At 44.3% G+C, this 72089-nt stretch overlaps 1 protein-coding gene across 1 annotated transcript; it reads right to left on the bottom strand.

The window, feature by feature from the left end:
• Positions 1–30998: 30998 nt before the first annotated feature.
• Positions 30999–38803, bottom strand: LOC149346521 (uncharacterized). The gene is made up of 4 exons (XM_089541366.1): positions 38225–38803; positions 36857–36964; positions 33495–33542; positions 30999–31223 (listed from the first exon to the last, which is right to left on the bottom strand). The coding sequence occupies exons 2-4, from the start codon at positions 36914–36916 to the stop codon at positions 30999–31001; spliced, it is 333 nt and encodes a 110-aa protein (XP_089397492.1). The 5' UTR covers positions 36917–36964; positions 38225–38803.
• Positions 38804–72089: the final 33286 nt, after the last annotated feature.

The following is a 72089-nucleotide window of genomic DNA, read 5'->3' on the forward strand; positions in this document are numbered from 1 at the left end:
TGTGGCCTTTGAAATAGCTCTAGTTGGCCTAACCCTACGCTATTACCAGGTCGCCATCACAATAGGATTTATTCTGCTTGAAGTAGGCGTCTATCTCTGACACTTTGATTCTGTGAACTGCTTTCCAACGACACACTGCCACGGGTGCCCGTATGTTTTTTTTTCTTGTTAAATTTTGAGGCCTCTTTGTGCTAAAAATCTAATTTGCGGGTGCCTTTTCGAGCGTGCGTAATTTATTTTTGATCCAGATGACAGCCCTCTCTGCATATTAGGGGCAGTTACACCTAAGTTCAGTTCAGTTCAGTTTATTTTCCTTCAATGCCCCTATTTAGGGGTATTACATAATGGGTGGGGCTACTGATATAACATGTGTGTTCAGTCTAGGATCAGCTGCGTTATTTCTTGGGAAAATCTTGATGGAGAGGTAGTGGTTGCGACTTGGTGGGAACGGCCGTTCCAGTCATCTGCTGCCGAGAAAGAAACGAGCGGAGAATGTAAATGGTGAATAAGCTGCAAATGAGGATAAGAGTGCGTAATTTGTCAAGCGATCTGGCAACGCTGACTGCCGCGTGTGAGCGATTTTATCCTGGCGGCGTGCACATCCACAAAATAAAAGTACAAATTTCTGAGCCCTGACCTGCACAATCACGGAAGTGATCGCTATGAGCGCGTTAAAATTCGACCTTTAAAATGTGACCATGAATTTTTTTTATGCAGAATGCCGTCTCATTTAGATTCGACAGGACTTAGGAGATCACGAAGCATTCTGTCCTATGAAGGGCTCCAAAAATACACTAGTGCAGCGTATAATGAAACAAACTGGGCATTTACTTTTGGCTGCAGTACAGTTAGCATTATTTTTGGAGCTTTAAAAAACAAACTTCATTTGTGCTCCAAATCCGGACGCAGTTGTTTTTTCTGAAACTTCATGGGAGTCCTTGAAGAAAAAGCCACAACATATCAAGAAACACTGGTCCTTTTATCTTCGCTGTATTTTCCTTGCTTACAACTCAGGACCGATTTTATTTGCGTGCAAGCCGTCAAGAAACAAAATTGAAAGGTTAAGAGAGATCTCCTGCCCCAGAACAGGCATGCTTTTTACGCCCGCCATTGTAATAACCGCACTCTGCATCGGTATCGCTGCTTTGTTAACTAGATTTTTTTTTACCTCAGATAATTTTCGGCGTCTTCGTTCAAAATGTATTCGTGCTCTCAGGGCTAGCATGGCCCTTACCGCCATGCAATGTCGCTTTAATACAAAACAAATTCAATGTCCACTTCAACCAGAAATAATAAAGAACCAATACTAGATCACGGTTTGTAAGAGTTTTTGAAAAGAAGACACCAAATTTCACACATGCTTACCAAATACTGTAGTGATAAAAATGTTATGGACCATTTCGGGCAAGAACTGCAGACGTAGTTATTTGAAATGCCCGACTGTGGCTGGATATTCTCGTTACGTTACTCTAATTTCTGACCCCATTGCCGTCCCCTGCTTCCTCAGCTAAGTCCAATGATTTCAGCCATACTTCGAGCTTTCAGCATTTGCAGGGGGTTCATGCCTTCTCGGAAGGTGACGATCTTCAAAGGGAGCTCTTCGGAGTTCTTTTCAGCCGTTTCTTCTGATGACTTGGATTCTCTAGTTGAAGCTTCGTGGGGTGTGTGTGTGGTTTTCGTGTTTAGAGAGTCGCGGTTTCTCTGTGAGGCGTCTGTAACTGCTCACAGATCGCAATGGCGCGCCTTGAACAAAACGCCAACTTAAGATGCAGCCATGTAGAAAGATAGTTGCAATTGGGGCCACATTTTCGGGTGTTTTTATTAGGCTTCTGTTGCTTTGTGGCTGGGTCATTGGTCGCAGATTCCCATCGACGTAGTTCGTAATAAACGCACTATGTTGCTCTTTTATGACTGTTCTGTGGCCTTTGTTTTCGAGACTTAATTTTTGGAGTTCTTGTTGGCCTTTCAGGAAAATTTCCACAATTCCACGATTTATTATTAGCGCCTGTTTTGGCGTCGTGCATAAGGAAACTTATTTGTTCACCATTATTTTCGGAACACTAAAAAGCAAAGGTCTACTAAACTCTTTTTGTATCAAATCATGGATTTTTTTTCAATTTTTTCCCATTTTTATTCTGTTTGTTGCCACCTCTTGGACAGCACTTTCGTGTGCTCGAAATTAAAAAGAAAATAGATATCAGGAAACTTAATACAGATTAAGCGTCTCCCGTCTCGGTGGTCAGTTGAACCACACCCCCAAAGAAAGTGAGAAATAAGGAAGGAAGGAAGAAAGATACGCTGCAGTGGTGGTTTTGGAACTAATTTATACTAACTGAGAATCTTTGATGTTCACAGGCATCGCCCAGTATCTGGGCGCTCTTTGCGTTCACCTCGATGGAAACGCGGCCACCCCGGCCAGTGTTGATTATGCGGTCACCAACCAGGAATTGAGCATCGCAAACAGCTTCCACGGCACGTCTAAGGAAGTCCTGCCTGCCTTTGTGTACTCCGCAAACATTCATTCAACATTAAAGCAGCCATTCAAGCGAACAAAAGACTTTCATAAGGATGTCATCGGCGCGGATAGCAATCGATACACTGTTGCCAATACGACAACTGCTCGGTGCACTTGTTTTCAAGTCTCTCTTGTAAAACGTACTTTCCGGTCTCACTACAGTATTAATTCTTGTTCTGTGAAACCAGCGAAAAAAAATGAAATCATCACTCAAGTCAAAACAACTTTCCTTACTGTGCACAGATTATACGGTAATTTTCGTATTCGCTCTTCAGGCATTGCGTACTTCAAGTCTAGGTTCTCTAGAACGCGATTTTCGGCTGGGAGTCAGTTTCGAGCCGATTTTCAAGAAATACAATCGATGGGAAAAGCCATTGTTTTACCCGGAAACAAAGAGCCATAATTATGTTACATTGTTTCATTTCATTCATTTCATTAAGTTAATCCTTAAAGGCCTGAGGGCATTACATAAGGAGGGGCTAGAAGTGGCATAAAACAAGCATAAAAACTCACGCAAAATGAACACACACTAAAAACTTCCAAGGCTAAAGAGAAGAAAATAAAAGAAAAAGAATAAAGGGTTTACATGCGCAGTGAAAGCATAAAAGGAAAAAAATGTCGCTTGCGGCAGTGAGCACAGACGAAAGTCATTGAGCAATACATGGTAAAAATGACGAAGTATTCACCTATTTAAATGATTATGGGCGAGTTCTGTACGAAAGCACTTTGAATCGTTGCATAAAACTATGGCGTTTGGTAGGGTATTCTAGAGTATTGCATTGGGGGAAAATGAACTATTCATTGCTAATGTATGAATCTTGATACCGGCTATGGGGTGGCTATGGCTAAGATAGCTTGAAGTTCTTATCGAGGATTTTAGAAGTGGGTGTCTTGAAGCTGGATGGTGGAAGAAGTGGTGAAGCAGGCAAAGACGTGAGATTATGCAGCGTGATTCAAGTGATGGGAAGGAAAGAGGCCGTTTGCTAGCCAGAACGCTGTCGATCATAATATTTCGTACTTGTATCTCAGAATAATGTTGGTTTTTCATTGATTTAATTTAATTCGTAGAAAAAAAACAAACGTAACTATGCAAAACACAGCCCACGATTTCCTGTTACGGCTGCCCAAAATAAAAAAAAACTTGTAGGCTTCTCTGTTCCAGTTTTCTTCGGACCTCGCAGTGAGTGCCGCTTTTTAACTCCGGAATTTCTTTCCTTGCAGTCTTTGCAGCTTTCGGCGAAGAGAGCCGAAGTGGTCAAATCACAGGGTTGTTCCTCCCCCTGAGTTCTCCAGTCTTCCCTGTCGCTCTGCTCAAATTGTCAAAACAAGCAACGCAACGAAATAGTCGCTGTAACCTAAGAACCTAAGGCAATAGGAGAAATGGAAATAGGCGAGCAAACCTAACGTGAGCTGAACACGAAAAAAAAAATACCACAGAATTTTCACGGAGAACGGACGGGCCTTGCGGGGAAACTTCACCGACACCAAGGCGTTCTTCCGAACTCAGAGCGAATTCAATTACTTGGTAGAATGGTGACAGCGCAGATTTATGGGATAGCAGAGATATTCTGCAAATATATCCGTCACAAAAGCACGGATATGAATGCAAAGGACAGCTTCGCTTGTTAGGTGATGCTTGTGAAGTGGCAGGTTAGGTTGCCTTCTGCGTTATGCTTGTGCAGTGAAAAAAGATTCCACTGGCGTGTACGTATCACCCGCTTATTTGCTTTCTGTTGACTCAGCACTAAATTACCGAAAATGCAAGGCAATAAATGTAAAAAAGATGGAACGCGTTTCACTGAGGCAGTGTGTGTTCCGGGACCTTCGAGACAAAAACGCTGACACCGGTGCGATCGCTGTATAAGACCGATACGTCTGGCGTCGTAGAGACCGCTACTCTTGCACATTTTCCAATACCTTGGATTCTAAATTCCCGCCTTATGAAAAGAAAAACTTATCAGTGCATGTTTTCGGAAGCTTTTGATGTATCAGAGCAAGATGCCTTTGAGACACCGATTAGATGCCTGCACATGAACACGGTCTAGGTGTCGAGTTTTGTTTTAGAAAACTGCCTGCGTATAAAAGCTTTTTTGCCATTGCATACCTACTGCTCCGAAGTGAATGCAGCTTTATGGCCCGCAATATTTTATAACGAAAGTGGCGCGCCTAATTTCTGATTTGCTTACACTGAACATGCAGTAGTTTTGCAAAGCGTGTACTCATCACTTCCATGATAGAATTCCGTCAAGAGCGCAAAATTTTAAGTTTAATAAAAAAACGGCAACACAGTTTACACCACATTCATAAGCCGCAGAATGACACAATGTTCCTACTCGTTCTGAATATGCGAATTTGCTGTCAATGTTTCGCCGGTTTGGTTGTAGACTACAGTGCAAAAAAAAACAAAAAAACTACTTGTTTGTCCAGTGCATCAACGCAGTAGTTCTCAGCCTTTTCTTTTTTTTTGTAACTCTCGAGGTGGATCACTATACACCTAGAAATTGAAACACTGCACGCAACACGATCAGGGAGGAAAATAAGCGTGAATCTTGTGACCGGCAAAGATTTACAGCGTGTGTCGTATTTGCGCAGGCTCGTGAACAAATGAGATTCATCGCTTGCCGAGTAGAACTTCCAGGTTCACAACAGATGAAGTGTAGGTTCGGAAAAAGGCACACACGTCCTTGAGGTCGTGTATAGAAGCGGATGGCTGTCAGGAACGCAGTCGAAAGAAGGATGATCTGCCACAAACACGCTGCTTCCATTCCTATGGGAGGGAGCAGGCGGTGCAGTGGTCTTATTGGCTCCGAGCCATGCAGCGCGAATTTTTAGAGCGCAGCTCTTTGGCATCCGTTCCTGGGTTTCGCGTCGTCGTCGGCGTCGGCCTCGTAACCAGCTCCGCCCCCCTTTCATCCCCCCAGCGCTATCGGCGTCAGCGGCATCAGTCAGTCGCTGCTATCTCTTCCCTCCTCCCTTTATCGTGTTGTCCGCTTGCTGCGCGCGCTTCTGCCCCCATCGTTTGCCGCTGGGTGTACACGCCGCCCCCCTCCCCCCTCTTCCTGCGAGTCTCCGGTTGTCAAAGCGCCGGCTCGAACTTAATTCCTTTCTTCGCTCCTCCTCCAATGCAACCCCTGTGCGGTGGCAATCAGAGAGCCAGATCGGTGGCGGCGGATCTGTATATGTGCACCGCCCGAGCCGAAATTGCGAATACGTGTGAAAAATAAAAAAAAATTCTGTGATAGCGCATACAGGTGTTGCTCGATTTCTTTGCCTCAATCTATCGAAAAGGTGAAACAGCTTATTTGCTGCGCTCAAATTTCGCATTAGGAAGTAACGTAATCGTCGGTAATTTTTTTCTTTTCGCACTGTGACCACGTTGCGTTAAACCGTCAACTCGCCCGTACTGGCACTGTCGTTATTTCAGTAAAACAGTCCGCTTATGCGTCGAATGGAGGGAAACAAGAAATTCAGGGTATTGTGGCTTCAGGGATGCAAACCCAAGTACAAAAGTAGTAGGATATAAACCGGCGTAGGCTGGCGAAAACAATAGAAATCAACGGAGAGCGAAATAGTTCTTCGGGAACGGTTCAAGGCAAGAGGAAGCAACCGCGGTTGAGGGAGAAGCAGATGCAGCGCGGATGCGAACGAAATACAGGGGAGGATCTGCTCCGCGGAAGGCACTCGAGAAACTGAATCTCTTCAAAGCGCAGGGCTTTGACGTAACGGAGCACGGCTTTTTTTTTTTTCTTCAAGATTTCTTTCCCAAGAAAGGATGGCACATGACAGTAAAGCTTTTTTCAGTGCCTTCTGTAGCAGGAAGAACTTGAAACACGGGTGCACAAATATTATAGACATACAGGGCCTACTGCACATGCGGCAGATTTTCTATTCGAAACCATGGCTACCGATATGTGCGTTTTCCACCCACCGTTTTACTCTTTAATTAAATTACTCAGATTATGTTTTTGTTTGAACTTATGACGGTAAATATCTGGCTTTAATCCCCATCATTGACGAAGTCGACAGTTGAATAGCAGAGCTTAAAGTTGTCTTAAAAGGAACTTAGGTGACCCTGCCAACATTTCCTTAATATGATTTCGGGCACAGGAACTAGTTCTTCACAGATTGGTCTCGCGCCAGTGAACATACCTCATTACCTTCGGCTTTTTGTGAGCGACGTTTCGGGACTCAACCTTTAACTAAACTTAAATGCAGCGATTTTGTGAGTGCCTGCGCACGCAGGATCAATGGGTGACCCAATTGCGAGGCTCTAGCAGCAGCATACACAATACAACACACGCACCGATCGCACTCACCACCTTTGCGGGTGCACACGGATGCCCGTTAAATCCCTCAGCCTCCAAAGAAACAGGGAAGAAAGACTTCTCAAGGCCCTTCACTACCTCCGCTGTGAACGAGAGGAACACGCCGAACACGCCTTATTTTGCCCGCACGGACACTTTTAAATACAGTTTCTTTCCGCATGTAATTGAATGTTGGAATTCTTTACCTGGTTCTTCTCGCTCTCTTCCTTTAGAGCTGTTTTTAGCGGCTATTGAATAGTTTATTTTGAAATGAATTCAAGCGCACAACAACACGCACACAAGAGAGGAAAGACACAGGAGAGGCGCTAAATTGAATAGTTTTGCCGTTTTTCTTGCATTTCACTGATATTGTTTCGGGTGTTCGCCATTAATATGCTCCATGTCTATCTACATTGTTTTGTTCACACCCACCCCTGCAATAGCCCAATAGGGCTGCAGTATGTGTAAATGTGTAAATAAATAAATAAATAAACAAACAAACAAACAAACAAATAAATAAATAAATAAATAAATAAATAAATAAATAAATAAATAAATAAATAAATAAATAAATAAATAAATAAATAAATAAATAAATAAATAAATAAATAAATAAATAAATAAATAAATAAATAAATAAATAAATAAATAAATAAATAAATAAATAAATAAAAAATTAGGAGTCACTTTGGCAGCTAAAGTGGTGCAAGTCGAAAGCCTGAGTACAGCATTCTGCCACGAATGTGGTTGTGAATGATGATCAAGTGCTGCCAGCGAATGACGCGTCCATTGGCTGTCTGCGTGTGTTACTGATGTGTGGTTAACATGTTAAGCTTCGCCTGTAAGAGTGGAACGCGACACCGTCTTGCAACGCTGCCAGGGAGTCCACAGAACGCCATCGCCAATTCGGCTGTACGCCTTGCTGGACGGTAAATTTATTTTTTGAGGAAAGGAAATGTATCTCTCTCGCATATCTGGGTGGACACCTGCACCTCGCCGTAAGGGAAAGGGGGAAGATGGGAGTGAACGAAGACGCCGTATTAGCTAGACGCGCCTTTGTTCATTCCAAAACCATTCAGCTGGCATTACGGAGTGGCTAGCGTGCTCGTATCGCACTCCGGAGACCCTGGTTCGATTCTCCAACTCGACCAATTTCGTTCTCGGTTTTATTGATTTATGCGGTCTAACTAGAAAGGTTAATTAGGCTATTTCATATTTATATTATTGCATTTCTATCTATCGTGTTCTGTCATTCACCTGTCAAATGTTGGAACTGTCTAGGATGTTCGACACAACGTATATGAAACGAGCAACGTCGAACTGAGTGGGGAAGTGCGTGGTGGTGGAGCGAACGCGGCTTCGTACTTATCTGTTTTTTTCAGCAGCGTCTCTTTCAGCGGGCGCTGTTGTCGCTGCGACGCGCGTCTTTTCTTTTCCTCTTTCTTCTGACTTCTTCATTCTCCTCTATCATAATTAGACTAATTGATTAATTACGCAATTAACTAAACTCAGTCCCACTTAGTTGGAGCATCACTATACGATCCCTTTGATTGGTTGCATGGTTACTTGCCAAAGTACAATTGGCCCCATTTGAAATTCGCGCACTGTGACGTCACGACCATTTCGACCAATTGAAAAGCGTGACATTTTCTGTCGACAACTCCTGCTTACAACGATGAGGCATTAAAGGCTTCCGCCTTAATAAATAAATAAATAAATAAGAGCAGGAGCGGCCTTTTCCGCCCATGCAGGAGGAGCTACCAAGAGGAACGCAGACTCAAGCTCGCCGCCACACGACCCCGTCATTAAGACTAACGTTTTTTGCCATGATCTCGATGAAGCGAAGTACATTCGTTGTCAAGGCACGGCAACTGCTACCAACATAATCTGGAAATGTGATTAATATTCGAGGCTGCGTAGAAGGAAGTTCCAAGAACTTATTGCAATCTGCCCGTCCAACTACAGCGAATGGGTTGTTCTAGCAACCCACCACACACGGAAACCCTCTGCTCTGGTCTAAGCGAGTGAATATGTGACTGAAGACCCGAGCACCCTGATTATATGGAAGTCGGCCGCAAGCGAATCAGCACCCGCCTCGAACGCCGTGAAAATGTTTGGACCACATCGCCGCACTGATGGTTCGAGGAATGTTAGCATAAGGCCTTTTTATAAACGACGAGTTTCAATCAATCAATCAATCAATCAATCAATCAATCAATCAATCAATCAATCAATCAATCAATCAATCAATCAATCAATCAATCAATCAATCAATCAATCAATCAATCAATCAATCAATCAATCAATCAATATTTATTATGTTATATAATTAATTATTCAAACACCTAATCCCGAAGCGCGCGTGCTGCTAAGATTCTAAATAAGGAATAGCCTAGAAATACGACTGGAACTAAGTTTCAAATAAAACCTTAGGCACAAACTGCACATTATATAGAACATTAAAAGGGCTTTTTAGTAAAAAATGATGACTCATCTAATTCACATTTCGCTCTTCTGCTGACCGTCTGCGTTTGAAAAAAATCTGAAAGCCTAATGCTGGGCACTGGACATGTCGTCCACATGCACGAAAACGGTGCGCTGTTCTTTTCTAAACATGTAGTCGTTCGTCTACGGAGCAGCCTACATTAATTGTCGGCTCAAATATAATAACAAAATGTTTTAAATGCTCAACAACAATCGCTCCCTTTCTATTAAAAGGACACTGAGGACAACGCTACAATTTTTTTTTTGTTACTGAAATTTGATTGTTCGGTCTTTCGCCGCTTTGTTGCCGCTTGTACGGCAGCGAAAGGTACATTTATTGCTGACAGATTTGTATTCAAATCAAAAATCTTTTCCCGCCGCTAAGATTCTAAGTCGGGACTTTCTTATAACTAAAGAGGACAAGAATAACGCAAAGCGGCAGAAAGCAAACGAGGACTCCGTGATTGCTGTCTGCAAGCGCTACGCTTTCGCAGATCAGCGGCCGAAAAAAAGAAAACTACTGCTGGCCGGACGTTGAAGGCCTCTATCAGCCATCGTCGCTTCGTTAACGTTTGCACCAACATTACACTGGATCCCGATTCCGACAAAGAAGTTCTCGCACAGAACTGCGGCCTGCATTCAGCAACCTCCCCCCCCCCCCCCCCCCTCTCACAGCGTGCAATGCTTTTGACGGCTGTGGGGGCGGGTCTGGCCAGAAAGTTCTAGCGCCGAGGAGTCCGCAGCGTCGCTCTAACCGCTGAGCCACCGTCACGACTGATGTGTTGAGACTGGCACGTGCGGGAATATTTAAATTATGGAATAGTAGTCCTCACACGGAAGGTTTTGCAGTTTAGTGTCTCGGTACTTTGACGAAGCGAACACGCCGAGCGGTGGGTTAGCTAACATGGAGGCGCGTTGAACATTGGAGATAAACAGCTCTATTTCCTTGTCGTAGTTGCGTGCCATTGCAAAAACTTCGTCCGAGGAGCAGTTTGAAAGGCCTTTGGAAGCATTAAAGGCGGAAGCCTTTAATGCCTCATCGTTGTAAGCAGGAGTTGTCGACAGAAATGTCACGCTTTTCAATTGGTCGAAATGGTCGTGACGTCACGGTGCGCGAATTTCAAACGGGGCGAATTATACTTTGCCTGGTAACCATGCAACCAATTAAAGGGATCGTATAGTGATGCTCCAAGTTGAACGGAGTTTAGTTCATTGCTTAATTAAGCAATTAGCCTAATTAAGCTTTCTAGACAGACCAGATAAATAAATAAAACCGAGATATTGGTTTTGGTTTTGGTTTTGTGGGGTTTAACGTCCCAAAGCGACTAAGGCTATGAGAGACGCCGTAGTGAAGGGCTCCGGAAATTTCGACCACCTGGGGTTCTTTAACGTGCACTTACATCGCACAGTACACGGGCCTCTAGAATTTTTCCTCCAAAGAAATTCTAGCCGCCGCGGCCGGGATCGAACCCGCGTCTTTTGGGTCAGCAGCCGAGCACCATAGCCACTGAGCCACCGCGGCGGCAAAAAAGAGATCTAAGCTCATCTTTTTAAGAACTTCGAACTCTATCTAGACGCTCCGAGAATTCTTAGAAACTGCCAATCATTATACTGCGCGGCCGATTTTTCCATTCAGTTGAATTAAACGTCCCGGCTACTGCCATTTTTCTAACTTACCTCCGAAAGTAGTAAGAGTGAACCAACGCGTGGAGTACCTTTCAGCTAATCGCGTGGCGGCTTCGCTTTTGCTTTTGCTTTGTTTTTTTTTTTAGATTTCTGTGAATGAATTGCTTCAGTCGCAGACAACATAGCCCAAATTAGCCCCGCGTAAATAAAATTACGAGTGGACTACGCTTTACGCATCACTCCGCTGATGGCAGAGCGGTAGGTCACCATTTGACTGGCTTAAAGGCACTCCACGCGTTCGTTCACTGGTGTTACTTTCGGAAGTGAGCTAAAAAGAAAAACAGGCGGAAACCGCGACTTTTAATCAGATTTAGGGGGGTACTAGGCGGCAACGGACAATAATTCGAAGTTTCTAACAATGCCTCGAGTGTGTAGATCGAGTTTCCGCGGTAAAAGGACGAGCTCGGAATCCACTTTAGTGCACCTTTAAGTTTCCCGACAATTTTTCTAGGTTGAACATGTCTATCTTTGAAAAGTTTGCTGGGTTTTATTGTGGAAACCGGAATCATAGAGCACTAGGAGACGCACCTGTGTGATTCTCACGCTCTTCCACGTCTACCGCACTCTCTCGCTAGGCGTCTTGTCTCGCCAGTCTTGGTCTCCTATTTGAACAAATTTTGAATTGTGAGACGAACCGTGCATTTGATTTAAATTCTGCCAAGTTTCGTCGGAACATACTCAATCACTGAAACTGGCCATAATTAAGGATTAGTGCGCGCTCGGAGCCCGCATCGCACTCCTGGTTATCCTGGAGTTCCTTTCCGATTAGTGCAATCCCTTCCGGCCGCGCCTGATATTGTAATCCTGAGGGCTGCGGTATCAAAGAAACGAGCATTCATAATTTCAATTTAGCATTGAAAATTGCGTAAAAGGACATCTTTCGGTGAACCTCGGCATTATCAGTGTAGCCCATCACGTGAGCACAACTCGGTAAAATATCGCTAATTCATGTGAGGTACACACTTTTTTTTTTCTTTTACAAGCGTCTCTCATGTTTTATTATACCTTACTCTGCCTCTAGTGCACCCTCCTATTAAGAGCAGCGCCCTCTTCGCACCGTCTACCATTGGATTTTAGATGTTTTCGCTAGAAAGCGCCACAGCGTTTTCATTTCCTTATTAGAGTGGCAACCATGGTCTACTAAAACTTTCGTCGACGAGGCGTAAATCATTGTGCCATAACAGATTCGAGTGTGGAAACTAAAATGCACGCCATTCTAAACTAAACTATAAATATATCTTTAATGTCTGGCGGATGAGATTTACATTAGTTTTTGATGCAGCATTTCTAATAACGTACTATCGCCATCGCGCTTGTGATCTTGTTTCCAGCATCGGGATGCATAAGATTTAGTGCACGCACTGATTTAAAAATTCTCGCTAAAATCTTATACTGCATTTCCAGCAAGACCTTTAAGGGGTCGAGCACCTTAGGCGCAAGGTTCCCGTTGTGCCCCCCCCCCCCCAAAAAAAAAAAAAGAATTGTGCGCGTAAAATTCAGTGTTATTCTCTTTAAGTTAGCGGTATACGAGTGAGGTGAATATAATTATCCAGTGTATTTTCGGGGGATGCGGAGGTCCCCTTTTATCATAATATTTTCACACACTTTGCACTGCAATATCTAACTACCTTGGTCAAGATGGCCCTGGCTTAAGGGTAGCATTTAGGATTACGGTAGCCCAGAGAGCGGCAATAAGTTACTGTGATTCAGATATACACGACTGCTAAGGGGCACGTCATTATCGTATTGAGTTATTTAACTGATATGTTCATTGTGTCGGAATAATTTGGCTTATAAAGGTGCTTCCAATCGGAGTTATCTCCCACCTTGCTACCCCCGTGTCCACATCACAATTTACCATTAAGCGAAGGTGCCTTGTATGCACCGGGGTTACCCCGGCAGACTACAGCTTCCATCTACACCGCCTGTCATTCTTACAGGAGCTGCCCGTGAGGAAAGCCGCAGGATGGAAGTGCACTCAAAATTTTGACTCCTGGCTCTTAACAGGCGTTTCAAATCTTATTAGCCGCGAGAAATCGGTAGACAAAAATCTAAAGACGCCATTGCGTTGCAGCGGTCTCTAGTACCCCTTCCGTTTTCTCACTATTTGTGAACAGCCCAGGGGACTAGTAAAACCAATACTACCATTAAGCAATAATGACCACTTGACTATAAACAAGTGATATTCAGGGACGTATTTTCTCGGCTGAATATGCCCTGCAGAGGCAATATCGGCATTTGTCGACCAATGCAGAAAACAAATCAAAGTAGGCTTTTCCGCATGTTAGGTACTATGTTTAAGAAAGCAAGGACATACTTGAGCTGATGCTACGAGCCGGCAACCTGGCTCAGTATCCTGCAGATGCTGAGCATTTTGACTTACTTAATCTAACCGAGAATGTTCGCCGATTTGACACCGAATTTGACAAAATAGGTGCGATTCACCACCGAAGGGTAAGCCAGGAGAAGTACGCCTTCAAGGAATTTCACCATTGCGACTGGCAGCTGTAAGTGTTCCCGGTAAGCGGCGCAGGCACCTCTACTACAAGCAGCGGCAGTTCTTACGAGAAGACATCTTAGGTTCTGAATGAAAATGATCCGACCACTGCTTTTGTGGATGCGGAATCTCTTAAGGGCATTCGCAGAAGCTAGAAAACGGCTCGAAAAGTATACATGCGCCTTTCTTGACTGCAGTTAGTAGTACGCAGCAGTAGACAGCCGTAGGCCTTTTTTAGAAGTTTCTTCTGATGACCTCCACGATGATCGCTGTACAGTGCATTAAAGGTACGGCGCCATGCAATAGTGCATAGTATTAGCATGTTGCCGACTGGGAGGATTCTTCGAATGAGTTTATGATCCGAGTGTTTGCTACTGTATTAATACAATATTTCGCACGCACTGAGATTAGACATGGCTTTGGTGGAAACCATGCCAGTCAAGAAAGGCGCATGTATACTTTGCTACTGTATTAATACAATATTTCGCACGCACTGAGATTCGACATGGCTTTGGTGGAAACCATGTGAAATTACTCAAAATTTTCGGGGTTTCTACCGACACCTTGCTTCCACACTGCTTGCAACTTAGTGACTATTTCGGTAACTGACATCATTCCTCAGTGACCGTACGCCGTTAACAGTGAAACAGGAACCTTTATTCCTTCCGTTTTCACAACCTTTAAACAGCAACGTACCGAATCTGTGTCTAAGAAGGAATTTCTAGAACGAAATGACACTTGTGATGAATATAAAGACTTGAGTGTAGAGGCTAGAGGTGGATCATAGATCGCAGAGAGCCGCAGGAGCCGGAAACCTTGAAACTTCTGAAAAATAAGCTGTACTATGAGCACTCATCGGATTATTCCATTAGACACATTTCTTTTGAACAGCCCAAGTTTATAGGGATCTACTAAGGTTATCTGATTTCCAAAAGGTGTGATTACTCATCAGCATCTGCCGAATAACGGCTACGGCTAGAAAGGAAGGCTGTATAGCTTTCACAAAAACTTCGTTGTTCAAGAAAAATTTCTCCTAAGGCGGATGAATAGGCATACAGCTCAGCTTTGAAGGTTATATGCAACTTTCTTGATTTCAGGATAAGCACTTAATGATTTTGTGATTTGAAATGAAAAACCTGAATGAACGCGATTATCAGATGATACTGACCATTTAATGGTCTGCATTCCTATCGTTTTAAATTAACCTTACTTTCAAAAGAAATACCGACCTGCCACGAAACGCATAACGCAGTATGGTGATAATGTGGAGTGATTTGAAGACTCTTAACGCTCTTTTACAGAGAACGAACGCCCGCCGGTCTTGCAACGATCATGTAACATTATGGTCAGAACAATAATGTTCGCGATTCTCTAATTCTTGCCATTTATTTAGCGAACGCAGTGCAAGCAAGAAATACAAACTGAACAGTAAATAACGAAGCCTACAGAATGACGTAAGCAACAAGTAATTGCAGCATGAGCAGAAAACTTGCGCTCATATTTAGTGCCTGCAAATGATAGCGAAAGCAGATGCAGAGCCAACAGGGTTTTATTTCAAAAGTTTCATAAACTAACTACTAAAAGTTTGAATTCAAGCCATCCATACGCTTCATGTACAAAAAATAAAAAGATTAGCGGGCTTGTTTCCTCGAAGAAATAAGGCAGCGGAAGCAACAAGAAACCTCAAACGAGGAATATAGTATGTATTGTAGAGGAGGAAGACGAAGAAGACGAGGTGATTAGGCTGTTGTAGGTTTGGGCTTAAGGGCACACTTGATTAGCGACGACTTCGATCCCTCAACATCGGCGTACACGCGAATCATCTCAGCGAAACAACTTTTCCAAAGCATTACAGTAAACTGGGAGTGTTCATAGGAATGGCTGGGTATCACCTTTGATCCGTCACAATATAGACATAACGTGACAACTGTTCAACAAACAGGGTCATAGTTCAGTTTTTTTTCACCTCTCAGCTGATTGTTTGTCTCCATGGGTGAGATTGAAGCCATTTTGTGTGTGTGATGTCATACCATCGGCTGTCATGTTCGCCTCCAAGTCGGTGTGACTTTCAGGTCCTGCAGTGTGTGGTCCACCACATAATATTGTTTAGTGCGGAAAATTCTCGTTTGAAATCCCAATATACCAAATAGAGGAGCGGAGAAAAAATTTAAATGCATTACAAGGAGCAATTTAACTGCCAGCGCGGAAGCGTAGAAATGGCAGGACAAGCATAATTGAAAGCAACACTTGTTGTTGGGCTAATTGGTAATACATACTTCTGAAGGAACCAGCGCACAAAACACAATGGACAAGAAAAAGGCGGTACACGACGGACAGGAGCGCTGAACTTACAACTTTATTTCGGAAGTGAAGATGCAACGTATATATACAGCCATGTCAGGGGGGGCGACATGCCACACAAGGAAAGCAAGAACAAGTGGAATCTACAAGGTCATGAAGAGACAAGCGGCACAAGCAAACCAAAGATCTTAACTAATATAACATGTGAAGGTGAGGAGTTTCAATGGAGGCAAGAAAAACAACAGGAAAAAAAAGGAAAAAACAAGGAAAAAAACGCCAGACCTCGTGAAGATGAAATTGATACTGATAAAAAAAAACAGATAAAAACAAAACCAATAAAAGCGATGAAAGCAATAAAGTTAACAGGCAATGGAAAAGAAAAAGATAAGATGCCAACAAGTAACACGGCAAAAATACTAACAGCTAAAATTAAGAAAACATCGCGGAAAAACTAACAGCTAAAAGGTAAAACCCACAGAAACATAAGGTTAAGTCTTGTGTATCAAATAGCGGAATAAAGTTGGCGGGAAAAAAGACGGTCGCATAAGGTGGGAAGTTAAAATGTTAGCGCCTCGAATTTTGTGCCAGATAGGCGAGTTCTTTCTCAGATAGCGACACTGAAGGCTGGCTAATGCACTTTTCTTTTAACGCAGCTATCGTGATTGCCTCAACTATTTCACGGGGCCTCGTGTTTCTGAATGTGGCTATTACCCGAGTTTTTTCAAAGTGTGGCAAACATCCTGTTTCTACATATTTGCAATCCCTACAATGGATACCAATGTGACGGCACTTTTGAACATTTGTGTTGTAATTATGTTCTTTTAGTCTTTCATTTAAACAACGCCCTGTCTGTCCTATATACTGCTTCCCACAGGACAGAGGGATGGAATAGACAACTGAATCGGTACACTGCACAAAATTCTTCTGGTGCCTGATATTGCATATACTCTCTTTTTTACGAGTTTCATTGACCTTTCTGCAAAGCTGGGAAAGCCGCTTTGGGGCACTAAAGACGACTTCAACTCCAACACGTTCCCCAATTTTCTTCATGTTGTGCGAAATGCGATGCAAGTAGGGCATAACAGAGACTTTCTTTCTATTGGCGTTGTCAGTCGGGGCAGTCGAATCGGGTCGTTTTGATTTTTTAAGGATTGCTTCAGCGACTGAGGCTAAAAGCTTAGTGGGGTAGCCAGCATTTTCTAATCTAATTGTTTGCGCTAAAAAACTGCTGGGTGAAAAACTACGAATCCCTGCCGCTCGCGGCATCGCTCAATTTAAAGCCGGCAAGGAAACTTCGAGATAACAGGACAAGATCATCCACAGTAATCTGGAAAACCCTAGATGCTGCTCTTCATGGCTGCGATCAATCGAGATTAGTGTGGTCGCTTCTGGCGTCACGAATAGAAGTGATAACAACCCTTTCCTGCGGCCTTGAGCGCGAACGAACGGACGCTACAATGATACGTGGCAATATATATGTAAAAGTACTGGAGCGGTGAAAGGAAAACGTCAGAAATCGGTATTTTAGGCGCGGCAACAAACTGATGCGCAAGGCATAACTTAGTTTTCGTGCCTGGTATTGTGTTAGCTTGAAACGATGCGTCGTCGGAATGGCTTTTCTTCAACATAGATAAGGCCCTTCGGTTATCTTATTTGCCTTTCTAGCTTTGCGTGAACATAATGTACCACACGTCCAGGTAGAGAAGTATGTCAAGGATACTATCCTTAAAGCGCGCACAAGGTAATACTTCGAGGGGTAAAATAGCTACACTATTAATTTCAAAATGATCACCACCACAAATAAAAAAAATGGCCTGGCTTAGCCTATGGTTAAGCCTAGGATGCGAAGCGTAGTTTTGCGGTCTGGCGAGCTGCCCTCTCCCTGGCCGACATCTCGCTGCTCAACTCACTCAACGAGTGCGTCGCCTTTTGCGTGACGTCAGTATCTCCTAGCGGTAGGAGCGGCAGTTAGGCCGCCGGTGGAGGCTGCGCGTCCGCAAGCGAGCGCACGAGGCCCCAGCTTTCGCAGCTGTTGTGACGTCATATCACGTGGTGCGCCGATGAAGGTCAAGTGGTAGCTACGCGGCCGTGCGCGACGCAGCAAGGAAGAGCTCGGTTGTGCGAGCAATATTCTTCGCATAAAAACAAATATCGTTCGCACCTTTGATCCAGTTCCTGTTGATTTCCTTCGTATATGTGTCATAACAAGAGCATCTTTTCCCTTCCCTTGCCTCCCGAACAGCTTAACAAAGGCCTCAGTTCTGGCACTTTTGATGCTATACGTAGCATAAGACGGTTATCGCACAGCTTAAGCCTAGCCCGTTCGATGGGCTCCCATGTAACATCAGCGGTAATACAGCACTTACTACACTCGCCGCTATTGCGGAGGGCGGCGCTACTGAACACTCTCCGGTTCGATACATGCAACATATATACCGCCTAATTCAAAAGATCGGACAGATGTTGCCGTACCTCAGTTGGTAGAACACCGGATGCGGACTTCGGAGGTCGTGGTCTCTGATCCCACCGGTGTCATGTGGTTGTTTTAGAGCGGTAACACTACTCGATGGACAAACTCCGTTTAACATCACGTGACCTGTTCTCTCTGTGAATTGGATCTTGAGCTAAGCGAAGGTCAAATTGTGCCTGGATAAAAAAAAAACACGTAGAAAAAGAAATCACGCCACGACTAGTAATAGAACCCTCGGTGACGCAAGAAAATCAGCTTCACAAGACGTTCAGCGAGACCGCCAGGCTACCGGCACAGTTTTTTCTCTTTCATGGAAGTTCAAAGACCATGACGGGCTTCATACTCGAATGAAGCCGGTTGCACCCTGCAATCCATAATACACAGTCACACCAGCATCCTGCTCTTACTCTGCCCGCACATCAAAATTCTGGGAGACACACGCATGCACCGAAGAAAGGCAGCTAGGCAGGAGGTCGATCCTGCGCAGCATGTACCCCCCGCACTATAGCACACTGTTGTCAGAACAGAGACGTCGATGGACGTGGCTGCTCTATGCGACGATCTGTCATGCGGTTCTTCCACAAGATAAATGCCACGAAACCTTACAACCTTCCACTGTAAGCAAAAGTCTTATAGAAGAGGGCTTAATGTCAGTGTCCTTTTTGACAGTCCGTTGAAGAATGTTGCCAAAACACGGCTTCACGACAAAACAGAAAGCAATCAATGATCAATAGTTTCTGGCTGCTGACAGAAGCGACAGCTCACTGACCATGGCACAAAAGTCTCTTTTGCATGAAGCCAAGTTTTGACAGGTAAGGTTGGCGTGTGCAGTTTAAAAAGCACGGTCTTTTCGGCCAATTCGACGCACATCCGTTCCACTCGCTTTAATACACTTTTCTCTACAATGGAGAGATACGGCTACTAAGACGTCGGTACAGGAAATAACGTCTCAATCAGAACTTTAGTCATGTCGCTTCTGGATGGAGTGCATAGGTGTTCTAAGGAAAACCATATAGTGAGGAAAAAAAATGCGTCGACGACTTCCTTAATAAAACCGTACAAAGGCCCCTCACTCCTATGACCAATGGGCGCGAACAGTCTAGGCAAATGGGCACTTCTGTTCATGGGCATGTCTGTTAAACACAGCTAGGAGGATGGTTTGCTGTTCTTTTTAAAAAGAAAATCATTAAAACAAGCTCATGAAGAAACATTTGCTGAAGACCAGCTCCTGCAGCCTCCATAGGGAGTAACAAATTGTCTAAATGCATAGGTTTCACTTCACAGCGCCACAGAGAAGTCGCAGAAGTTCTATGCATTGCCTGTATTTTTCCCTGCTCAATGCATCTCCTGCATGACATAGATAAGGTTCGAAACGAACAAGATGTTAAAAATTTCTGCTCGGGCAAATAGAGACAGCTCCCTACCAATCCAAGCTTGGGTTTGTCCTATATTTGGGGAGGTCTGAGAATCCCAGGTCTCATTGTATAATAACCACAAATGCAAAGGATGTTCACGAAATCTTCTTGTCATAAAAATGGCAATGCACGCGCCATACAGCGAATTACTCGTGCCAAAGAGACATGGACGTACATACATGCGCGGCAAAGAAATGTCATAGGCGCGAACGTTTTTTCTTCCTCTGTATTCTCTAGGAGCTTTTCATTCGGTATCAAAATGCGTTCATTAGCCCCAAATGAGCGTGATCCTAGACGCAATTCACACAGCAGGAGCTGGTTCAGTACTGAATGTTTTCATTTTTTCGGGTTTGAACATCTGCCAGTTTACTCACCTCCTATTCCTGGTCAACAGAGTCCTTTTAAAATATATTTTTTTCACCCTCGCACTGCATCCGCTAAAAGCTCACGAAGACTAGTGAATGAGAAAGCAGAATAAAACAAGCTAAACTAGGGCTGAATCCTCCGAAATTAGCTGCCCTGGCTTGCCCTAAAATTGTAGAAGCATGGGCTGTACGAAAAACTCTGCGCCGGGCCTATGCTCGAGAGTGAGTTTTCGGCGGAATGCGGTCGCCGAGCGAAACGAACTTCACATACAAAATACCCGCCACAGTTCGAGCGCCATGACAATCATGAGCCGCGAAAATGTGCACAAGCATGGTTCAAGTTTCATAAAAGGCCGAAAAAAATACCCACAACACACATTGGGCTAAGTTATGCGGCAAAACGGCGGCACTGGCGGCGTTTTCGATTAGCTCTCAACTTTCGGAGGCAGGTGAAATCCACGAAAGTTCGGAAACCTGGAACACCCAATCAGCCTAGAAGTAGGCGTTCCGAAACATCACCAGCTTCTAAATGTAATCAACTCCCCTTTGGCGTGCTCATTCAGGAGAGAGCCCTGGAGACCACCTTCCAACTTCGCTTCTATAATGAATAGCGGAGCTCTGGCAGAGGCCAGATTGGTGGTAACTTGCACGTACGCAAAAAGGAGGTAGGCTGTGTCGATCGGAGCGTATGCTCGTACGATCAGCTTTGTGCTACTTTATGGAGCTCAGTCCCATTGCGATTGTGAGGGAGAAAAGTGCGAGCAGCTAACCCTCAGGACCTCTTTACATTGGCGTTAAATACTAAGCTTGAAACTAAGCTTTAAAGCTTCGAAATTTTCTCCGTGTCTGGTAGGCAATTATTTAATTTATTTTGTTAGCGTAAGCGCCCCCCCCCCCCCTCCATTCTCCCCCGGTCGTGAAAAATTCTCCTTCGGCGACTTTTAGAGCCACTGGCATAGTGCAGTTACCATAATTATAGACTCAAGCGGTACTCGAACTCGCGTTGGCGCGAAGAAATCGACAACGCTGCATCCTTTCTTCCTGCGCGTCCAACTACGAGCCTCTCGCAGAGTGGACTGAATGTCGTGATCATCCTCAGCCCTCGTTCCTGCGGAAATCATTCCAAATGCGAGAACACGTGGTCACATGCGCACGGGAGCCGAACTGCCTGAAAGGCCCCACAAAGTGCCATCTGACGAATATGGAGGAACTTGCACTGAAGAACGAAACATTTCAGCCACGCAACGTCGGAAAGCTCCACCTGACGTGAATGCGGCGAGTCACATGGAACGGCTCGACCTGAAGAACATGGAACAAGTGCCACAGAATGGCGGCATAATGGAACCTCGACGGGAGGATAGCAAAGAAGTTATATTGTCATCGGTCTGAAATAACTGAGTCCGGCAACACAAAGCACTCAGGATGCTGGAGCCCAAATGCTGTGTCCGCTGAAAAACTGAGTTTTTGTGGTGCTCGCTTTCGTATGCACATTCTTCCGGCGTTGAGTAGATCATTTAAGCAATTATGAAGATCAGAAGCTATTCCGGTCTAAGAACGATGACTATGGTCACATTAGGGCACATTCGGGCTTCAGATGCGTCTTCATTGTTCCACTACGCCGTTGGAGGCCGAAGTGTGGCATGCAGAAGTTTGACCGTAGGTGCATTGTGATCGGTCGCAGGCTGTGCTGTTGAATTCTGACTTCTTAACTGTGACCACATGATGTCATTTTTGGGCAGCAATACGTATAAACATCCTATCGGTGAATTCTCATGGAGATTCCGTCTCTCAGGAAATATTCGAGTGCTAATGAAATCTAGGTACTCTTGCAACGCGTTTTCAAAAGACGTCGGCAGAACGGGTGGTTTAACCTCCCTGGTTATGGAATTACCCAGCGTGTAGCCACAAGCTTCGGCAAGATAGCCGCACATAAGAAGCAGCCCTTTCAGGTTATCAGCAAACTTCCTTCGTTTACTCTGTTGTTTTCGTTGGCCATCTTGGACCGAGGGAAGAAGATATATGCGAGCATCTAATCCTCTCACGTACAGTGGACTTCCGCGCAGCTTGCATGCGTCGCACTGACACCGGAAATTACGCACCAGAGCGAAGCGGGCTTGGAAGTAGGTCACATGAGTGCTATGAGTGCTCGCGTTGCTTCACACAACGCGAGCACTCATAGCTTCTGCTTCTCCATCTCTGGTGGGATCACAGCATTTTCCCCCTACTGTCAGCCATGTAAGCTGAAAGTGTTTTTTTGAAGTGTCGGCGCCTGAATGGGCTCCTTTTGTCGACTGGCAACTTTCACCGAGGATATTTCAATGCCCCTCCTTGTGCATAATTGACTGTGTTTTCCCCATCTTTGCCGGCTCCTGACGGCCGGTTTCTTTGTACATTCAGGTCAGGTAGGAAGCAAATGCTACAGAAGAAGATAGTTTTTTTGTTGTTGAGACACAGTAAAGGCTTCCATTGCACCCCCATTTATCTGGTCGTGAGGAAAAACGGTGGAAAAATCAATAAATAACGAATTTGGTCAATTATCTTTGCGCTTCGTTGCTGTGAGTTTAAAAATATGCTACACTGCTTACCATACTTTAATTTACATGGTTATTCTCATTCGTATAGAAATATGAATGATATCCTGACTTTCGATAACTGCGTTAAATCTGATCTCAGGGTGCTGAAAGGGACATCTTTCGTTCCAAGCTACAACGCACGCCTAGAGTCCTATTTGGTTACGAGAAAGTAGAATGGCGCTGATCACGAAATTCGCTCCTGAAACATGTCATAATTCTTAGTCTAAGATTTCAATCACCAAGTGCTACTTAAGGATTGTGATGTAAACAGAAAGTAAAACGGGGGTATATAATATATATTGGAAACTTAGTTATCTCTCACGTCAGTGCATGAGGCAAAGATGAAATCTTGGTGGCAAAACAACAGCTTTCAAATGCTAACCGCTACACGCCTCACGACAAAGCTTCGACACCAAAGAATACCGTCAGAAAGGGAGGCCAGTTAATGATAATCTGTTCCTTATAATTACAAAGATATTCTCCGGAGGCGACGTGACATTACGGAGCGCATTGCCTATTACCCGAAAAATGTGGAAAGCAAAAGGGCTTTCTCTCCAGTACACCCTATTTAAGGTTGCCTAATTGACCGTGAGGCTAATAGACAGCACCTGTTATTGCAGTATCTGCAGCCACTTAAAATTGCAGGAGGTGCATAATGAGCGCTTCATTAATTACGAGGCTGTTCTTTTGAGCAGCAGCCATGCTAATCGTTGGGCCGCTAATCTCCAAAAAAGCGGAGGTCATTAGCGGTGGGAGGAAGCGCCGCTAAGGATTATTCCTCCGCGAACTCGTGATGAACAGAGAACGCAGAGAAAACAAAAAAATGGTCACTTCGTTATTATGCTTAACCTAGAGATTTGTAACTCTCTCCCAATCTTTGTGCTTTGCGGTTTAACGGTACTGGCGTACATAGCACTCACGTTGCGCCTCACATAACAAATGAGTGAAAGGGCCCAGGATTTAAATGTGATATGTTTTTCACACTCATTTGAATCCATTCAGCTCTCCTTGTCTGAGAAGCTGTTGAAATTGCATAAACCCACGTGGGATAAACGTGAAAGTCAATGCTGAGTTGTTGCTTTTTGCCTCGTAAAATGGCTCAACTCAAATATTTTTATGTATCAACTGCTTTTGTTGGCCTTTCGATGTTGAAAAGCGTTAGGATTGCTGCCTGCTACCCACGACGCTACTGTATGAACTGAGCTATGATGACGGGAGTCTTTTTTCTGTTTTCGAGTGTATATATGCTCTACGTCATAAGTAATTAAAAACCACCAATCATAACTTTCTAGCGTTTTAACATCACAAACCATGACTAACCGCACGAATTGTTTCAGGAACATTCCCTGTGAATTTCATGGTTTAGATTCTGTCTGCTAATTTTGTATATGAATGTAGCACCGAGCCCTTCATTTCCCTGCTCCTCTCCTCTGAGCAGAATAGTGCTGCTACTTTGGCGCTCCCGCTGGCAGTTATGCGTGACGTCACCTTTGTGCTAATCGTTTTGTAAGCTAGTTAGCGCTGGCCAAGTCGAAAACTCAGAGTGAGTGGCTGAAACATTCCTTTACGGTTGTGTTTAGTTCTCTGATTTAAACGGCCGTTTGGGTTTCTTTCCTTGGCGCTGTTTGTCCACTCCATGAAGTTTCTCGGCATAAACAGACAAAAGAGTTTTAGAGTTCACTGCCCCACTTCTTTTTTTCTTCAAGAGGGTCACATCAAAACTTTCTAGCTTTGACCCGTGTGAAGGGCTCACCATTCTTTCTACTTTCCTTGCAGTAATAAACTCTTCATAAATGAAAGAATCAATAAACTATTACTTACCAAAATAAGTGACATGAGCCTTCACGTCATAGTCACAAGACCTGGACGTTGCCCTTCAGCTCTCCAAGAAGAAAAAAAAATATCTCATATCGAGAAAAAAAATATGGATGTGCACAGAGCTTTCCAATGTTGTGGGGCTCCTTCCAACTTCCTGGGACGTGGTTGTCGTTTCCCTTCTCCAGTGTCGGAATTACTTCACTCGTTCTGTAGTCATAAATACCTATTTAGAAGCCATCGACTCTTGACCCTCTTGTTAGAAAGCCACTGATTCAAGTGCAGCTAGCTGTGACTGACTCCCTCATAACTCAATTTCGCTTTTATCATGTCGTCTTCTGGAGTTTTTTCGCTCTCGCGTTAAAAGAGAAAAGCATACTGTTTGCACATTCTTACGGAATAGCGTGTCCCCTGGGAGTTGCTTGCGTCTCACGCACGCTTGAAAGTTCCCACCTCAGTCGATAAACACATGAAACAATCCTTGTTCCGTCTAAACAAAGATTCTCGCAGTGATTTGGGGTCTCAACTTGTACTGGCACAAATTGTTATTATAACGACTGTGCGCTCAGTATTGTCGCGCATTTTTGGCTTTGCACGAGATAATTTGTCTTGCCTCAGCGACCGTATTTATGCGAAACTACAAAAAAATTGTTGCTCCGAACAGGATGAAAGCGTTTTTTTTCCCTGTGCCGCAGCAAACAAGGCGTCACTTTCGACTGAGACATGGCTTTCATAATACGACTGCAGCTACGATAACAAGCTCCAGATGAGTTGAAGCTTATTTGTAGATTTAACTCAAGCCTGCATATCAATAAGCTTTTTATTGCCTTTTGAAGCAGCAACTACAAACATTTTTCTTTAAGGTGGAAGTGGGCAGCCTACCTTTACAATTTCAGGTGCTGTGGAATCAATAAGATTTGCCTGCCCTCTAGCAAGGCACAAGAAAAACAGAAAATTGATCGCATTTAGCACCGCCTCTTGGGTAGTAATTTTTTCTTCGATGGATAGGTTCATGTGGATCTCGCATTTTAGCGTTTTGCTTGAAGCACAAACAGGATGGACGTAAAAACATCGCAGAGCGCTGATGGTCACATAAAAACATTGAATTTTTTTCTTAAAAATGCTCATATATCAGCACTTGTATATGCCTTTATAAACGTCATTCTTACCCCAGTTGGTTCTAAAGCCAATATGACATTTATGGCCTTCAAACTACAGTTACCTGCGAAACTTCGTTGCTGTGTGTGATTTCGGTGTTATAAGTTGAGCTATCGTAGTTTTGTGCAATTTACAATAGCTTGGCTCAGAAACATGCCCTTTTCTACACTGTTCATATAGAGGTACCTTATTGGTGGATAGAAGATGTTTCCTCCAACGCAAACTGCCGTGACTGAAAACGTCTACGACGACATGGTAGCCAGTAGGATTCGAATCCTGAAGAGCCGAGTAGTGGGCGTAAGTCTAAGACCTTCTTTGCGTTCTGCTTAAGTTACAGTTGTGATGGCATTATGGTCATGGCGGCATGAGTTTATGCCACAGAAGCCGAAATTGCGCATTCGTAAAAAGATGTTCTTTTCTTTTATGTCCGGACAACTTCCTCACACGTCCTAAGAGAAGTGTTCCCCAATGTGGCCGAAAATTATCGCATCGCATTGCAACAGAAACTGCGAGAAATGCATCGCTAAATCGACCTAGCCCTAAAAGACAGCATTTCTTTTCTAGGCACTAATTTACCGCTTGGCAACGCTTTTGCATTGTTTTTCTCTTTTTCTTCTATGATCGAAGTCGTACATGGGTATAAATATCTAACATAGCGAAGGCTCTGCAATCACTGAAATATTGGGCTGCCTTCAGCAATGCGTACCAGTGTGTATGTTAGAGCAACTCCACATCCCTATTAAGCATGAAATGCTTTTAGCTTCTGCTGTCGGCAGTGTGGTGACGTCACGCCGAGACCGAGAGCCATCATCCGGGCACTGAAAGCCACTCATCCGGGCACTGAATTCCAGTCATCCGGGCTCTGAAACGAGAACATCCGGGCACCGTACGAGACTTAAGGAGATTTAACGAGACTCTACAAGCCCTCCTACGCGACCGGCATGCAAGCGCCCGTTGGTCTCCAAACGAGTCACAAAAATAACTGCTGCCAGTGCCTTCTCAATGTTTATCAAGATATCAGTCGAGCTGTGCGTTCGATAATGCACGGAATTATAATTTCCGATTTCTAATAACGCGTGCAAAAAGCACATACATGCCACAGTATTTAAGCATGAAATGCTTTTAGCTCCCGTTGTCGGCAATGTGGTGATAGTCACGCAAAGACCGAGAGCCAACATCCGGGCACTGAATTCCACTCATCCGGGCACTGAAACGAGAACATCCGGGCACCGTACGAGATTTAACGAGACTCTCTAAGCCCTCCTAGAGGACCGGCATACAAGCGCCGGTAGCTTCGCGCCGAACGGTGGTGGCGTTCCTCCCTTCCTGTATGGTGCGGTTCGGGTGTCCACCGCGATGACAGAGAATTACTGCTCCATTTCCTGTCCTCAAAAAACGTCGCGTTAAAAGGGCAAGGCATCGCGCCGAACGGGTGGTGGCGTTCCTGCCTTCCTGTAAGGTGCGACTCGGGTGTCCACCGAGATGGCAGAGAATCCAGTGGTAACATCACCAGTGTCACATACGCAAAATGGTGCTGAAAACGCTTTTGCCTCTACGCACTTCGGACAGTTTCGAACGCGCTGCATATACATTTTTGTCAGGCCTGCGTCTCGTCGTGTTCGCGTGCGCTTCGCATTATGCCCGTAAACATTTCATGCTTACTCTACTCTCGGTTACGGGAGAGGCCGATTTTTCTAATACCTTTAGTGAGTGCATCTTAACGCATAAATTTAACCTGCAATCCTTCAACTTCTCACAATGTGAAAGCGCTCACATTTGGCAGCCTTTGGCAGTCGAGGACGCGTCACCCAATTCAGACTATATGAGAAACAAAGTATGCATGAGTTGTAAAACTCTTTATTGTCACAATCATATGAACCTACCTGAGAAACGAGTGAAGCCAATGTCAGTGCAGAAACGAATTATGGTGGGCTGGGAAAATACATTATCGGCATCTCTACCCCAAAATAGAACCAAGACGTCTCTGAAAATGCCCCCAAACCGCAGGAAAAAGCATTAGAGAAAATAAAGTTTTTCCTTCCCTTCCTTGCGGAATATCATTTTTTTTTGGAAGCCGAAACGCGCGCCTGCTTGTAAGCCACTGAAATTTAAGCGTTTCGTTTGTGCGCACCCTCAACATAGGGCTCAACATAGGGCTCAACAAAGAACATGCGTGAGGCGTCCAATAAAGAAAGAACTAGGTGTAGAAAAAGCGCAGTTCTCCAAGGGGGCTGGCTGTCATAGTCGATCTTCGCTGTGGATGTTATGGTTGCGTTTGCCCGCGACGAGAACCTGACAGGGGATAAATTTTGTTCGGAACATAGCATTTCCCTCTTGCGTCTTCTCTCGAAGGCGGGAGAGTACGATATTTTTCGTTTTTGGCAGACAAGCCTTCGAGCTGCTATTTACTTGTGGAGGTCTTGCTGACTTTCAAATTTTCGACTTCTTCGCAGTAGTGGGGGTCACCATTAAAACGATAGGAAAAGTGGGAAAGAAAAACAAAACTTGCTTATAAAGGTTTATCTGCTGCTTAGCGGCGGGAAAATGCAGAAAATGCGAACACTTGTCGCCTCTGCTAGACAAAATAATCCCTTTGGATGAAAACTAGTGGTCGGTACTATTCACGGTCTCATTATTTTGCGAGTCGGTGCCTGAATGAAACAACCCACCAGTTGGATAAGAGAAGCTATTCTGTTCTTTGGTATCTAGTGGGTTAGCTGCTATCGGTAGGGACGTAACTGTGTCCCCACAAGATTGCAAGTGTGCCGAAAAAGAACATCACTTGAATGCACTGAACCATACTTTACACTCATCAGGCTCTCTCACTGTTTCAACCACTACGTCCGCGTATATTTATTTTCTGTTAATTATTTTTGATTTTTTTTCAGGTCAATCGTTACGTAATTTTGCCCACTTGCTTTTGACGGTAAAAACTATGCCACTTGCTTTCTTCAGCTGTGCACCAAACTGGTTCCTCTTTTCCTGTGAGAGTACATTAGGCAGACAGTGATGCGTTTAATTGCACGGAAGGAATAATTACATAAACCGAAAAACCTGGGGAAAGCCGTCGAATGAGAACAAAATGCGTCCAAAAAATTTACCAGAATTATTCTCAGCAAACCGTCTTGACAACTCAATTACGGCAACTCTCCTTGTCTTCAACGAAATTTCAACAAACCTAGAGCTCAGTTTCGGATCGCCATTCTGTTCACACACACATCGGGAAACCAAAATTCCTGTTAGTCTAAGGAAGCATAACTTTCCGAACATTCTTTGGGAATTCTCATTGGTCATGACACTTTGAATTATGTGAAGGATACCAACTCCACGAGTGGAGAATCAGCTCCAGGCTACCGCGTCTCCGCCTCTGTGTTTTAACGAGGGGAGTTGGTAACACTGCCTACATCAAGGGCGGTTGTGTGAACTATATAAAGAATCCCATCCCTTACCCTCTATAAGAACATTCATTCGTCATAAAAAATCGATATTTTCATTTCATATGTATCCACACCGAAGGCTTCTTTGCCTACACTTTCCTGGACGCCCAATTATTTTCACTTAAATTCGTTTTTTTCACCTGGAATCACGGAGTTTAGTTTCCCGAATTTTACACGACGTCTCAAAGTCCATGGAGCCACTGTAGAATTGTATACCCGGACACAAATCTACGGAAATCCTGGTCAATCTGGATCATCGTTGCGGATGGAAAAACGACACCTCCTCTGAATCTATATCTCTTAAAAACACGCGAAGCCACCCACTGCGCTAATCTGAACGTAACTGAACTCTCACCGTTTTTCATTCCAGAGTTGTGGCCGCCAGTACATTCTGTTAGAACAGTCATCATGGAGTCACGTTGACTTCGCGCTCCTCCCTTGCATAATACATGTTTGCAATACTAAATGTATGCAGAAATTATATAACTTGAAAATGATGGCAATTTAATAATTCAGAACAGAGACAGAAATGAATGCATTGGGGAGCACTCATGAAAGTAAAAATCAAAAATTAACTGTAGGGATACAGTTGCACCCCCCTCCAACTCCTTGAGGGAGAAAATAGACAGCGTGACTTTTTCTCACAAGTACTGGTGTTTATTTTAAAATCTGCGATAGATACCTCGGTGTGGTCTGTAATGGTGGATTGTACAACAAGGGGGACATTGTGTACGTGATTTTACTTAACAATAGGCGGATAAATAAATAAGTAATAAACTCTTAATGTAAGTTTAAGTGGACTACAGTAAATTATGAATGTAAAGGCCGTTAACTTCGAGGGTTGGCCGAGTTTTTAAATTTTCTTAATCGCTAATGTGGTGCGAAATATTCAACCTCAAAATACGCATATGAGAGCTCGCGGGCATGGCATTCCTACAATGCCTAAATATAAAATGGCATTGCTGCGAGTGGTATCGTCGCCCAAATCAAAGTAACTTCTGCGTCACCAAATACATAAACTGCGTCAGTATTGACGCTTAAGAAATGCGAACGACGCCGTTTTATATATATGCAATTCGGGAAAGCCAAAGCTTAGTTTAGTTCAGTTTATTAGGATTTAACGTCCCAAAGCGACTCAGGCTATGAGGGATGCCGTAGTGAAGGGCTTCGGGAATTTCGACCACCTGGGGTTTCTTAACGTGCACTGACATCGCAGAGTACATTGTCCTCTAGATGTTCGCCTCCATCGAAATTCGGCCGCCGCGGCCGGGATCGCAGCCCCGTCTTTGAGGTCAGCAGCCGAGCGCGGTAACCACTGAGCTACCGAGGCGGGTCTTTCAAAACACATTGCCAAATAAGAAAATTGAGAATCGTGGCTCACCTTCGATGCTGACGGCCCTGATTTTCGCATTATGACCTTTTCTCCAAAAGATGTATTGTATAAAAGTTGACTAGATAATTTTAGTAAATTATTTGCCCAATTAATGAGATCAATCGTGTAAAGTCATAGACAATAGTGTGCTGGATGCAGATTCGTGAAAACTACCCTATTGAAAATATTGAGCGTGAATTCTGCGTGCCTATCTTTGCGTGTTTATTGCCACGCAAAATGCGACGATTGAACGAGGTCGCAGAACGCAAGACATATTTCACATAATTTGCGCAAGCCGAGCAAGCTCGCAAACGCGAGACATCTCTCACATAAGTGCGCAAGCCGCGTAAGGCTCGTACAGCAGGAGACATCCTCGCGTAATATGCGCAAGCCGGGTGAGGCTTCCAGAATGTCCGAGAGCCAAGGGTGAGTCCCAGAATGTTCAAGAGCCGAGTCTGGCTCACAGAGCACTAGACAGTGTCTAATGGAGTTACCATCATGATACCGATAATACCTTGCATGGCTGCAAGGCTCCTACATCATTGCTCAACACGGTACGCTAATGTACTGCATTAAGGCCTCCTCATCTGTCTGTGACTGCCTCATTCAGCATGCATGTTGTGAGATAACAAGCTTTGCAGAAACGGTGCTTCGTGGGATGGCTCTCATGTGTGTAGCATGCTTGCAAAAGGACATAGATAAGGTCACCTTAACTGGCTTTATTAATGCCACATCCCTCATGATGGGTGCCACACAGTGGCTAAACAATTTCTTCAGTTTCTCCAAGTCCAGCAGGTTGGCGTCTTGATACAGGTTTTCACTATGCAGCACCTGCAAAAAGGTAGGAGTATGTGCAAAAAAATTCAGTTAATCTGTTTTCTGGAAATTCCAGAAAAGGGCACAAGTACTTCTTCCATTAATGAACCAATGATGATTTCGAAAAGTTTCAGGTTTGAAATACAGACACTGGAAAACCCGACTCAAGCACGCAGACTGCTCAGCATCAAACCTGCACAAAATCTAATAACCGTGTCACACAGGCATTTTGAAGGCTTTCAAATAGCTATTAACTCAACGGCACTTGAATACAGCTAAATGGGCATTTCCAATAGCCACTGAGTCCCTAGAACAGTGTGGACATCTATTAAGATTTTGAAGGCTTTTCAGTGGTAGAAATTTGCACTCAGACATGGAGCACTCGCAACTATACACTAAGGAATAAAATCAAAGCAATTTAATCGCTGAAAGAATACTCAACATGAAATGTACAACTTATTTCACTAAAAAAAAAAAGAAGGCTAGCCACAAAACACTGCAGCAAGCATATTATCACTGTTGCCAATAGCACAAATACAATGAATACCACCTTTTCAAAACTGTGTGAGCGCTACAACAGCTTCCCAGCAAAATTATCAACTGTGACAGTGGCGCCACAGCAGCTTGGTGCGAGATGATGAAATATCTCTACGGCGATCAAGTATTCTGTGTAGCAGTGGCATAACTCCCAAGTTGAAGTGCAAATCTCGAAGCTCAATCTCCCACCTTAACTGTTATCTTTAAATACATATTTAAATTCATTGGAGCGTGCTGCAGAAGTAGGTGGGCAGATCATTCGAGAGGATACCTGCAAGGTATCTCAGGAGACGAAAGGTCTGATGAAGAAACGCCAAAGCATGAGGACGTCTAACTTCAGAGATAGAATAGAACTAGGAGAGCTATCGAAGTTATTTATAAGTGCAAGGTAGCCAACATAAGAAAGTGTAACATGGAGAAAACCTAGCATGGTCTAAAGCATGGAGGTAGCCTAAAATCAGTGAAGAGAAAACTAATCACAGGTAAAAACCAGATTTATGCGCTAAAAGACAAAGAGGGCAATGTCATAAGCAATATGGATAAGATAGTTAAAGTAGCCGAAGAGTTCTGCACAAATCGCTACAGTAGTGAATGTAATCAGAACGTTACGGAGAGAGGCAGTAGAGCATAGCAATGGGACATCGCGCCAGTAACGAGGGAGGAAGTAAAGAAAGCCTCAGGAGCAATGCAAAGGGGTAAAGCAGCTGGTGAGGATCAGGTAACAGCAGATTTGTTGAAGGACGGAGGAGAGATTGTGCTAGAGAAACTAGCCACCCTGTACACGCTTGCCTCGTGACCACGAGCGTATCAGGAGCTTGGAAGAATGCGAACATTATTTTAACTCATAAGAAAGAAGATGTCAAGGACTTGAAGATTTACAGACCGATCAGCATACTATCCATTGTCTACAAGGTATTTACTAAGGTAATCACTAATAGAGCCAGGACAACCTTTGAATTCAATCAACCAAATGATCAGGCAGGCTTTTGTAAAGGATACTCAACAAGAGACCACATTCATGCAATCAATCAGGTGATAGAGAAATGGGCAGAATATAACCAACCCCAATATATAGCCTTCATTGACTACCAGACAGCAATAGACTCGGTGGAACCACAGCTGTCATGCAGGCATTGTGGAATCAGGGTGTAGAAGAGTGTTATGTGAAAATATTGGAAGATATTTATAATGACTGCACAGCTACCATAGTTCTCCATAAGGTCAGCAATAAAATTCCTCTATATTCCGAGTTTTCTAACACCACCATCATTTTTTGGCACCGTGACCATATCATACAAGAATGTGAGACCTACTGCATACCTAAAGAAAATATGTGTGTAAGCCAAGCATCAGCCGTTCTATGCAATAAGAAGTCTAAGTGAAAAAGATTCGATGTAAATTAGAGAAAGCCTTGCCATTTTTGTACTTGTGCTTCTATGACTGCTTGCTGGATTTTTTTCTTTAGTTGGAAGCATTCTTCCATCCCTTATCTCTATACACTATTCCTCTGCCAAATGACTGAGTAACCCAAATAGCAATTCCTAAGTAGGGAGGGGGCCTTCCACAGTGACCACACAGGGGCCTTCAAGTTCTTGCAGCAATCAAAACATCTTTTTGTAACACTGGCCTTGAATGCACCACTATACTTTTGTGGCAGGGCAAATACTTATACAATTTATGTTTTAAAACCACACAGAAATCCACAACTGCCATTATGAAAACAACCTAGTAATGTAACCATAAGCGTACCTGGCCAGCATGATCAGCATGGAAAGGCGCACAGCTTGTGTGCAGCTCCTAAAATGAAAGCAAATTCACATGATTAATTGCAATTTCCACAAAGACATTCTTGAAAAATCATGTTTTTGCACCACTCAGCCTCAAGCCTGCCTTATTGCTCCTGCAGCAATGAGGCAAATCTGAGCACAGCTTGGGGTGAGCTGGTGGCATCACATTACGCACCTGACACTACGTGCATCAATCCATTTGTATGAATGAATTTCAGAATGGCGAAGAAGACACACACACAGGAAAAAATGAAGGGTGGATGAGATTAAGAAGTTTGTGGGGATACAGTGGCCGCAAGTGGCAAAGGACAGACAAAATTGGAGAGACATGGGAGAGGCTTTGCCCTGCAGTGGGTGTAGTCAGGCTGCTGCTGCTGCTGATGATGATGATGATGACAGCCTGAGCACACCTACAAAGTAAAACTGTGATCTCGACCCAGCAGCACTTTACTGTGTTGAAAGAGAACAGGTACAATTGAATTACTGCATTACCTTGTTATTATCATTAAAAAGTACAGGGCTCTAAGGACTTCCTAATTTACATCGAAACGAATGGGTTACAGTGAACTTTCACGGATTACACTAACAGGCACTGAAAATCCAACACAGCTGCCCAAGAGAATATTAGGCAGCCGCGCTAGCCTTCTTTTGCGCTATGCTACCTGATACCAGATTAAAATTCCAGAGCAATTTACTCATACTCTAGCACTGGGATACGTTATGCCCCAGACTGACGCAGCTGTCTTACTAAAGGCAGAGAAGCTTTCAGTGTGGGTCATGTGTGCTGTGGCGTGAACACATGCACAGCATCGCCTGCTACCATTCAAGTCCTCTGTGTACACAAATGCAGGTGCAATAGAAAACCCACATCACATATTTGGCTAGTCTGATCGGCCAAGCATGGGCCAGCTGATAGCACGAAGCAGCAGGTGCGACACATACCATCATCATCAGCCTGACTACGCCCACTGCAGGGCAAAGGACTCACCCATGTCTCCACATTAACCCTGTCCTTTGCTAGGTGTGGCCACCATATCCCCGCGAACTTCTTCATCTCATCCGCCCATCTAACTTTCTGCCGCCCCCTGCTATGCTTGCATTCTTTTGGAATCCACTCCATTACCCTTAAGGACCAGCGGTTATGTTGTCTTCCCATTACAAGCCCCGCCCAGGCCCATTTCTTCCTCTTAATTTCAAGTAGCATGTCATTAACCTGCATTTGTTCCCTCACCCACTCTGCCCCCTTTTGGTCTATTAATGTTAGACTTATCATTTTTCTTTCCATAGCTCACTTTGCTGTCCTTATCGTTTGGCGCGTGTTTTTTTCTTTGTAATAAGGCATAAAGTATTATACACGGATTACCACATGGCATCCTCCTATGACCGCTAAATAATTTATAATCAAATTTCTTTCTCCTGCTGTATTTGTTTCGGTTTCGACAGCTGAATGATGGCTGTGACTTCAAAGCGAGGTTATCGGTCACGTGAGGCATGAAAAACTGCAATGCAATTGGTACTTCTGGCTCTTAAGGAATGCTGGCGTCAGCGCTGTAGCGAATTAAAACGATGAAGCAGCGATTATAAGTGCAGTTTTTCCACGCCTCACGTGACCTATAAGCTCTCTTTGATGTCATAGCCATAGTCAAATTGTTCACCGAAACAGGATGGCAGAAAAAGTTGATTATAAATTATTTAGCGGTCTCACACGAATACCAGATGGTGATTCATGCATAGTAGTGTCTTCCGCATCATTATAGAGAAGAAAACATGCCACCAAGATTAGGTGTCTATACTCTTTTAAGCTGAACTCTCTTCATTAGCCTCCACGTTTCTGTCCCAAAAGTGAGAAACATGCAGGCTAAAGAAAAGATTTCAGCTTAAGTACCAAAGTGGCTCTAATCACACGATGAAGCCGAAAAACTCTCGACACTTGAACAGAGAACAAATAGGAATTCCAACAAAATTTTAGATTCTTGTAAGGCTATCAAGCATTTCTGAATATTGTAAACTGCACTTTCACACATACAGTACGCATGTATGCCAAGCTCACATTCAGTAGCCCTGTTTACCGGCTGTAATTATCACGGTCTGAGCTCAGTTACAGATTTAAAACCAGCCAAAAGATGCAACACAGGAAAAGAGAAGAAAACAGGTTGGGCTATCAATTGAATTTTTTGTAAAGGAAAAGAAGGCTCGCATGAAGATGCGCCACACATGACTCACACCAGCGAAAGGCAGGACAACAAATAACTGTCACTGATATACAAGCACGTCATCTAAAAGAGAAAATTCTTTCCGTTGAAGATTGACTAATGGCTTCGCTACTCATACAGCCGTTGCCTTGGAGATATGCATCAAATACCTTACAGATTTGTTTACCACTTCTATACACCACTGAAGTGTCACAGAAATCAGGCGTACATACTGATGGGTCATCTTATGATTTACACTCACGACATTGGCACTGTAGTGCCAGATTAGAAGCTGCCTTCCCCCTAACGAGTTAGTGCTCACTCAGGAACACATTAAAGACACCTGCACATATCCCTGAAGTAGTTTCTTGCACAAGCTAGCGGAATGTGATAAACCACTTCCTGCAAGTGCTGAACCTAGTTTTATGGGATACCATACTGCTATCCCGGTTTTTAACAGCAGTGCAAAGGCCATCAACACAATGATTGGCGCAAAAATTACATTTAAAAATTTTCCCGCCACTCGATTTGAACTCATGAAGTCTACACAAAGGACTCCATGATAACCGTTCTGAGGTGAATGGCAGTTCAGCCTAGCCTCTGGAATCTGCGCCCAAAAAAAAACGGAGTCAGCGCATCGCAATTTACTTCCGAAATCAGCCGGTGCTGATGAAAATTGTATGTTTTGCTTTCTCTGGCTTATAAAGCTCCACTTTCAGAAAAAGTGTCGTCTTTGTGGTTAGGATGCGGAACTTCATCATCACAGGTCAACTTCAGCTTGCCATCAGTGTCCCTTTAATGCCTCAAAGTTGAACAATAGCTCCATTCATAGAGGAGGGCTGTGCATAAATTTCGACCACCAAAGATTCTTTAACATGCACTGACATTGCATAACACACGAGCAAATATGCATTTCGCCTTGTCGAAACGAAGCCACCACAATTCAATGCCGCGTCTTTGGGCTCAGTAGCCGAACACCAATGCAGTAGGCCACAGCAGCAGGTGAAAAACAAAAGAGAGCCCTTAATAGGCAACCTAACTTGCCAAAATCAACATAACGAGGGGTCACACAAGTAGCAGTGGACTAGGAAAATAAAAGCTACTTGTGTCGGAAGATGTCTTCAGTGCTTACCTCAAAAGCCTGCTTGCTTGCTGGGCATCCTAGCACCAAGTGAAAGGCTGGCACAGCCATACTGGAGAGCTTGGAAGAGGCATTGCTGGTAAAGCTATGTGGAGATTGCTGCAAGGTAAAAAGACACATTTAACAGCAGCACAGTGCAAAAAATGGACTAGAATCAAGCATGTAAGGCAAAGTGCAAGGCACAAAAAGGAGCCGGTCGCAGAATGGAACACAACTGTTTAACCACGTTTCGAAGTGGGCCAGGCAACAAGAAATTCATAACCACGGCAGTCATTCACAACCTAGCCTCAGACGAGACATCACTTGCATATCGATATCCAGCATCGTTTCTACAATACATGCCACCATTCAAGAGAACAGACCACAGCAGAACGATATTTTCAGTAGAAGGCTGGTTTGCTTCAAATTCTGCATGCGTCCCTCAATTTGAAATCTGGCATGATTAGCACTGATTTCACATTCTCACAGGTATGATGAAATAATAGTGCCAATTGCAGAAAAACCACACTTTTTCCTTTAACATCAAATAAGGTATTGGAGAGGTACCTCAGCATATTTAAGTCAAAGTCAGATTTATTTGCGCCATTGGTTATAATCATGAAACAATCAAGTTTATTCTTTGTACATATTAAAGGCTCAATTACCCTTAAATTTCACTGCAACTTCGGGATTTAGGGCAAATGGAGCTAGGGCACCTGTGTGCATTTTGCAGTTGTTTGTACCATTTCAGCTCCGAGCCAAAGTATGAAAAAGCGAATGCCAAAATAGAGGCGAAAAACTTCAGAGCAATTTGTTTTTATCTCACCGTTCTGCTATTCAAGGCTCGACTACACTGGCTCGGCTATAAGTACGAACGCAGCTGGATCATACGGAGCTTCGTACCTTAAATACACAATTTATAAAAGTACAAGTGAAATACAAGTGAAAGAGGAGGAAGCTCAATCCAAACGCATACAGCTGAATCGCAGTCTACGTAGTTAAACTGCTCGAGCGCTGTTACTTCAATTACAGCGTAACATGCGGCGAGAATGTAAAGCCCGGGCCGAAGATCTATTGGTGGGCACATATTCCATTCTCGGCGAGAGATGAATGGCAGTACGGCGGCAGTACGGCGCCGATATCGTGCACCCCGCGATCGGATCAGCTGTGCATATTTGCATGGCATACTGACCATGACCGTGTGACCACTGACACTACACGCGCATTCATGCCCGTGTGCCGCCAGCAAACAACCTTTCAGCGCTGCGTGCTGCCGCGATAGGCACTGCGTCTTCGCGTCTCTGTACTAGCTGTGTTGACGTGGCCAGTTGTGCGCAAAGGCTTTGAAATAATGAACAGGTTCGAAGAAAATTAACTTACCCCCAAGATGCGAGATGTCACCCGGGTAGTGGTCTCCCACCAGCTGCTCCGCCATGGAGGAAATGAGCCCCACCGTCAGCATAGCGTTTCCAGTGAAGGCGCGCAAAGGACGACGCGCTATCCGTCGAGCCCGCTGACGCACGCTATAAACACAGGTTTACTCAGCACCTTACCACGTTTTCGTACATCGCACCTGCGAATTTCACTGCTGTCGGCACATCACATATCGGAAGAGTGACAAATGCTCATGCCAGCGATCGTTCACGCCCTCGGCACCACAAAGGACCACGACAAACGTAGTAACGCTGACCGCCATGCTGTCCCTCCCCAGACGCTGCGTTCGTTGGCTAGCGCTTCGGCCAGTTCCGGCTTCCTTCGGCCCGTTTAGAAAGGCATCGCCTCCAGGCATTCCTCCAGGTCGTCTCTTTCGGGCTCTATGCTTTTGGGTAGTGCGATAGCAAAGAACTAAAACCAAATGAAACTTTCGTTACAAAAATAATTAAGTTCTTGTGCACATATTAGCATTAAAAACTTGAGAAATTTGTGACGCATGGACGCATTAATATGCGTGTCGGTACATTCGTGCGTGCGTGCGTGCGTGAGTGGGCATGGTCTAGCTCGTCAAATCCAAAGCCTATCCGACATGCTGCATCATGGTTTCTGAGATCACCGCCGTGAGCTTCGCTTGTTTTCTCGTGCTGCTGCTGGGCTGTCTTGCGCGCCGCTGTTACTGTGCTGGAATCGCAAAAGAAGAAGGATTACCGGTGTGTGCTGCCGATGGGCGCGCTCTCATCCAAGAGTAGTAGCAGCTCCCAATTAAGCGATCCGTCGGGGCATATGTGCTATGGATGTCTGGTCGACAACGATAATGAGGTCAGCAGTGCGGTGCCGTCGTTTGATGAGTCGAACCTTTCGGCCTATTGCACTGCTAACTTCGTTGCAAAAATGCCTGGCTCATAAGCAGCCACAGTGGCCATTGTTTCTGTGGTGTGTTTCGATTACAAGACGGCGCCCTTCTACAGTGTGGCTTCCTTGGAAACTTAGTCGGCGGTGTGCCTGCAACACCTGTCGCTGTCAGCTCAAACTGACCGCCTGCGAGCGCTGCCTTCTTTTGCGATGTGAATGGTGACGGGACACTTACTGCCTGTGGCCGGAGCTTATAGCAAAAGCGAAGAGTGTTTTGTGTGAAGGTTTGACGAAGTGCGTGTGTCAGTCTGGACCCTTAGCAAGTCATACGAGATGCGACATGCAAAAGTGGTCCACCAGTCGCTTCAGCAGAAGGGAGTGCGGATGTTTTTTACGTTACTTCAATCGAGAACTGCCCATGCAAATATTTCAACTCGTCCCTTGCCTAAACAGCATAGTAAAGAAGCTAAAGCAACAAAACTGCTGTTTCCATGCTGTATATTGATTCCGCACTCGTGCTAGAGGTGGGAAATATGTAGCAGTTATTGGCGGAGTTACAGCCTATGAAGCACGTGCAGCTTCATGTAATTGCAGGTTAGGATATGTGCCTTACTTGGTATTGACTTTGTAACCAGACATAGCCATCTGTCAACTAAAAGAAATTTTCTTGCTATAGGATTCTGCAGCATTATGTATGCTTCTGGACACTGAATACCGGGTGCGTCACCTCTCTTGAAAGCACTCAGATTTGTGTACTTATCAATACGTTTGAGATGAGAAAATTTTATCAGCTTCTTTTCTTTATTTTATAATTAGCTACACAGCATGTCGCAAAAAAAAATGTTTTAAGGAAAAGTATTTCAGTTTAGAGTAGAACAGTTCAACAAAGTTGTTTTGGGCATTCTGGTAACTTCAAGATGGTATCTGATGGTTGCATACAGACGCGCAAGTCAAACCTCAAAGGGCATCAAACTTAACAGTACCGCTGAGCTTATCCTTTCGTGCTTTTTATGTGTGTGTAGATCACCTGGGGAAGTTCAGTATTGGATGTTGGATTTCATAGTTCTGCTACAACTTTTATCTTCCTTTCTACACATGAAACATGACTGAACTCGATTACATTCCCCAAGCAAATACCTGACGCCTTACAAGCGTTCCTTACTGTGCACAGTTGTCCCAGTGCATTATATCCACTCATGTGCAGCACACTGTTGTGTTGCTCTTGGTCTCCGAATGTGACTCTCAGCAATATGACGGAATAATAGCGCATCCAGATGGTCTTTGTGGTAGTGCAAATTTCAAAACAGATTGAAGAAGAATGAAGAGTGTGATACTTCGTCATGCATCATGCAATGCTGGTGCTAATCAGGCAACATGTGTGGTATATATACTTCGCACATTTGAGATTCATTGGATTTGTTCTGGAGCCATACTGGGAATTAATTAATCGATCTGTGATTTGTCACTGAATTTGAGAGAGGGCACTAATTTCTGAACTTTTGACACGAACTGTGAATTCAAAACTGTCTTTTCGTGTAGGCTTACATGGCCTTTTTACGTGTATGTAAATTTATGCTAATGACTTTGGAAATTGCTTTGGAAATGGTTTTGGAAATTGCCTCGTAACATTCCTGTTACAGCTCACAATTCGCTTTCTGCACGTCATGTTTGATTGAACCTGATTATATCCCCAAGCTTGTTTGTTGCACCTAACAAACACTGTTGCCCTTTCAGAGTTATTCCATTGATTGACTCCTTTCGAGTGCAAGCAACAAATGGTTGTGTTGCTTCTGATTTCGAAATATGGCTGTCTGCATGACGGGCAACAACATAAGCGCTCTGTATGGCTTTCATCATGCATCTATAAGATATCTGTAACTTTCAGAATTGGTTAAAGGAAGAACTGAAGGATGCTGTAAGAGTCATTAGCAGCTTGTTTTTTACATTATTTTACTATGAACTTGCAATGTTGACAAGTTCTTGCTCAGTGTGCATGTTGTCATGTACAGGTCCCTGCAGTATCGATGGAAACCATTTTGCACTAAAAGATAATTTTTTGGTTATTTGTTTGCTGAAGTTGAAAATGATTAATGGGTACTTACGCCAAGACGAAAATTATAAAACAGCAAAACGTGAGCTTATTGCTCATTATTGAGAAGTAATCATTAACTGAATGCTCGAACTTTGTTTGCTTTCACCCTAAATGGGCCTTTACAGTCTCGACAAGTTGCTACTAAGCAAGCAAACGCACACATGGCCACACGCAGCCTCACTGAGTATGCACATAAGCACGCACAGCTTCGGCAAGCCCCCTCTCAGCACGCAGATGTCCACGTACCGAGTTCTCCACGAGAGTCCACGATTTTTTACACGCAAAGAGTGTGCGTGAACGTCTATCAGCTCACAGTACGCGCATATGTACACACAGGACGCACAGAATGCGTACAGGTAACGCACAATTTCTGCGCATTTGTGTGCAAAATGAACGTGATCGTACAAAAATCACTGTTCTCGTGCAAACTCACGCAGAGTTCTTTCAATAGGGTATTTCTGCATTGCTTCCCTGATCATTCAGCTTATAGTCTTCATGTGAATAAAGCACGCATGTCCCGTCGGGATTGGATTCAGTGCTTTCAAGAAAACTTGTTTCCCAACCCCTCAGAAATAAAACATTATCTACCAGCCTGCATCCCGCAAACATTGCCCAATAGTTTACTCCATATCCCGCTTTTTTCTGTAATCCATGTGCACAAATCACACGAACGCATTTCTTACGGTTCTGAAAAAAAAAGTAAATGTAAAGAAAGCCACCCTGTATATCATGGTTCGTTGTGTTTATTGGCATGAATTTAATTCACAGGACGCTATTGGCCTTTTTCTTTCTAGTCTGACTTCTTGGCTAATGTCTAGCGGGGAAAGGTAGTGAGCTTTCTCTTCTTTGCTTCACGTTCCCATCCACTGCAGGTTGTACGTCACTCCTCGACTGTCACGTTCACTCTGACTGCCCATCGATCGGCCGCAGTCTGTGGTGGAGAGCAAACCGGCTGACCGCCTGCATGGGTGTCAATGGCCGCTGAATCTTCTTAGCTGGATATTCTTGGCGCCTGTCGCAAGTCTCAGGGGAAGAGGATCAGGCAGTTTAGTGGCTTCTCAGGCAGGACCAACTTCATACATTCCCGGGCACACTGACGCCCAAAATATACGGCGCGCAAAGAAAAGGCTTGGCTGGTTGCCCGATTGAGTGTCGTGTGCTGTCGGTTTGCCTCGTGGAAAACCTTTTAGGAGGGAATTGCATTTGGTAGATGTGGCCACAAGGGGAGATCAGTGGCTCTCGCTGAAAGAAAATGTGCCGATGCTCTTTTGCACTTTTTTTGTGTCTTTCTTTTGTCTGCAGCAATCGTGGCGTAAAGGACTCGTTTGTGGGGGAGCAGCTGGCCGAGAATTGCTTTATACAAGACGGTAATTGCACAGCAAATGTAAAGAGGATATTTTATACAGCTGGAAGCTGCCAAGATGTGACAGCTGCATTTTTTTGGCAGGACTATAGTGCCAGGATAGAATGTTGAGTACCTTGTCAGTAATAACTTTGTTGGGCGCATAACCTTCAAAAAACACTATTTAAATTTACACTAGCGCGTTTACACCGAAAAGTCATTTACAGAATAATCGAAAATTGCGCGCTCTTTTTGCAGTCATCTAAGTACTGCACCTGCCACAACAGCACAATTTCCGTGACGCTCTTGTACGTGGCGCAAGTCGATTGCTCTGCACCAGATGAAACATCCGTATTTACAAAAATGTATCCTGTGTTCTAAGACTGCCACGCATTTCATGAAGCCGAGGTTTCGGTAATAAATTCTAAGCCCTCCACAGCTCGGTGTATATCAACCAGAATACAGAAGATATGCAACCTGAAAAAGTACCCACAATAAGAAAGGGTGTTAGAGAAAAGCTATTTTACCATTCTTTTCTTTAGAAAAATGCGTATTGCTGCCTTACCGGAGCTAGTAGTCGCAGCAGGGTTTCAAAATTCTGCCTTTTTTTTCAAGTGAGCGTCTTGTGGTGGATGAGCAAAATACACCACTATGTGTGTAGACCCGTAAACCAGACGGATAGGCTGAATATTTTGTCGGAAGGATGCGTATTCGAGGCTTGCTGTCCTATCTCCTGTTTGCGTTCAACTTGAACCGCGACCCTTGCGTGCCGCATTTGAGAAAACTAGCGACCTATGGAAACACCATTTTTGTTTCACCAATGCTCTTAAATCCCCACGCCCGATTATGCATATTATTTCTCTCAAGAGCGGCTAAAGGGGAAAATCGGGTCCTAGAGAGTTTGAGAAGCGCATTTTCTAAAATGGTTCCTTGTTTGTAATCTTTGCCTCTGAGTGAACCCTACCTCAGTTGTGAAGTTCTGCGGAGCCAACATAGTAAGACCTCGAATATTTTTCCGAGATAGGATCTTCAAATTGCATAACGGTGCAGCTAATGCAAGTAATTCTTCTTAGGTAGGTTTTGGAGCGTTAGACAATATCCGAGCAGTGGAAAATCTTAGCCGCATGCACTCTTCATCCGGTTCCCATACCGGCCGCTCCTTTGCTGCCAGCACTCCTTTATATTATGCGAAAAGAAAGCGAAGGAACGTAAGGTTTGACACTGGAATTGTGTGCACTCTGTGCGAATGCATGCGTGGTGTAGTCCTGAGGAGAATATCCGTATTTCTGCTGTAGGAGTACGCCATAGAGAAGTAAGAAATCGGGACTATACTAGTAAATGGTTTTACGCACAAACATGGTAATTCAGGCAAAGTGTCTTTTTATTTTGGTATGTTCTTTACATGCTTACAGACATTACGAACACCGCTACGAGGAGATCATCCCAATAGACACTGGGATTTTCTTGGACGTCCCATGGATGCCCTAAACGTCCATAGGACGTCCAAGGGAGTTTCTGCGCCCATTGGGATATAGTGTTGCTTGCTGGAATCCTGTCCATACCTGGATCGGACACGAATGAAGCAGTAGGCACAGCTTTTGCGCCTCTTCGCCACAGTTCAAAGAATTGGCGGCGTGGTGTGTGCATCTAAATGATGAAGAGACGTGTAATATTCCACTAAACGATGCCGCTATTGATGTTGACTGCAAGCGCAGATACTTTAAAAGCCTTCAATACGAGTCTAAATGCTACGCAACTAATTATGGACGGACAGCATGCCGTGTTAGCCTGCCTCAACTAAATGCGTCCAGGGGTGAATGCTTTTCCATCTTTATCTGTGTTTTTACAAATTTCTGACAAAGAACTGCATCTCTGCTTTATATTTATTAAGACAAGTGTGTTGTCACAGGATGCGTCTGTTTTCTTATCCGAGGAATTCTTTACATTTTGTGCACAGGTCGGCGCTTTCAACTGGCTTTGTGGTCGTCAAACGCATTGATTGGCGCTCGCGGTCATCACAGGATCATATATTCACGAGAATAAGTGTTATAAAAGCTAACGGTTGTGTTTTCGTGTTCTCATAAAACTCTCAACGATTATTCATTAGATGTTCCTTACCAGACAGCCCTGGTCATTGTGAATGCTCGCAAAAGAGAATGATAACTAGGTCTTAGGTGAAGTACGTTTTCTTTCTTCGAAATGGCGGTATAAACATGCTGCTTCGATTAGAACTACCTCCGTGAATGCAGAATGAGCAGAGCACCTCGACCATGCACAAAAATTTGGATAAAAAAAGGATCAGCGCTAGACAGACGACGATGACACAGAACACATCGGTCAGCCTCTAACTAGTTCTTTCTACTGTCTGATGAGGAATGAGTCGTCGATCTTCTAGGTTTAGGTTTATAGGGGTTTAACGTCCCAAAGCACCTCAGGTTATGAGGGGCGCCGTAGTGAAGGGCTGCGCGGAAATTTCGACCACACGGGGTTCTTTAACATGCACTGCCATCGCACAGTACACGAGCCTCTATAATTTCGCTTCCATAGAAATTTGACCTCCGCGGCCGGGATCTTTCAGGTCAGCAGCTGAACACCATAACTACTCAGCCACCGCGGCTGCTAGGTTTCCATCTTATATGAACTGAGTTGCCTTTGCAGGCAGGAGCTTAGGAGGTTCTGCCCGGTGCCGTTTTCCTGCACGTTCTGTGTCGTCTTCGCCTGTCTAACACAATGTATACAAAAATTTAGAACCAGCAGCTCATATCAAGCTTTTCTTGCAATAATTAGGCAGTCTTTGGTATGGGTTTGCCGTTTCTTTACAGTGACGAGCCACTTACAAGGCGTTCTATTAGTTGTGTTCTCTATCTTGGTATAAAGAAACATTTCTTACTATCTCTATTCGCGTTGTTGTGTGATTTGGCAGCACGAGAAAAAGTCTCGAAGGGGTTTCAGCATCGTAAAACCGCTCTGCATCTTTGCCGAGTTTTTATGTTTGGCACGTTTCTAAAACAACCACTGGGAAAAAAGAAACAAGCAATGGGACAGCAGCTGCGTGCGTAAGCTTTTAGAGGGCTGTAAAACTTCTCCCTCCACCTAGTACAAGCACGTTAGCCAACATTCCGCTTGTGAACGCCGTGAAATGTCTCCCTGGACGCCGAAGTTGTTGTAAAGGCAATATACTTTGCCCTCCTTAGCCCTCCTTGCCAAGCACTACAGTTACAGGCCATCAAAAAAGAGTTCTCCACGCTAACGCACACTGAGCCCGTTTACTAACAGTGCGGATACGAGATCATTCGAGCTCGCCCAAGTGCTAGCATCCAACATAGCGCAATAATTGAGACTCCATAAAAAATAAATCGTATTTTGGAAGGTCGCACACTCATCTAATTCCTAGTGAAACAGGATACCAAAGAGTAGGCGCGCCGCCAAGCATCAACATTATCCCTGACGCCTTCCTAAAACTATTCATGCGTAAGTAGCATCACTTGTCATACTCAAGAATAAATGCAGTTTGTATCTCCAAAGAACAGAGAAGAAAAACGTACCTATGGAAGCTTTATCATCGTCCTCATCCTCACGAACATTTGAGGATCTAAACTAGGTCTACTGAAACAAAAAAGAGTCACCCGCAGTCTTCAAATGCACCCTGTCAGGTGTCGGATATGATAAAGGTTTCCTACAAAATCTTCAGATGTCGCCTCGCCCCCTGGGCATCATTCTTCACCACCAGCTATCTCTCTCCTACTCTGGAAAGCCTTGTAAATATATCTTCGCACTTCGCTTTTATCACGCCTATAACAATTTTCTTCTGCTAGTTTCCACAACTGGCTTCGGTAGTTTGCAATGCTGTTTTAGTTGTTAGTTTTTGTATTTAGTCCGTCTAGCGAATAGATTACGAGAAATTACTTGCCAGTACAATAGTCGAAATAGAAGAAAATGAAAAAAAAACTCTAAATAAATTTCGAAAAGTAACTCGAGATGGTTTTCTAAGTAATCCTACTTTCACTTTTTTCTTGTCCAAGGTATCTCAGTGGTGCTGCATCAACAGCTCAGTCCCTTGTCCCAAAAGTAAGTTTAAAATTTTTCTCAGATTGGTTGCCTAATGATCTGTTGGTTAAATATTTTCTAATATTTTCGCTCAAGGTTGAAGAGCTCGCTTTACTATACCTTACTGAGCATTTGACAAACAATTTCCTGTCATTCTATCAGATATCATTTCTTTTGCGCATTTTGCATTTCGGAAAATTCCTTAAAAAGTGCCTTCATGAGCAATCAATTTTCCGGGTTCATTCTCTGGTGTTCGTGTTGCTTTGTTGCTTCAGGGCCGCGCGTGCCTAATGAATGCTTTCAGAAGGACCAACAGTGCCGTCCTGCCAAATTTCAAAGTATCAGCCCCAGGATCAGAGACATTTCGCGCCAGGTAATATAGATACACAGATTACTGAACCTGAATAGTAAAACGGCTGCGATCGCAGTGACGAAAGCCGGCTTTCTGAGCGGTAATGCTTTATCGCACTGCGGGGATTGCGAGAGAAAAAATGATGTAAATCTTTTACCAAATTTTCATGCGCAGCTTCTTAAAGTAATATAAAAAGTTTGTATGTTACAGAATATCGTGCCAAATAGCCCCCACCACATCTCTTTGGCTTTCAAGGTGCTCTACTTAACTCCTCCACTGCCTCTGCCTTATAGGCAGGAAGCCTTGTCACTGACCCTGTGCCGATCTACGTACAGAGTTTGCGCAACCGTCACAGCTTGTTACGTTTCGCCTCCTTCGTGAGAAAAAAAATCGGCGTGGTAGCAGCGGAATGCCGATGAGTCGCGAAAGGCATGCGGGGTCAACGCCTGAATTAGCCACGGAAGCGGCGTCGGTCATCCACCCCGCATATGGCCAGCCAGCTCTGCAGTACAGAAAGAAGTTAGCTGCCACGGTTCGCATTACTAGACATTCCAAGGGGCACATCAAGTTGACAGCAGCAGCCGTCTTCCAGGGAGAAGTGGTCATCGACCGTTTCTCCTACCCCGAGCACGTGCGACCACATGAAAGGCGCAGGAATGCTGTTCGAGAGCATTCCAGAATCTGCGCGACGCAGAGTGCATCCTTCTCTCCCAACACGTGACGGGGACGTGTTCCCTATTGAGTGTGTGTGTGTGTGGGTGCCACAGTGAACTTTCAGGACCCTCCTTTCCCGACAAGCCCGCCCCCATCTAGGGAGCCCAGGGACAAGGAAGGATATAAAACTCGGCGCCTTGGACGGCCGAGTAGCTCCTGACCATCTGAGCTCATCGTCATGTAGCTTTTGCTCCTTGTTTGCGAGACTTTCTGAGAGTTCTCCCTGTTGCTGTTTGTATATATGTAAATTCCCTTGTATAAAGTTCTTCTCCTTGTCTTCCCCGTTTTAAACCTCGTCTCCGACCTTCCTCATCCCCTCTCCGGCACGACCATGCTACCTGATCTTTAATAACTGGTTGCCAGCGGTGGAATCGAGTCAACGGACGTCAGCGGAGAGACGTGGTCAACGGTTTGCGGAGCAGCAGTTCGGCGAGTCGGGAGCAGTGCAACAGCCCTGTGTGATGACTGGTTGCCTGCAGCGGAACGACTGCGCTGGGTTCTTGGCTGCGAGGTTTGGTGAGTGCGGGACTTTCCTCTACTAAGTTTTGCCAGGCTTTTGTTAAGTGTCAGAAACAGAGCTGGTAATTGGGATTGTCGTTGCTGCCGGGTTAGTGCGGCAAGACAATAGGGGCAGTAGAGAAAGCAGCACTCGGAGCGGCCATGGATCTGAAATCGTTACGCAAGCCGAAGTTACTGGAGCTTGCAAAGGAGTTGTGTCTGGATGTCTCAGACAAACTCAGAAAACCAGAGCTGCTGAAGGCTATTCTTGCGTTGGAGGCTGAAGATGACGAGCTCGCGGAATGCCTTGAGACCATTGAGGAAAGGGAAATGGCAAAGAGTGAATTGGCAAAACAAGAGAAAGAGGAATTTGAACGTAGGGAAAAACTAGAGAAAGAGGAGCAGGAGCGACAGCGGGAAATCAAGCATAAACTTAACGCGATCAGAAGTATAAGAACGCGATCTCGGTTAAGTATGTTCAGAAAAGGGGAAAATTTCAGTACTTTTCTGGAAAATTTTGAGAAAATTTGTAAGGAGGAACAGCTGGATCAGGGTGATTGGCCAATTGTGTTGATGGGAGTCCTTCCGTGTGAAGCCAGCAACGTATTAGCGCGGTTGTCGGACGAGGATGCCCACAACTATGCGATAGCTAAGAGTGAGCTTTTCCGGCACTTTAGACTATCCGCAAAGGTCGAATTCACGAGCCAAATTGGCAATGGTCAGCTACCTCGCGAGAGTGTCAGGGACCGAGTTGCGAGCTCAGCTCAGTCGCCGGAGGACACGGCTGCTGCTCATAAGTGGCGGTATAGGACAGGTTTGGTCCAGGAAAGGCAGGCCACTTCAGCAGCGTGGACCGAGGATCTCGGTAGAAAAACTAGCGAAAGGTGCAAATCCGCAAGCCACAAGGGCTCAAGGGAGAGTTTGGGCACCAGTGCTAGGAACAAGGAAAGGTGCAATGCGGTAGTTGCGAGCTCAGAAGCGCATGCACTTTCCGGGATGGAGGCGGATTTCTGCGGTATTCGGAGATTAACCGAAGGAAGTGAAGGTGCAGAATTTTGTGGAGAAGAGCTGTAGCAGCTTGTGTATAGGTTATGGTGCCTGACACAATGAGTTTAAGAGAAGTTTTGCGTCAGTACGGGAATGAGTACGCATTCTGATGAGCACTCGTGTCTTTGTGAGGTTAACTGGAGCAGTTTATTCTCAGTCTCGAGCGATCAAATTTCTTTGAGAAGAGTTAGTGGAATAATTTGAGCGCGGGCCAAATTTTAGGCAGACTTTCGATATTCGGGTGGTATTGGGGATCAGAGCTTGATTGATAAGGAATGGAGTTTCTATTCAAAATTTGTAGGCTTTGACACACCACCGCTTATCGTACCACGTGGCAGTCTGTCTTTGGCGACCTCAGATGTGACGCGGACGCTCGCTTTGACCCTAAATTGGGGCAAAATTGAGGGGTCAGTATTCTGGAGCAGGATTTTGTTTGATACTAAAAGGAAGCCTGGTGGGTCTTGAGTGAATTCCGAACGCTTGCGCGTGGAGCGGTGCTTTGTTGTTTGGAACGTCCCATCTGTGCTTTCCTTTGTTGGTGGTTTGGTGTTTTGGGCTTGCCTTGGAAGTTGATGTTGCAAGCCAGGATATCAACGTGGACGCGAGCCCATCTCTTCCTGCCCAGCGGTGGGGAACGCTGGCCCTTCGAGATTTTCCGGGCCGCGAAGGAAGCCTTCGAGGTGCGCTGGGCTCAAGAAGCAACGAGAGATGACCGACTCCAGTTAAAAGCAGCCTCGAGCGACATCCCTCCAGACAGCAGATGCAGTCCCCTGTCCATCGGGATCTCCTTCTCCCGGCGGGGCAGTCTGTTACGTTTCGCCTCCTTCGTGAGAAAAAAAATCGGCGTGGTAGCAGCGGAATGCCGATGAGTCGCGAAAGGCATGCGGGGTCAACGCCTGAATTAGCCACGGAAGCGGCGTCGGTCATCCACCCCGCATATGGCCAGCCAGCTCTGCAGTACAGAAAGAAGTTAGCTGCCACGGTTCGCATTACTAGACATTCCAAGGGGCACATCAAGTTGACAGCAGCAGCCGTCTTCCAGGGAGAAGTGGTCATCGACCGTTTCTCCTACCCCGAGCACGTGCGACCACATGAAAGGCGCAGGAATGCTGTTCGAGAGCATTCCAGAATCTGCGCGACGCAGAGTGCATCCTTCTCTCCCAACACGTGACGGGGACGTGTTCCCTATTGAGTGTGTGTGTGTGTGGGTGCCACAGTGAACTTTCAGGACCCTCCTTTCCCGACAAGCCCGCCCCCATCTAGGGAGCCCAGGGACAAGGAAGGATATAAAACTCGGCGCCTTGGACGGCCGAGTAGCTCCTGACCATCTGAGCTCATCGTCATGTAGCTTTTGCTCCTTGTTTGCGAGACTTTCTGAGAGTTCTCCCTGTTGCTGTTTGTATATATGTAAATTCCCTTGTATAAAGTTCTTCTCCTTGTCTTCCCCGTTTTAAACCTCGTCTCCGACCTTCCTCATCCCCTCTCCGGCACGACCATGCTACCTGATCTTTAATAAGCTGCTGTAAGGACTGCCCCGGATAGAAGCTAGGGGCCAGAACGCAACAAAGACGGTAACAACCGTGCATTAGTTAGACAGCCGCGTCGTAATAGCTTTTTTGTTCGCCCTGTCTACTTAACACTGCGACAAAGCTTCCGCAGGTTCCCAAAAATTTCGTTCTCGTAAGCTGTATTAGGAAATAAAATGGAACCGTTCATGTGGCTGTTCTCCCAACGTATGACCCGCAGGACACTGCAAACACGTAAAGAACTGATCCCACTCGAAACAGAGGTGTAGGCCAGGTAACAACTGTACATTGCAGTTACCGTTCATACACGAGAAGCGTCTTGTATTGTGTACGTTTTTTGCTCTTTTATATTTACCCTCCCCGGTGGCTGAGTGGTAAGGCACTCGTTTACCGCGCCGAGTACCCGGGTTCGGAAGGGTAGCGGATCGGGCTAGTTGGCGCAGATTTGACATTTTCAGAAGCGCTAAAACAACAAGGACGCAGAGGGAACAGACAGGGACGAGCGCTACTTCCAACTGTTTATTCCGTAAAACCGCAAGTACTTTAAACTGTTCTCGAACGCTTTTATGAAACGGCAGTAAACTGCATGTGCGAGATTACACAGTATAGCTACCGAGACTAACAGAACCAAGGAGATAAGTGCACGATTACGTTGATACCCTGAGGAAGGCAAGTTCTTTTTTTGACAATGAAATAGACGGTGAGCTTACACAAGTGCTACCCAGTGATGCTATGTTCTGTGCTTCTATAATCTCTCGGGTTAGTTGATCACGACTACGTCCGATGATGTGGCACTGATTTAACAATGGAGCACAATTGCGGCACTTACTGCAGTGAATGGCTAGGTTGCTTCCGCAGGAATTTTTAACATTGTTGTTGTGCTGGCGTAGCCGGTCATTGAGACAACAGCCCGTTTGCCCAACATACTTTTTGCCACAAGATAGAGGGATGCAGTACACAACACAGCATACACAGTCCACGTACTCTGTTTGGTGTTTGATACCAAACACCAAACAGCGCTATTTGGTGTTTTGTATCAAACACCAAACAGCGTACGTGGACTGTGTAGACTGTGTTGTGTACTGCAGACCACCACTACGGCACCTCTTTCTCTCTTCCTTCTTTCACTCTCACCTTCTTCCCTTCCCTTACGGCGCGGTTCAGGTGTCCGCCGAGATATGTGTGACAGATACTGTGCCATTTCCTTTCCTCAAAAACCAATTTACCAATTTACTCTCCCATCGTGTCCTGAAAGTGAGCAAGCTAACTGAGCTGTATGTCATGAACGCTAACATCTTTTAGCTTTACTTTCAAGGCGCTTACCTAGACACTTTATGCCCTCCTTTTTTATGCCCTCCTTTTCAATCCAGAGGAAGTTTCCCAGAGTTTTTAAACTAACCGGTCATCTACATTGCAATAACTTTTGCCCTACACAGTCGTTAGATGCGCTGGCTAACTAGATTCATCTTCCTTGTGCTTGAGCTCTTGAAACATATATTTGCTCTTAATGTGAGAGGTAGCAGTGTCATCGACAAAAGTCTGCTTGGCATTTAGGTGGAAACTTTTTGTACTCTGTGTGCCTTGATTTGGACAAAGAGAGGCAGTCGTGCAGGGACTCGTGAGACATGAGGTCTGAAATAAATGCGGATCTCCCCTTCGAGTGATTTAACATGGAAATAAACCTGCGAACCCAAATTCTTTTTTTTTTCGAACGGTACGCTTTTAGTGCATTTGGAAACTCCTCTGTTCTATACTCGACAAAGTTAAATGCAAATAAATGTTTTCTTCTAATATTTCTGTCATCTTTTACAAAAACATTAGGGTGGGAGAGATCATGTTTAGTTAACTTTTTAAAATCGTGGCCATTATTCTATATAAAATATAAGAAACAAATACTGCCGAACTTTTTCGCACCGTCTTGGCGCCACGCTCAACAATTAATAAAGTCCAGCTTATTAAGAATAATGCAAGATTCAATGCAATATACATTTAAAAACGTGGCATTTGACGCACCCCTTTCAGAAAAAGGAGACAGTGCGCGGGGTGAAAGGAGGCGCTGTTATCAATCACCATGTTGCCAATCCTCGTATTGTATGCCATAGTTCCATGACCATAGAGTGAACTCTATGGTAATCTAGAGCATCTTTGCGTGCATATGCGAAGCACAGATCCTATGCTAATATCAAACGCCATGTATTTTTATTCTATTCTCCACAGCACTCTGCGGAGTTCTACCGCCATGCTTGGCGTGTATCCTGGCTGCGGAATTTTTTGCAATTTACAGCCTTAATTTCACCTTATCTTCTAGCCTATTGTGGCAGTCCGTCTGCTTATCCGTCGCTTATCTGTGCTGAATGCATATACAATTTGGTTTAACTCGTAGCGTGTGGAAACGACGTTTTTTATGGTACTGTAGGCCAGAGGAAACAGATCCTATTGCTCTGTCAGAATGTTTATGCCCGCTGGACAGAGTGCAACGACCATGTTTTTCGGGAGACTTTTTATTCACCTGCCGCTTTTCATACTCTCCCATTTTCTTTACTCTTGTTTCATGAGCATGTTTAGGAACACCAAAAACGATTCTTGGCAAAGCCGCTGTTTGCGGCTCTCCATAGCTTGCTCTTCGTTTTCTGCGCTCTATTCGTCATTCATGTAAATTTCAGTGCATTCGGGCTAAGAGTGGGAAAGCACGCGTACAGCTTTAGAGTGAGCAAGAAAGCCATTAAGTTTACTTTTGTCCCTTCGGACGATCACCACATAGCGTTCAGCGCAGCATGTGCCCAGCTGCTAAAATAATTGTTTTATTACCCCAACCGGTAAAATTGTGACACTCTGCGTGAGACCAGGTTCAATAAGAACTTGTTATGATTGAACATTTTTTGCTAATCTAGGACACTGGGTTGAATGAGTGGCAGAGTTTCGAAAAATCTGGTCTGCAGGATGTCGCGCATTTTCAAGAGCTTCCTCGTTCAGGAGGGGATCTTTTGTGTTTTCTTTTCTGCGCTAGAAGGACGCAATGCAGTGAACCTTGAACGGAATTAAAGCGGACGTTAGGTGGTCAAAGCCGTTAGATACGCCTCCAATTGTAGCGTGCACCGCAGTGCTCTGGCAACAACTGGACAAGACCACTGGCGCCTCTTAGCTGCGATATGCAGACGATGGCGAGTTCTAATCTTCAAGTATGCAATGGTCGGGTGGCTTCCCACAGGCCCCTGAATGCCGTGGGTACGTTTGAGTGAGCAACGACAGAGGGCCAAATGGCCGGAAAATTGTTTGATTTGGTTTTACGTGCTTTAACGGCCCAAAGCGACTGAGGCTAAAAGGGACGCCGCAGTGAAGGCATTTGAAATTTAGTTCACCTGGGATTTTTAAACAGCGCTGACATCGCACAGTACACGTGCCTCTAGAATTTCACCTCATTCGAAATGCAACCTCCGCGGCCGCGATAGAACCCACGTCTTTCAGGTAAGGAGCCGAGCACGATAACAACTGAGCCGTCGTTGGGGTTTATGCTAAATGGACAATGGAAAATGGACCGCTTATAGAGTACGGCCCCAGTTGTATTTTTGCATAAATGATGAAGGCGCTGTCATTGGATATCGGCTACAGCTTCTGCCGTCTTACGCAGAGACACAGACAATTTGTCTTTTGAGTTACAACTCCGCTTTGCCTATCAATCATACTGTCCGCTCAGCGTAAACAAGTGCATGACAGTCTGGAATAGTAACCAAGACTCTTAGCGGCCAATAGCGAAATGAATATATAAACTAATGAATTTAATAAAATGTTGTACATGAGTATACTGCTGCCGACAGACGGTTTACTTGCGTGGAACGGACAAAATATATCTTTCGCCTAGAAACACGCAGCAATGGCCACATTTCTGGCATTCAGTGAGCCCTCGGAACAGCGACATTTTAAGGCTTGCGCTGAGATTTCTTAACTACTAATGTGGCTTTAAGCTCACGCTTTGTACCAGAATTTTTTACCAGGAGGAGATGGTCCCAAATGCTTATCAGATTAAATCGAAAACGCGTAGCTCATTTCTAGGACCACAGTATGTCGATCATTGAGAAAGGAAGTGATGAACTATTGCTTTATTTAAGACCGCCCCCTGAATGGAGCTTTCCCTTAGACCAAGGCACATTTTTTCCATTTCTTCACGCAGAAGCATACAGCTGTCTCATGGTTTCGATAATTTCTCATGATTTTTTATTGAATCTTAGTAGAGGCTTTGGGCCACAATCGAAACAGAGAATTGGTGACTATGTCAGCGTGTCCAAAATAACATATCTTGTTCAAAAGTCACTGGTGCTGTCGCTCTCTCAATCAATTCAGCTATGAAACCAGCGGCGTTTTTTTCCAGCCGATTGCTATTCCGAATGGAAGGAAGGTGCAAAAAAAAGGAATAGAAGACAGCGATATTTACTTACAGCCTGACTTGCTTTTTATACCTGGGTTTTCACCTGGATACCACAAGCAATCCGTCCTGCTGTGGGAAGTCGAAAATCGTTTCTTCCTGAAGCATGAAAGCCGCACTTAAGGAACAACACGGATAAAACCGGATTGAGTTCTCTTTCTGAATTCTTGCGGTCGGATCAAATCTTCTCAGACTTTCCACTATAACCTGCATTTACGCAATCTCTTTGCTGCTCCGGGTTGGTTGACAACTTTTCAGTAATTCTATACTCCATAAAAGCAGGAAACATGGTCGAAATCCCACATTTCAAAGCAATAACAGGCGCGCAACCCTTAGAGCCCTACAAAAATATGTCGACTCATTTCTTGCGCAGTAACTGCGACCAGTGTGTTTCCTACTTGCTCACTGAAGCGTAAACCTCGAGCTCTCTGTTCTGCAACTGAAGTGGAAACTGCGACAAGAGCGTAAGCGTTCCTTAGAGACACTGCTTCAAGCAGATGATATTCGGCCTCATTATTGGATAACATTTCCACCAACCGAAAGAATATTGGATTCCAAGCATTCATACTTACGCTTGGCTTCTACCACATTATCTTGCTCCAAGTCAGAGATTGTCCTCTTGCTGCGCCTGTCGGAAAGGAAATCTTTCTTTTCCGGCTTTTCGAACGTCTCGATATTGGCGGTGCCACAGAGAGATGTTTTCACTATGTTCTGGAGGGCCTACAAGTAGATGCAAAAGAATACAATCGGCAGAGATCTGCGTTTGGGAAAAGGACTTTCCAAGTACAAGTACTTTATCTCAACTGTTGGAACACATAAGGCGCTTCCACTTTTGGTACTCTGAAGCGCTAAGGCATTATTACTCGTAGCGAATCTAAGTGCCATTTTCGAATTGCATAAGCCAGTTATTATTTCGTATTTTTCCTGAAACACGACAAAGCTAGTTCGTCCAAACTGATTTGCTATAACGTAGCTCCAAAATGGTACTCGAAAAAAGTACGAATCTATAATAACTTTCTGGATAAGCGCGCATAACAGCTGCGACTTATGCAAGCCTTGGGATAGCAATTCACAGGCCGTATATATAATAAAAAACTCCAGGGCCAGCGCTCGCTAAGAGCCGATTGCCGAAATATAAGCTGTAAGCTGCGCACACAAAGCACTCTAAATTATCTCTTCGTCAGCTGAACAGATAAATTATTCACTTGCCCTTTAAGGGTTGGGAATCACCAGCTTCGGAGGTCTTCCTTAACGGGTAAGATCTCCCTTTTCATTACGTGAAGAATAAAGGTGACTTTTCCAACGCGACCATTTGAGTGGGTAACTCAGTAGCATCAATGGAGAAAAAAGTTATCCGTGCCTAAGTGGAGTTAAAACCAGAACACTCACAAAGGTTCTTAGAGTTAGTTAATCAGGCCAAGAAACTTAGCAATGGCTTAGCTCGACTATGGCAGGATATAAGCAACTAAAGCGAGCGCAACGACGAGGCAAGCGGTGTGACGTCATACCAAACGGCAGCGGTGGCTCCGCGGCGAGGCGCGCAGTGTGATGACATGCAAGATGGCGCAGCGAGCGCGCGGCGTCCGCCAGCTGCGGCGGTTGCTAGGCAACTGCTCAAGGTCGGTCTCTGTGCCTCCTCGGAGCATCGCCACAGTGAAATCGCAAGTTCGTGGCCAATGTAGCTTTCGCTACAATGACATGTGCGTACTTCAATGACAACAAGCGTGGCGGAAAGCGCATACCGACTATGGGTGATTTTTTTCATTTTCAGTAACGCGAGGAAATAAAGCTCGTACTTTGCTGTCATTTGTACAATTTGTAAAGCCCAGCGTTTTTCCGAGGTTTTGAAGGCCTTCTGATTTTTCCATGCCATGACACAGGTGAGTATACAGAGCATCACGCAGGTGACCATCACGAAGTCGCATTCATCCAGAAGGCGGCAACAACGTACACTCGAAATTCCCCCCCACTCGCACAAGCCAAAATGTTCCGAATTTACTATCTAACAGTTCTAGGTTTGACGACACTTTCCTTTCTTATTGGCTACAAGACAACAAGATAAACTTACTTCAAGTCGAAGTAAACCGTCTAGTTAAATCTTAATTAGGCGAAGAGGCCGCATACACGCTGCTAGAAATGCATACTGCTAAAGAAAAATAACAGAGAGAAAGTGAAAATTTTATAATGATGTGGGTGGGTCTGTAAACAGAAGCAAGAAATCGGAGTGTTATGAATTAAAGTCTCTAATTGGGACTGCTGCTCTAAAAGAAAAGGATGCAATAAGAAGAGACAAACAAGTGGCGGCAAGAGAAGATGCATCAAACTGATGTTTTCGGAACAAAACACGGAGCTACTTGTCTGGCGCATCAGGCAAGTTGTTAAGGTTCGACACGGCAATCTGTCTTCGTCTCTGCAATGTTAACGGGGACGCTTTCTGAAAGGCATTTATGTAAGCTTCTCGATCAGTTTCGTGTCATTTTTTTCTGCCCATGCACGGACGGGTCTTAACAGGGTTTGTTGTACTGCATCCTGCATAGTGTCATTTTATATCGACCCTATGGCCGTCAGGCGCTGCTCAACAAAAGTTAACTTCATATATGAAGTAGGATTGTTCTAAAATGCACTCGTACACATCATTGCAAGTAGATTAACGGAGAAGATTGCCATAATCGAGAGAAGGTTCCTTAAACTTTTCATAAGAAAATCCTTCCGTAGTTAACGAGAAATTAGGCGCGTCAAAGCTTTATATAAACACCCTGCCTGCTATAGTACTCATTTTAAAACTATTTCAGTAATACGAAGGCTTAATGTTGCTTTGGCTAATTAAATATTTACAATGTAAAAAGTGGCTATGTTTTATTTGCCTCTAGGAAATTTAGCACGTTATATTCAAATATGCTGACATTTCAAGTACTCTTCATACTTAACAAAATAGCAAATTAAGTGGTCAGTCGCCGTCAGAGCATTTGAACCTGAATTTTTCGCTTCTAGCGCTCTTGGGCTCATCTTTGTATATTTTTTGTAGTGCTCGAAAATTGTTTCCATTTTGCTTTCTGAAAGCCTCCTGGAATAAATTGTTTGTTATATTTGATATCGAAATTATTTCTTCGGCTGGGATGGACTTCCTGGCCTGCAGAAACATACGTCCCAGCTTTAACAGTTATGCAAACATCTGAAAATGTATGATTAGCAACGGCACGGCTAATTTAAAATTGCAGATCACAGAAGATTGTCTTCCAGCGTAGAGGCTGTGCTGACAGGGATATAGGACGCCATCAAGTCATTTTTATATGCACCCCCCCCCCCCCCCCAGAAAAAACTACAAACAGCTTTCAGCAGTTTCCACTACATTTTGTTTAACGTGACATCAACATGAAAATACGACAGACGACGCCCAAAAGCGTCATCTTAGCAAGGTGGCAGTACGGCACGGCTGGTACAAGTGCATAGCTTTCAATTCCTTTTATGTCTACCGTTCCTACACCACATAATGTGTATAAATGAGACCTTCACTGAGTCTTCTCTTCAGTTGTAAGTTATTTATTAAGCGACACAATTTTAAAATACTACATTAATATAGTAGATTCCATTTGACGAGAGCACATCCATCATATGAGTAGTTCCCAACAGTAGCAATACAATTATGCCAACGTTGCACAGATTTCTGCATGCTGTCCTAAAAGCATTCAAGTGGCTGTGGACACCACCACCAGAACAGTGCAATTGAAACCTCTCCTCCGGATGTGAATCGCGTGCCTCTAAGATCTTGTTTCTACTTGAAAAAAAAAAAAAAAGACCACAAGTGCGACGGAGCAAAGCATAGGCTATATTTTTTGAAGTTCTTCATTAGTTCCGTAAACGCCCACCCTCATTATTCTGCGACAAGTGGAGGCAGGAACACGAGTGTCGCCGCCGGTGATGACTCTACTGTATTGGAGAGGAGAGCAGAAAGCATTCGAATATTTCTCAATCATCGCTTCCGTTCTCATTTGCATAAATATAAGCATGCAAATATTCCTGCATTACTTGCTAACGTCAATATGGAAGGGCCAGGTGAAGAGCAACAGAGCAAGTCGATCACACTTTCAAGTCTGATAAAGATACTAGACAATTCGCAGGGCAAAATGATACGCCCTCACGGCCGCCGAATTTCGATCAAGGCGAAATTTTAGAGGCCCGTGTGCTGTGCGATGTCAGTGGACGTTAAAGAACCCCAGGTCGTTGAAATTTCCGGAGCCCTCCACTACGGCGTCCCTCATAGCCTGAGTTGCTTTGGGACGTTAAACCCTAATAAACCAAACCTAACCAAACAAAATGATACGCTCGTCCAAATCAAAGCTATTAATTCCTGCTCTATTGAATTCCCATAAAGTTCGCTCCATGGGCGTCCAAATGATATTTGCTGCATCTTCTCATAACGAACACATTATTGAGACATATCTGGGTTGCATTAAACAAGTGGGTACAAAAACTTCAGACCGCTACAGATAGCCAGGGTTTGCGTGCGGCCTGGCTAAGCGATCATTTTGGTCTTCCTTCTTTCGCGACTAATCATGCCTTAGTGTTGCAGCCTTTGGCCTTTCCGTTAATGATTATACGACCTTACTCCGTTCGCATTTCGTGAACACCAGTGTTTGGACACAATGATAAGTCAGACATATCAGACCCTACTCAGTTTTCATGCGTTACACACGTAACACTTCTTGCTAGTACTGAAGTGTGCCCCGCCTAGATCCCAAATAAGCTTTATACTGTTTCTTCCTATCACCTTCTTTGATTTCCTCCTCGTGGGGTCGGCGCATTTGGGGAGATGTAAATGCTTGTATAGAGTCACTCTTCTCATTATATTTAGTGAGAGACCATTCATATGTGCAGCTAGACTTGCATAGGAAGAAAAAGCGTGCCACATCCGGGTATTCGTTTATATAGGCAAGAACTTTGGGTTGTCATGAAAAATTTATTCCATAAAAAAAAGTTGACCGTCGCTTAAGGTCAGTTCCAGAGCACATTCTGCGGGTCCTGTGGTCCAATTATTCAGGCTCTAGTTTTAGGATTTAGGTGGCACTAATAAAAAATTCCACATTTTGCCACCTCGTCAAAGTTTTGTGCTTCTGGAAAAAAGGAATTTCCGACTATCGTTTTCGAGTCACATCTTCTGATTGCGCCAATTAAAAAAGGTTCCTTGCAGGCGGTCAGATATCACGTACGCGTTTGGGAGATTAGTTTTTAGTATCTGTTACCTGTCATAGAGTAATAGCGAGTTCAAATGAAGAAAGCAGTTAGTCTGCCACATTCGACTTACAGCTGCACAAAATGATACGGAACAAAAAATTTACCCAAGTGATTATCTGCTTACATATTTTGGCTCCATCATGATTAGGTCTCACATAAATAAAGATTTTGATAACAGAAGTTGAGCTAACCGTGTTTAATTGCGGCGTTTGAGAGTTTTAGTGAAACAACCTTAAGTATGCTATTTATTATGAACTAGCATGACGTTTACAATCTTTATTTTTGTCGTTGAAGGCAAGGTACAAGGATGCAATGGCATCAACAAAAGAATGAGACAAGTGGGGCATGAGTAGTTAAAGAGGGCGGAAAGAACGAACGTGGAACATGTGAGTGAGAATCTCAATCGTTGAAATGGGACTACTCCCGCTCGAAGCTTGACGTTTTCAGTTCTGAACAGCACTTAAGGTATTTTTATGACGCATTCTGCAGATCGGTTTATCTGACCTCGCCAAGTAGTCGTCGTTAGGCGGGTCCATAACGTTCTTTTCAGTTACAATACGGTAGCGGTATCGATGCAACTTCGGTCACTTTGGTCATAATCATGTCAAGAAAGGAAACAAGAATGGACTATGACTAATTCTCACGAAGTGTAATAGACATCAGCGCCGAATCGAGCACGCCCAATGCTCCCGATAGACTCCGATAATGTCATTCTGGCGTCGGATGTTAGGCGTTTCTATGTGCCCTCTCACTCCACTCACCAGATGTATCTTAAGTGACTTTTTAGGCGAAAGCCTTTAATGGCTCACACTGTCCTCTGTTAACAAAGCGTGTCACACGCGTTTAACTCGGTACTAAAAAGAAATAGAAAAAAAGAATGGTTGCTTCAAATAGAAGAGGAAAAATGAGCCTAGAAGCCAAGTTTGATGACTGTAGGTTAATTAGTTTATTAATTATAAGCAAAAACGTCGAAATTGCGTCGAAATAACGCGGAAGTACTCATAGCCACTGGAACGGTGTAACGTCACGTCCACCGGAAGACATCACGGCGTAGTGAAAATTGTCACAGAATGGTCGGAAAAACGTCGGATTGGTGTCAAATTAGATGAAAAACTGTGTAAGTAAGCGTAAATAACCCTTAAGATTCCCGAAAGATGCATAATTTGGGTATCGATATAGCCACGGGAACGGTGTGACGTCACATCCACCGGAAGACGTCCAGGCTTAGCGCCCTCGGCTTTTGCCTCTCAACAGTTTTTCGCATCATTTCTCACTTTCGAAATTCTCCTTAAATATAGGGTTAGGTCAATGCGCCACCTCTCGACATTGCTGCACAAAGAATCGCGGTGACAAGCGGCTGCACGGTAAGCGGCAGGGCTCTGCGAGCACTTCTACTGCGTTGAGATTTCACTCATCTGAGCCAATACGAAGGTCCAACCGAGGAAGCACCAGTGAAGCGGTCTTATCGGCATGTCGGCTTTTCTGCGTATTCTCACCAGTACCAATCAATGCTGCCGCCCCCGAAGCATCATTGCGCGGCGATTTACGTCCCTGAAGTCTTCAGCCGGAATAATTGTTGCTAAAACATTGCCGGCCTAGTGCGGGCGAGGGTAGGCGGGGGCAATGCGACTGCACAGCTCTAAAAGGAATGGCCGTTGCAGGCGCTAGTTCTTCAGTCCATTCGTGTCTTTCATTTATTTTATATCGCTGCGAAAATGGAAAGTTTTCTTTCTTCAACGGAGTGTTGCGCAAGTTCTTGCGAGGAAAGACGTGTTCGCAGCTTGCCGTTCTCGATTCTGCTGATCGGAAATAGAGGACTGAGGAAGTTATTTAATGTAAATTATGTCTTGTTGACAAAGAATGATTCCATATAAAATGGCTGGTGGCCACAGACACAAGAATGCCGTTCTGCCTCTGTCGGAAGGGAAAATAGTGTTCTTGGCTAGAGAGCAAATGAGAAAGAATAGCCAGGCACCAAGGCAATCTCGCACTGGCGGTAAAACTGGTAGGGTGTTGTTATAGAGAAAGGTACTTAATGAACACATGATATATTGGGCCGCTTCTCAGCGCCTCTAATAAAACTGGCCGACTTTTAAAATCACAAAGGTATCTGAACTCATGTTTCCGAAGAAACGCGAATGTGGGCAGACCCGCATAGTAAAAAAAAAAATTATTTAGCAGCAGGAGGTGGCACTTTGAATGCGTGATGCAAGGCCAGAGCAAGCAAGAGTCTTGTAAGAATTCAAATGCGGATGCCGCTGCCCTTAAGTAAAAAAAACCAGCTTTCTTATAAGAGAGCAAAGTGCCGGAATATAAAAACAAGTCGTCATAATCCACACATGAAAGCTCAAAAATTTTAGGCAGTGAGTATCCAGGGAAACGATGCAAAGAGCCTTTTTTCTTCATTCAGGGCAGAATGCATACCATGTATTTGTTTAGGCTGGCACTCCGAAGCCTATTTTCTTTTTATTCTTCGCGATCCTTTTGGCAAGCAATTGCATGCGAAGTCTAACTTTGCATCAGTTTTTTTCCTTACATAAAAACTCTACTGCTCCGTGTTTCTTGAAAGACCTCATTACTTTACACCTGTTTTTATTTCAAATATCTTCCTGATGGAAGAGGCTGTAACCACGGCGGGCTCTTTTGAGTAGTATTCGTTTTGTGCCCAAATGTATTCCAGTTGAAGTAGGGTAAAGAGATGGGGCTTTGAGACTAGTCTATGCTCTGCTTAAAAAGTGGGACTTGGGGAGAAGGAACTGACGAATGTGGAATGACGTTATTCGAGGATTTCATGCTAATCCGATCATTTGTTTCTTGAGCCGCCACAGTGGCTCAGTGGTCATGGCGCTCGACTGCTCACCCGAAAGACGCGGGTTCGATCCCCACCGCGGCGTTCGAAGTTCGATGGAGGAAAAATTTTAGAGGCCCATGTACTGTGCGACGTCAGTGCACATTAAAGTGGTCGAAATTTCCCGAGTCCTTTACTACGGCGTCCCTCATAGCCTGAGTCGCTTTGGGACATTAAACCCCATAAACCTTGAACCAGTTGTTTCTTGATTTAAAATATAGTTGCAGGTAGTCATTCCTATCGGCTTCCAGAGTTCGGTGGAAATTATTGAGCAATGCACAGTGACAGTATTCTCCTTGCGCATTATGCTTGGAAAATTTGCTCTGGCGCTATCTAGTTACTTAAACGAGTGTCTCGTCGGAAGCAGTATTTATTGTAGGTTAGACGCCTCACCAAATGTCCACTGCAGCCTTGAATTGTTCAATTTTGATTTCTGGATTCAACCCTTGGGATTTTGAATTAATAGCTGTTTTTTGGGATGTCATGGCCGATAATTTGAAAACATTGCTGGCCCCCAGCCTCTTCATCAAATATTGTGTTGTCTAAATCCATAGAGGTGAAAGAATAAGAATTATAAACTTGGATCTAAGGACGAAGAAAAAGAAGTTAGGCTGGAACAGAACTGGTACCACCTTCTCTTAAGGTTGCACCGGAGAGGAATTAATGTAGAACGGGGCCACAATATTCCTTAAAGAGGTTAAATGCAATTAAAGCCGACGATGTCCCTCAGTCAGCTCGAACTTTCGCTGAAGGCGAGATTTAAATGACGACACGGATCATCGAACAGGGGCATTGATGGACCAGTTCCTTTTAAAGGCAAAAAAGGCCAAACCATGAAAACTTGGTACTAAGTTGAAATCTGATATTCATGCGAAATACTTCTCACTAACGTGAAAGTACACACAGTGATTTTTGCTTTCTTCTGTCCCACGTCATTGAGTTCTTTTTCGGCCTTCACCTTTCATTCCGCAATCTTTATAGCGTTCCGGTAAAAAATGACACTACGCACTTTACACGGCTAGCTTCGAATGCCTGTTCAATTAGCGCGTAAGGTTATTGATCAGAAAGAGGTTCTACTTAGATTTCCGCCGCGAAGATGATCTATTGTTGCCGGAATGAAATGAACGAAAGCCGGACCATATTTAGCTCTTTGAGATTGTTTTCTGGTGGTTTGGTTTTGGCTTGGTTTACGGGGGTTTAACGGCCCAAAGCGACTGAGGATATGAGAGACGCCGTAGTGAAGGGCTCCGAAAATTTCGGCCACCCATGGGGTTCTTTCATGTACACTGAAATCGCACAGTACACGGGCCTCTAGAATTTCACCTCCATCGAAATTCGACTGCCTCAGCGGGGGTCTTTCATTATTTGTGCTTTGATACATTTCGTTAAATCTTATTACCTGAACGTTTACGACTCCTGGGTGTTCCTGCACAGGTTGGACGCATTTGCACATTGGCTAAATAGAAAATATGACTTGCTTGAGAGCAAGCAACAGCGATTGAAGGCTATTTCTCGGCCGGTTGCATTTGCCTTTTAAACGGCGCATTATGAAGCAATGTTTTCAAGGCGAAAATTCCTGCTGACAATCTGCTTGCAAACATAACTGAAAAAAGTACCACATTTATAGTAAAAAAGTATGGTTTCTACTCTGTTATGATTATGGGAGATCGGTGTTCCTTATATAGGGAACGAGCGTAGCATGAAACAGGTGTTATGACATGTGAAGTGCGAATTTCTGCTGCTTGCTATCTTGAGACAACTTCATAGCTACCTGCAGTCTGTTCACGAATTACAGAGAGTTAGTTATAGTGGAAACAACTATCCTATGAATAATATTTTGTTTCATTTTGCGAGCTGTATCGTATTCCGGCTTTAGAAGGAGTGGTAGAGAGGAATAATTTCGTGACCAATGGTTTAATTACTAATTACAGTACAGGCTGGTAAAACTGAGCGCGGATGAGGAGGCGTAAAAAGGAGTAGGTAGGTTGCTGCAAGGTCAGACTAAAGAATTTCGTCCCTCAAGAAATTCGCCATTAGTGAAGCGCTGGATCATCTCATTTGGACTAGTTGGGTGCTTCGTTAAAAAAAAAACAAAAACGCCTGTACCTTATGCCTTGTGTTGAAAAATAATAAACATTAAAGCTCTTTTCTTGCTGTACCATGTAGTAAACCTCTTTCAAAAACTCCTGCGGGTAATATTTACGCTTTAGCGACACAGCTGTCTGCCTGCATTTGGCGCTAGGTGACACTCCCCTAAGTGTACAGAAGCAGTGGACAATCGAATTAATACCATTGTATTTTACTTTTCTTTCGCTTAAAGCGGGCATGCCCACCTTAGAAACAAGCGAGTATGCGCAAGTTTTGCTGCAGATAATGAAGTTACAGGGTTCCGACTGGCTTCGGCTAATAACCACATCTCGCTGAGGCCTTGGACGTGTTCGCCATAATGCACGCAATGGAGAAAAACAGCAACAAATTGTAGCAGCTCCTTACAGCGACAGATTATGGTTCTCCCTTGTAAAAGACTTCCCGAAATACGGAATGGCTTTTGTGTGCTCGCATGGGCTGTTTCCTGAAACAGTAAACAAGTTTTCTGCGAGAGCTTTTTTGTCGAGCACGATGCGGCATTCGAAAAGCAGGACTTCCTTGAGTGGCGCTGACCGTGTTTTATATCGATGTTCCTGCTGCTTTTCGTTGTAGTGCTTGCTCGTCGGCAGAAAGAAAGTAAAAATATCTTGCTACCATAAAGCTTTTGTCTCCGCAGAGAATGACTGTCGCCTTTGTTTGCGAACATCAGTGCTCATTAATGATAATACAGCTCCTGAAATTTGTTAGCGCAGAGAAGCCGTTCGTGTAAGCTTTATTAGCAGGTGCATTACATTATGTGCGGCCGCCATTAAGCCCTTTGAAGTAATCCTTATTTTCTTCTGAATTACGCAAGCTTTCTGTAAGCGTCTGTTGGAGGAATAAACTCACAATAGAAGCTCCTTTTAATCCGACTTAGTGCCTTGCGTCAATACTTATGACACCGGTTATAAACAGAAATTACAACGGGGATTAATCATCTGCTTCCGAACACGGCAACATTTCGCATGTGTTGCAGCGAATAGCGTCCGTTGATAGCAATCGTGGTTGAGCAGCTTGGGTGTCCGGCTGCTGCCCGGGAATCCACTGCTTCAAATTCGGCAGCGCCGGCTGCGTTTCAATGGAGGCGAATTACAAAAAAAAGGTTTGTACTAATACCTAAGTGGAAGTAAGCGCGCACTAAGCGAGCGAAATTCTTTCGAAGCTAGCGAGTACGACGCGTCTGAAAGAAGAACGCTTTGCTATTGCCCGTAAAAATTCAGCGATCATTATGAATGTCAGCTTTAGAAGCTGTAGATGCGGAATACCAGTATCTTTCGCCGTGCATTAGGTAACTCAACAGCGTAGTGCTGTCGATGATTTATATTTATAATGCTACTCCTCGCTTCCTCCAAGACAAAGCTCTTGTATTGTAATTCCTACTCATATAAAAATATTCTGAATATTAGATTTCGCTATCAGCCGCCGTGTTGTGCACGCTGGTTAATGCAATGGTAGTCATACAAAGCGGCTATGTGTAATGCGCCTGCATCATTGTTTAACCGCCAAAGAATTTGTACAAACAATTTTTAGCAGGTGATGCACGTGTCAATTGAGATAGTTTAGCGCAACAATAAAGCGGTGCAAGAGATTGTTAGTGCCAAGATCTGCATTCGTCACCCGAGTTTATCACAGCAACGGCAACAACAGCAAGCGCCGTTCCGCAAACTGTATGCTGCATTATACTCTTGAACGACTTTGCTAATCTAGCATCTGGCATATTTCACTGCAAGCCACACATAGTAGTAGCTTCACTCTAAGTCTAAGAAGACGCAGCGCTTTAGCATATTGCACAAAACAGTGTGCCCCCATCCGCCATTCGGGCACTAGGCCTCCGCGTTTCTTCCAAAAACTACGGTCACAACGAGAGCCCCAGCAACAGACAGCGCCGGCAACGCAGCAGTTCATGACGAGAGGTACTTATTTCATTAATTAGAGTCAGAGTCACCGGTACACACCTATGGGGCAGAAACGTGGAGGCTAACAAATAGGGTTCAGTTTAAGTTAAGGACAACGCAGCGAGCCATGGAAAGAAAAATGATGGTCGTAACGTTAAGAGGTCGGAAGCGGGCGGAGTGGGTGACAGAACAAATGCGTGTTAATGACATCCTAGTCGAAATCAAGAGGAATAAGTGGGCTTGGGCAGGGCATGTAATGCGAAGGCAAGATAACCTCTGGTCCTTAACGGTAACGGAGTGGATTCCAAGAGACGGCACGCATAGCAGGGGACGGCAGGAAGTTAGGTGGGCAGATGAGATTAAGAAGTTTGCGGGGATACGGTCGCCGCAACTGGCGAAGTACAGGGCTAATTGGAGAGACATAGGAGAGGCCTTTGCCCTGCAGTGGGCGTAGTCAGGCTGATGACGATGATGATGGTGATGATGGTCAGAGTTATACTTACTTAACAACCTTCTACAAGAAGCCCAGAGTTCTTAAACCTCGCCATTTCTATCCATTTATTTAATACATCGAGGCAACAGTAGAATGAAGAATGTGGTGTTATTTTCCTGCTTATTATGATACACCATGTGATGTCTGGCAAAGAAAGTCATAGAGGAGAACCTGGCCTCGGTTATTATTGATTCCCCGCGTCGCAGAAGGCGTGTTTATTTTTTGGATCATCTCGCCCGATGGTGTAGCTACAAGGCTTCTCTATCGTGAATTTCCCAGAGCTTAGTATCTGGTCATCGCCCCCTCTGCCCTTCTCAATGACGTTCACGTTGGATTTGGCGGCAGCACTCACTGTAGCAGCATTTCTTCTTGATGAGCAACTTGACCAGTACCGTGCGTACTCAGGTTAAAGGTGAATTCAGCAAGCATGCAGAAAGAAGAGAAGGCCTTTAACAATCTGCAAACAACTCCCCCTAAAAGTTTCATTTCGTAGTAGCAAGCTGTTTTTTCCTAATTGTTTCTCTATTCTAATATATGGCTACGGAAACCAGCAGGCACCCTTACCACATCCACATTGGTCCTCCTAAGGACAGGCGGCAAGTTTGAAGTCGCCCCCGAGGTTTTGAAGAAAGAATAGGAGGCTTCTAGACCATGTGCCTTTAGCAAGCATTTTTTTTTTATTCCGGAGATAATTATAGGAGCTGGGTAAACGCCAAAGAAAGACCACGCGGGAATGAATTAGAAAGGGTTTGCGATGTTAATTTTGGAGCGAGTGAAATTATCTGTGATAGTCTGCCTAAGCACTTTGGCCAAGACAGGGGTACCTTTAAAGCCTTCGGTAAGCCGCTGTGAAGCACTTAGCGCAGAACATATTTTATATGTAACTAGGGGATACTACCGATGTGTATCGAAGTATTCACTGAGGCTTTCCAAGTCTAATATATTTAATTCTTGCAACACTCAAAACGGAAAAAAAATTGTTTTGAAATATAAACCATAAAATCCTGCTCTTGCAACAGCACTATTTTAGTGTAAAATAGCGCTCTTGAACTGCAAGCAAAGAAGAGAAAAGCTGTATCAACACTCAGCAGGTCATACCTGCAAGCGGGTTTTCAAAAATGGTGTTGTTAACGATCACACATTTTATAGTAGCTTAAAACGGCTCCATAATAATTATTATTACCTGTCGGAATATAGGGATTGTTGTGCTGTCAAAGATCCCCCTTGAAACGCTTCGAAAACTTTGAAAGGAAGATCTCGCTACTCATGCTAACTATTGTCCATCCTTACTGATATGTTACAATACTTCAGAATTGCATCGAAATTCAGTTTGCCTCCAAAAAAGCGGGACTTGAACAAACGAACGACGGGAGATATTAGCCCTCGATAACCTCGTTCCGAATTGGCAGATGACGTCGTTTCCCTCGGCTGACATTGCTGCTAGAAGAGAGACGCTGACGCCAGGCCCAAGTACAACTCGGTGTAGACCGGACACAGTAGCGAAGAGGGAACACAGAAATCGCAGGAGAGGTGAACTAACACACACACAACGGAAGTAGCCCTCATGTTGATGGCAGAAGGAATTGATGAGCCCTAGTGTCGTGATCAGCTTTCCGCAGCCGCCTCTGGTACACACCTGCGTGTCATAGACTAGAAACTGCCGTTGCGATACGTCCTGTCAGAATCGGGTGCATTAGCCACTGCTAGGGCGTTCCTTTCTTCTGCAATTACGCTACGCAGGCTGAGAGAAGTAAGCAAAAAAAGATGCTGCTTATTAACGTCTACACGCATTGTGTCTTGGCTTGCCGCCATGAATGTGTATGATTACGCTCCGCAGATCAACTCATTTTGTGTACTGCAGCGGACAAACTGGACGCGGGCGTTGTGAACGGTGGCTAACTGCAATACGGGCAATGTCTGCGCTCTGATCCTGGTAAAGTATAAGGATACATCCATGATAAGAAACGTGAATGTTCTAGTACCATAGCCATTTTTTGATTTGATGATTTTTTGCCTGTGTAAAAGCTTCAACGCCCGAAGACGGCCGGTTTATATGTTACTTCAACAGAATCTGCTCGGTAACCATAAAAAGTATTTTGTGACTGTTGATCTCACAAAGTGAGAGGCTCCTTTTAAGTGAACTTATAAACGGCTGGACGAAAGCCTACTTTGTAAAAAGTAGAAAAATCTTGTTTACAGAGCGCGGGTGTTAACCCCGTACGGTCAGAAAGCTAGAAATCAGTTACTGCTAAGTAATTTCCTATACAGGTTGCGCCTAAAGCGCAGCTATCGCCAAGCAGGGCCTTTAAGGCACAAGTTTCGGTTAGATGGTTGCCCCTGTGAAATACGCAATGTATTACTGCATGAGCCTGTCCATAACATGCCATCCTAAGGGCATATTTTTTCATGCATTCCCGTAATGTGCAGAGGAGGAGCGATGCTACTTACCACAGTGTGAAGTGATATGCAACCTTATGCTTCGATTCATATTTTACCTCCCGTGGTAGCCGCGAATAGTAGCAGTCGCAATGCCTCATACTCGGTTACAGAAAATGTCAATAGCACTGATATTACATCTACCGCCAGTGGCTCCACCGGTTTTGTGAAAAAAAAAAATAGCATCGTGAACTGCATGGTGGGCATTTTGGCGAGCTATAAAACAAAATATACTAACTGCAAGGGTATAATGGAGCAGCCATCTTGATTTCGGCGCCGCATTAATTGCAACACTGAGCTTCCGGCGCACTGAGATGCAGAGGTTTAGAAACGACTGCTTCTTTGATTTATGAGGAGGTATGGTATTTTCGGGTTCATTACTTTGAAAACTTATTTGCCCTTAGCCACTTGTCTGTGCAAATAAAAAGTTATATTGCAAATTGAAGGTGATTAGGAAATTAAATCATGTGTTCTTAATTAACTGACAACCCCCGCGGCGGGCAGTTTATTTCCTGAAAAGTTTTTCTTTCCATTTCAAACTCGCTCATTTTCTATGTTGTTGAACGTTTTCGCTGAGACAGGCAGTTCATGCACACCTAACAATAAGTTCCCGTTACCCTTCAAAGTGCGGATTCATTTATACTTGTTTAGTCACAGCTATAATTTGCGGAGCACGGTTTGGTGGTCATACTCATTTCGCGCTTTACTTTGCAAAAATTATGTTTACACATGCCGCTTGTGCTCGAGCGTATGAGCCCCTGAAGCCATAATATTATTCAAGGGGAGTAGTAATTTTCTCTTGTTAGTTTGTCAAGATGATTTAAAATGCAAGCGCTCAACTACGACCACGGAGAACTGGACGAGACTAACTTTCAAGAAATGAATGATTGGAGGACACGGGGGTCAGCGCAAGCTCTGCGCATGCGCTGAGCCTTTTTTTCATAACAACGCTAATCTTAAAACTTAAAGCAAGCAGTGGGGGAAGAAGTGAAGACAAGGTACAAACGAAGATAAAAAAATTAAGGTATTAAGAAAGATAGTTCTATCTGGGTCATGTGTATTGATGGCATACAAACGCAACAGCCTAACTTGCTTTAGCCGTTGCTTTAGTACACTCTCAGTACATATGACCAAGAAAGAAGACCATTTTTCGATATCTTAATTTTTTTTTTACCTTAATCTCTACCTTGTGTTTAACCGATCCAGAGCTCTCTCTATTTGTAAGAACAGTGTGATAATGAATAAGAAAATACCGCTGTGATCTGTGTTCTTTATCGAATAATTGGTTGAAAGGTAGGGCTCGTCACCTCCAGTTCTCTTTTTTGTCCTTGAACCCTTGTGTTTTTACTTGCTCTTCATCATAACTTCACTACTAATGGCACGAGAAAATTTCTAACGCCGAGGGTTGCTCCCACTCATTCCGGCCACAATTCAGCATGTTCAGCTTGCTGTCGTTCATAATTTATTGGTGAAGTATTTACCAATAAATCATACAGTGATGTGCCCAAAACAAAAAAAAAAACACTATATGATTTAGCGAGCGTCACATATGAGGTTGGTGGGCAGCACGCGTTCTCAGTAAGAGAGTGTTCGTAATGCGCTATACAGGCCTTAAAGAGTCCTGTCATCTTTCTGTCCTCCTTAAATTCTGGTAGAGCTCTTTGTTGTTGGCATCTTTGGCCAGACGAAGACATGCAGCGCTCTTAGAAGGGCAATAAGAGCTCTGGAGCTGCAGTTTTGTCGGCAGCGTAGCTGCAGACAAAAGGTCATTATTGACGAAGAGATCCCATTCAAGCTCTGATTGCAAAAAAAAGAGACTTCCACGATTTCCCCGTTCACTCGGAAGAATTAGATGAAATTCGCTCTTTCCAACTTCCGTGACATTGACTT

This window comes from Amblyomma mixtum, chromosome 4 (assembly GCF_055824585.1).
Source record: "Amblyomma mixtum isolate Tamu chromosome 4, ASM5582458v1, whole genome shotgun sequence".
Taxonomy (NCBI): Eukaryota; Metazoa; Arthropoda; class Arachnida; order Ixodida; family Ixodidae; genus Amblyomma; species Amblyomma mixtum.

Bases quoted from the DNA above. Each gene is read 5' to 3' on its own strand.
- LOC149346521 (XM_089541366.1), bottom strand. From the start codon at position 36,916: ATGGCTGTGCCAGCCTTTCACTTGGTGCTAGGATGCCCAGCAAGCAAG. The intron at 33,543-36,856 runs GTAAGCACTGAA...CTTTCATTTTAG, and splicing joins CAAGCAAGCAGGCTTTTGAG to GAGCTGCACACAAGCTGTGC. The intron at 31,224-33,494 runs GTACGCTTATGG...ACCTTTTTGCAG, and splicing joins ATGCTGATCATGCTGGCCAG to GTGCTGCATAGTGAAAACCT.